This window comes from Amphiura filiformis, chromosome 8 (genome assembly GCF_039555335.1).
Source record: "Amphiura filiformis chromosome 8, Afil_fr2py, whole genome shotgun sequence".
In the NCBI taxonomy this organism is placed as follows: Eukaryota; Metazoa; Echinodermata; class Ophiuroidea; order Amphilepidida; family Amphiuridae; genus Amphiura; species Amphiura filiformis.
Window position 1 is genome coordinate 9524913 of NC_092635.1, and position 72089 is coordinate 9597001.

Sequence of the window (72089 nt, forward strand, 5' to 3'; positions counted from 1 at the left end):
TCAAAGCGTTTTACATTTATTCCGCCGTCATTAGAATATGTCGGAACCACGTTTGCAGCCTACAAGTGGCGCAGGGTTCATCAGTACAACGAATGTGACTACCCCTAACAGCTTACCATTGCACCTGGGTGGCGTGAGGCAAGCGAGGCAAAGCGCCTTGCCCAAGGGCGCAACACGGTGGTGGAACGGGGAATCGAACCCATGCAAGCTCTCAGATTAGGAGTCCAAGGCCGTAACCACTGAGCCACCGTGCCCTCGTACGTTTTCCATCACACTGCGAGCTTGAGCCTTGTAAACAGTTGATCTGCCTTTGACATCAAGTTTATTTGCTATGTAATGGTCACGCTCTGCAATTCACCTCTACAACTCATAATGGTACTGTTATCAACCATGTCAATGGAGAGTGTTTGGTATCAATGTGGTATGAAATTGGAACTAAGAGGATTCTGCACACGACCGTAGTCACATAATTGAGGACTTTCTTTTTGTGTATTGTTTAGGGGTGGTGCAATAATTATGTGTACCCCCGGGTGGTGAATTTTCAAAATGGTCTGCCAAAATCGCTTCCCCCCCTTTGGCCGTGCCAAAAATCTCCCCTTTTCGACGTGCTAAAAACCTTTGCCCCCCCCTTTTCACGTGCCAAAAAATGTTTGCCCCCCCGGCCCCTTACACATGCAAGATTTTGGGGAACCCAAATTTAAAACCTTAAATTGTCTTATCATATAATGCGAGCGCAGTGAGCAGGAAATTTTGCATATTTGAACGTGTTCCTAACGTTTTCCTACGCCTTTTTAAGGCGTAATATTGAAACGGTACCCAAAATATCTGTGCCAAAATTGCTTGCCCCCCCTTTCGACCTGCCAAAAATAGCTTGACCCCCCTTTTGACCTGCCAAAAATGCTTCCCCCCCTTTTGGCCTGCCAAAAATCTTTGCCCCCCCTTTAATTCACCACCCTGGGTACACATAATTATTGCACCACCCCTTATTTCTATGCATAAAGAGGTTTTCAAGAAAAGAGATGTAGATGGGGATGTAAGAGATGCGGGGTTCAAGAGAAATCCCCTCCCCCCCAAAAAAAATTACAAAACATTTATTTGCATATATATAACTTAACTTTACATACATGTTGTTGATTTGAAAAATTAAAAAAAATCTGTGAATGGAAGAAACGTTTTGCTATCCTCCCAAAGTTGTCCCATTTCATTTCACAAACAATGTTTTGGGTCAAAAAGTTACATTTTCCGAAAAAGCTGCTTTTAGAAAAACATCCCATACATAATGTACAAAACGTTATCGATATCAGTGTTATGATTGATTAAATAGATTTTTGCTTTTGCCTTTCTGTCTCTGATCCCTCCCTCAGTCACACATGCAACTACAATTTGATACAAAACAACGATTCGTTGAAATGCATTTAACATGAATGATTTTTTTTAAAGCGTATGATCAGCAGTTGTTTTAAAATCACTAGAGACGAGAAATCCTGGGGAGAATTGAGTTCTCCACGCATACATTTTGACCTTGAATTTTGTTTTGACTTTTATTCTGTAAAATAAAGGTTAAATACTTGGCGAAAATTGAATTTTATGTGAAGCTGAACACATGAACATGTAGAGGAGAGTCTTTATTTTTGTTGTTGGCCCCATGTCGAGAAGTTATAGAAATGGTAGTATTTTGGCCGATTTGAAAAGGGGCAAACCACAGAAAACTACAAATTTGACTTCTGAATCGGATTTGCTGCCAACGGAGGTCAACGGCTTGTGACGTCACCTCCGGGGTCACCTTTTACCATTTTTGAAACATCTGTTGAATAAAAACTTAAAAGTAAACCCCAATTATGTCCAAAATCATGCCAATGAATCATTGTTTTATACTGACAACCCAGCAAATACAAAAATGTTTTTAAAACAAGTTATATTCTGGGTTTAGGTATAGGTAAAACGTTTTAGTAATATTAAGGTGGTACTACACCCCTGGCAAATTTTGTGTCTATTTTTGCATTTTTCTCAAAATTATAGCGCATTGGTGAGTAAGATATGTATATTATAGGGGCAAGGACTACAACTACTGTATTGGAAATTCAGCAACTCAAGGCAAGTAGTTATTGATTTATTGATCAAATATTGGTTTTCCCTCATTTTTGACTGTAACTCCAAAACTGTTGTCTGTGCTGAAATTCAATTTCCAGTGTAGTAATTGTAGTCCTTGCCCCTATAGTATACATATCTTACTTGTCACCAATACGGTATAATTTTTGAGAAAAATGCAAAAATAGGCACAAAATTGGCCAGGGGTGTAGTACCACCTTAAAGGAACTGGAATGTGCGTTTTGAGCGTTTCGACAGCATTTTTTGTGGCACCTGAGAGCACATCAGACCTATCGAATTGCATTCTGGATACGAAGAATGTCTTTCTGATATCAAATAATTTTCATTTTATGAAATTCACGATATAATACAAATTTTATGACAAATTATTAAAATTTGATATTTTTCACATTTTGGAGATATAACAGTCCTCGAAGTAAATTTTATAAATTTAATGATATACAGTAAGCCAAAAAATTAAGGTACCAGTTGCGTTCACCCCCTGTATATCCTAAACAAAGGCACACATGTCATAATTGGAACCAACAGCCAATAGCTGTATCTTTCAGCTCGAATTTAAGACCTCATTCGTTGACATCGTCCAAGAAATAAAGACACGACGATCCAAAAACCCAAGGAAGATGCAAATATAAAAGTTGCAGTTTGCCACATTACATGCCCTATTGATTTGTACACAAAACGTACGCGAACAAGATAACTAGCGCTGTGCTTTCATTGATTAGCACGAAAAACTAGCATCGTGCTTTCATTAGAACACAAAAGTGCAACTTTTTATTTCGTATCTTCATCAGGGTTTGGACTACCGTTTCTTTAATTCTCAACCAATTTCAACAAATAAGGTCTTAAATCAGAGCTAAAAAGTAGAGGCATCGGCTGCTTGTTTTAATTTTGACACATTTGTCTTTATTTAGAATATACAGGGGTGAACACAACTGCTACCTTAATTCTTTTGCTTACTGTAGTCTTAAAGCGTATGTAGCTGGGAGGAAAATCCGACGATCAATTGAAAATTTTGACCTTTCATATTGAAGATTTTTTTTCCAAAAATACCTTTTTTTTTTTGGTTTTTTGGGAAAAAATCCATATCTTTAATACGAAAGGTCAAAATTTTCAATTGATCGTCGGCTTTTCATCCCACCTACATACACTTTAGGTAGAAATCATCAGATTTATAAAGTTTACTTCGAGTACTGTTAAATATCAAAAATATCAATTTTAATGATTTGCCATAAAATGTGTATTACATTGCGAATTTCAAAAATCAAAATTATTTGATATCAGAAGGCCATTCTTCGTATTCAGAATGCAATTCGATATGTCTGATGTGCTCTAATGTCCCACAATAAATACTGTCCAAACGCTCATACCCCTTCCCTTAAATGTCGGATTATAAATGGTCATAAAAACGTTTTAGAACGTTTGGTATGAAAACACACTACAACAATATGTGCAAAATTTTCGTCTTGCTGACTTTGTTATCACATTTGTCAACACTTGAATAACATTATGTAAAAATACTTGCAGTAAGTTTTCAAATCATTATTTTTAATGTTAGGAAAACGTTCTATACCCTTTATAATCCCTTTATATAACCCGAAATTTAAACGTATTCTGACAACCTTTTATAATTTTTTGCGAATATTATCGAAAACGTTTTGTGTTTGGTGGAAAATGATTGCTTAGGTGACTGAATTATAGGGCGCATAAAATTAAAGACAACAAACAAACAATTAAATCAATCAAAGACCACGTTGATATCGAGAACGTTATTGTACATTTTATGTATATTTTGAAAAGTGCAACTTCTTCTGAAAGCATCAATTTTGGAATTTGAAACGGGAGAACTTTAGAAGTATAGAAAAATGTATCCCCTGTTCACAAATTTAAAAAATGTTCAAATCAACAAAAAATATGCCAAGTTATACGATGAAATGATTTGTAAATGTGGACGATGGGTATTTTGGAACCCTTTAGTTTGCACCCACTCTGTGATTTAATGACACCTCTTTTTTTTCAAATATTGTAAATATTTCAACTAAATGGTCTCAAATTCCGGGAGAGGAAGAAGAAGAAGAAGAAGAAAACAGCAGTAGTTTTGCAATAAAAGAGAAGAGTTTTCCTTCAAACAAAAAGAATTGGACATAATACATCTTTCTAAATGTAAACCAGTTTTATTATACGTACAATTTATTTTCTCAATATTTCAACAATATTGATCATTTTTGGTCATAATAAATATACATATTTGTGCAATTAGAAATTCATCAATATATTTATAAGGTAGAAGGTTATGCAACATGCAAGCTCCATTTGAAATCAACACCGACCTTTTAAGACTTTATTTGTTGAAATTGGTTGAGAATTAAAGAAACGGTGATCTAAAATCTAATGAAGAAACGAAATCAAAAGTTGCACTTTTGTGTTCTGATCAATGAAAGCACGACGCTAAGTTTTAACGTGCTAATCAATGGAAGCGCAGCGCTAGTACTCTTGTTCACGAACGTTTTGTGTACAAATCAACAGGGCATTTAATGCAGCAAACTGCAACTTTTAAATTGATATCTTCCTTGGGTTTTGGGATTGCCGTGTCTTTATTTCTTGAACAATTTCAACGAATGAGGTCTTAAATTCGAGCTAAAAGATGCAGCCATTGGCTTCGAGTCTCTTTATTTCTTGAACAATTTCAACGAATGAGGTCTTAAATTCGAGCTAAAAGATGCAGCCATTGGCTTCGAGTCTCTTTATTTCTTGAACAATTTCAACGAATGAGGTCTTAAATTCGAGCTAAAAGATGCAGCCATTGGCTGCTGGTCCCAATTATGACATATCTGTCTTTGTTTAGGATATACAGGAGGTGAACATAACTGGTACCTTAATTTTTTGGCTTACTGTAAATAACTCCAACATACCGAGTATAGAACTAAGAATAGCGTCCTAGTAAAGACACAAAACGTACCATCATTTAGAATTTTACCCGCTTAAATTCATTGCATAGTGCTAGCTATATTGTTGATAATTGTGTGTATCTGCATACAGAGAATACGATGATAGGGGCATCTATACAGTACACAGTACTTGTGACTTCGATTCACGTGGTCCAGCACGCACCGGCTTGAAAGATACCATTTTTTATTGTGAACATGCTCTGGATTTTTAAACTATAAACAAAAATTCCATAAATTAACTTCATAAAATAAAAGATTAGATTACCATACAAACGAAACAGTAATCTTTATTTTTACATAGATTTTTTAATAATGTTTTCAGTCTTCATTTTCACTAAATTTAAAATAAAATTTGGCGTATTTAGAATTTAAATTAAATACTCTGCTTTCTAAACCAGATCAGTTGTACCACGATTAAGTATCACGAAATCTTTATATAATATGCAGATAATATTCATATTCTTTTGTACATAGGATGCTTCAAATTGTACACCAAAAAATATTTCATTGAAACCTCTTTAAAGAAATTTTATTAAAACACATTTAGAAACAATTTCATTTTGGCGTATTCTGCTGTGATCATGATAGCGGTGAAGATGACGACAGCAATAATACTGATGATGATGGCGATTATCATGCGGTTGTTTGATGTGATCATTTAATCATTTTTCTAAAACATTATCATATCAATTTTAAAGTGAGATCAGATGATAACAGCATAGTAAGTATTCAAAAGAGGGCGGCATACAGGGTTAGCTAACGGTGACTCACAGTACGGTCAAAGACGATAACCGTTAAAAATCGATATGCTGCCCTCTATAGGTAAAGTATTGATCCCTTGTTCTCTAATTCAAATGTAATGCATGCCAAAAATGGATTTACCAAAAGCCGAATCCGGATTCGGCCGTCTGCCGAATTCATAACGATATAATGTTGAACTCTAGACCTAAACAATACCAACTGTTATCACAGTAGTAGGCCTATACACATGTTATAGCTATCTTTAACATAGATTCTCGTCTCTATATTTCTGCTTTTTGTTTATTCTATGAACTACACATCTATGTACAAATCGAGGACGCTATCTACATACATTTCAAATATAATATAAATTAGCCAAATAATATGAGTTTTTCCTTACATTTCATGAAGTGCTTGTCAAAATAAAGTTGTTAACAGAACGTTTCAAATACACATAAAGCCATTATTCAGTATTATGTTAAAATCACGACACATGTTGTAAGCCTTATCTATTTTAGTCATGTCTTACAGCATATACATTGTTCTTTTTTACATGTATTATACTTACAACATTGGCCTACATGCATACATTGTTCTTTTTCTTACATGTATTATACTTTTAAAACTATATACAAAATTCAACAGTAATATATTTTAAGAATATGTACAATCTACAAGATCTCTGTCGATCAGAATTTTCATTTTGTGACCATAAATCACGACACATGTTGTAAGCCTTATCTATCATGTCTTACAACATATCGAGGGTTTAGAGCCAGAAGTATAACTATGTCCACAATTACATGTTACTCATTTCACAGAATTAACCGTCCATTTGTTGCCGAAATGAGTAACATGTAATTGTGGACATAGCTATATACTTCTGGCTCTAAGCCTCGATATACATTGTTCTTTTCTTACATGTATTATACTTTTAAAACTATATAGAAAAGTCAACAGTAATATATTTTATGAATATGTACAATCTATAGGATCTCTGTCGATCAGAATTTTCCTTTTGTGACCATAAAAACATAACCACCCAGCAAACACAAAAACGTTTTAAAAACGTTTTAAATAAGTTATATTTTGGCTTTTGGTTTAGGTAAAAACGTTTTAATAACATTAAAATGTCGGGTTACATAAAGGTCATGATAACGTTTTAAAACGTTTTGTATGAAAACACACTCCAACAATATTTTTAAATGTTTTCATAAAATGTTATTGCAGACATATTTGCCAAATATTGTGTCAATGCTTCAATAACATTATGTTAAAATATTTGAAGCCAGCAAACACAGAAATGTTCTTAAAATGTTTTTTTCAAAACCTTTTAATAACATTTAAATGTCGGGTTATATAAAGGTCATGAAAACGTTTTTAAAACGTTATTGAAAATATTTTGGGTAAACATTTTTCGCAAAATATTTTTTCAACCCCAAAATAACATTCTGTTTAGAATGTTTTGTATCAACTTTTCAAGAATGTTTTTGGAATGTTATTAAAACGTTTTGATACCCTTTATTATAACCCGGCATTTAAACATTTTTTGTAAAACATTTTTGTTTGCGGAGCAGTAGATTATCAAAAAATGTTTTTTAATGTTATCAAAACGTTTTATACTCTTAATATACCCTTTATATAACCCGACATTTAAACGTTTTCTGACAACCTTTTATAACATTTTGCGAATGATGTCGAAAACGTTTTGTGTTTGCTGGGCAGTAGCTGTATTAGAAATAAGGCGGGCCATCGGATCAAATTCCCACCCTACGTGTCCGCAGAGCCCGTGACATGAGTGAGCCGATACACCACCCTACGTGTCCGCCGAGAACGTGACATTTTGATAACAAAGTCAGCAAGACGAACTCGTGTATGCTTCAGAAGTGGCGTTGTTGTTTGTTTGTTTATTTGTTGTTGTGGGGGTTTTTTTTTTGGGGGGTGAAACGACCAATTCATTGTCCTCTAAATCGATTCTGTGCCCCTCCATTTTCTCGTGCTTCGTGCACATTTCAACAAAAGTTCAACGTGATTATAACCAAATAAGTGGTATTTGTGCAAATGTTAGCGCGTTCCACGTTTAATTGATTCGGGAATTGGGTGCATAGACACCATTCTAAATTATATCCTTACTTCTGGTCATCACACTCCCTAGCTACACCACTGTACTTCAATATTAATCCTTTTCATATCAAGTAAGCAAATGCTTTCGCCCGTATTTATCATTACTATTAACCAGTGGCGTAGCGACGAGGGGCAAGGCGGGGCACGTGCTCTCGTGCGCTCCGCTCGCAATTGTTTCAAGAATTGGGGAAGGCGCCATTATGTATCCTTAGCTATGGGCGCCACTACCCCTAGCTACGCCACTGCTATAACTCCACGGCTGATGTTTTAAAAATTGTACCAAAAAAGTGCTTTGCAACATTTATAATGTGTAAAATTCACAATTTACCTTCTATTCAGGCACGTACAAATTGACGAGGGTCTGTAGAATTTTAGACCTACGAGTCCAGTTGCGGAACACTACTGCTAAGTTACAGCACTGCTCACACAACTTCACTTTCAATATTTCATTGATAATCGATATTAGTGATAATCGTCATAGTCAGCAGATTTTTCTAAACTCCATACATCAAAGAACATAACCGTGGAATGGAATCTGAAGAGAATATCAAAAGGTCCTGCTAGATGGACAATCACGTACCAGGCGGTTTTACCGTAGTACTCATTCTCTAGAGGGAAGATATCGTACCCTCCTTTCAATTCATAGGTACTGAGCAGCCACCACGTGACATTACAGACAAGAAGAAACATTAGCGTCTGCTTGGTGCGAGTATTACTTCCACCTTCCGGTGGCCTGCGATGCATTGCGTCCATGATTAACACACACTGAAGAATGGCTTGCACCATATGAGTCAGTTCGTCGAAGAAAATCAAACCGGCGTATGATTCAACGCCGACGCTTTTTGCCGAAGCAACTAGAGTGTAAAACCCTTGTAAGAAAGATCCCGATACACAAAGAAGCAATAAGAAGGTATCTATGATATGAGATGGTCTTTTGCGATGATCCACCTGCCATCCACCTCTGTGAATACCAATGAAAGATCCCACACACGCTGAGATACAAACTACATTCATGAAGGTTCGATAGCCATGGTAACTTGTGTAGTTTTGAATAGCTTTTGCTGCATCACCAAGATAAATAATATTCAAAATCAAAACGATGAAACCGCACATTGCGCAGATAATGCCGAGCAGAAGTCCGCATTCAAAACTAAAGGAATACTCGTTACCGCGACTTGTTTTACAATGATCCACTCTTCTTCCAATGTTCTTCCACATAATGAAGGCCATTGCACCAGCAATGATGCTGTATTCAATGGTGAAGGAATAGAGAAAGACAGATGCCTTGTGAACAGCTGCTGTAAGGCCAGCTTCGTTTTCGCAGATGTCAAAACCAGGATCGCCGGTTGTATCATTGTACGTTGTAGTTGTCGTGTTGTATCCTCCTCCAATTTCTCCAATTAGAAGACCTGTACAAATATGAAGCACACAACAACATATAATTGTTAACAGAGCTTGTAAATGTATGGGTATCGGAAAGAGGATTGATAATAAAATATACATCAGATTGGTATTGCATAACTATGGCAATCTCAAACGTAACAAATGCAGTGGTATCCGATTTCCCATTACACAACCTGGGTCTCAATAACCAGTTTCGAGCTTATTGCAATATCCTGAATATAGAAAATTATTGCAAAATATTAAATAACCATATTATGATAAACGAATGAGCCAAACGATGATCACATACTTCCCATGATATTATTAACCTGAAGGTAGAATATTGATGATTGAATGAAGGTTAGTGGAAAAAAAATGAAAAATTGTTAACTTCTGGAAATAAGGGGAAAATGATAAAACAATGGTAATAAGAGCATGTCCAGCAGCCTCCTTATGATGTCTTCAGCGTGCACATCAAAAAGACTCCATCAAAAGACTACAATCCTAACGGAGTCCTCTTCAATACCCGACCACTTCTTACATATCCTCACTTTTAATGTTTACATGGTCTTCGTATAGTTATTTCAATTAAGTAGGCTTTAGGAAAGCCATGAATCCTCTGCGTGTTTTCCCATTCATCATGTTCATTGTTGGTTCATCATGTTCATTCAACTCTGCCATTTGCTTCATGCAGCGATGTTTTATTTAGGGTATGGGTTTTCCCATCGTTGATCATTAAAATGACATGGAATATTAACAACGTTCGGTCATTTAATTGGTAGACATCTGTAGACAAATGTAATGACTTTGTATAGCTTCATTTTGTTTAAACACAGCAATTAAATATACTGGATATCGTACCCGGGGGTTGGAGAATATGGGTATTTTGCCTTCCCCTTCATCAACAGCCCCAAAAGGTTGACCCAATATTTTCTTTGGATTGTTTGAAAAAGTGAAGAGTAAAAATATAGGGATAATATTTAAACATTTGTTTATAATTGTCCGCCCTTTTTTCTTTAATAATTCTTTTTGTCACCCCTTCTTCTTCTGCCGCCCTTCCTTTTTGTCGCCACTGTTTTTTTATCCTGAGGGCTCGCGCCGCCAAAACCCTCTCAAAAGGTTATACACTTGAATATAAAAAAAATGCGCAGGGCATGTTGCTTGCATTACGGTATATCACTAAAAAATGACCCGGGCTGACGTCGTATGTGCGCGAATGCCTTTTCAAAAGCCGGGCGACCCACATGTTTTTATATATAATTTTAGTGCATTATACCATTTCCATCCATATTTTTGGTTAAGAATAGATTTTCAAAAATTACAACTAACCGAGCCCGTGAATTTATTAGGTCAAAGATTTGGCAGAAGTTGTGACATTTTTAGAGACAAAATTTTCGTTGACAACATTTCAGATACTAAATTGTTTGTGGTCTCTTTATTTATCGCTTTCTACAGTGTAATTCACAAGTAGTATTACCTTGAAACCTATAATTGCTTATTTTATTAATATTTTGATCTGATCTCCTTTTATGAAATGATAAAAAAAAATCATCTTCGGCAAGTCAACTTTACTTAGCTACATGAATACGTCTCAAAACCCAGTCTATTGTCACACTGTCACGATAGGCGATTGTTTACCTAACAAGGGCTACGAAGCGTTCCTCTTCACACCTAACGAATACTTACTATTATTTCCTCTTGACAAAAATGAACGTAATATGTTAGATATAAAATTCTACCAAGTATCGACTGGGGTTTGAACCAGCAACCTATGGGCCCGTAAAATTATTTAGGATCTCTGGTCAAGGGTTGCTAGGAAGCCCATAAGTACGCCCTCTCTTGAGTTTTGCGTAAACCCGAGCACGTCTACGCCACCAAAATGAATTATTCCTGAAAAAAGGCCTTAAAATGTGAAGAGGGCCCTCTATATAAACCCTCATAAACCTCAAAATGGATTTATTTTGCAGTTATGATTTTCATATTAAGCTCTGATCAGGCGTAACCATTTCGGGCGTTATCATATTCTGTTTGCCAGATTGACCTCATTCATATTTTCTTTAAAATTAATGTAAAGCATTCATTAATTCTAGGGACGGTGTAATTACGTTTGCTTAATCATTTCAGGAAGAGTTTATAAAAACAGAATCAGATCTGCAGCCCGGGATCTGTATAGCCTTAGGAACTTGTGTGTCATACTCATTTCAGATTCATGCGAACGCCAAAACCCTGGCTTAGCTTTTTTTACCCGTTCTTGTGCGTGCGCAGACGTTTGTCAAATCAGAGATCCTAAAATTATTTAGGATCTCTGGTCAAGGGTTGCAAAGAAGCCCGTACGTACGCCCTCTTTTGAGTTTGCGGATATAAACGCGAGCACGTCCATCCACCAACATGTGAATTATCCCTGATAACGGCCTTGACAATGTGAAGAGGGCCCTCTATATGAACCTCAAAGTGGATTTATTTTGCAGTTATAATTTTCATAAACATTGAGGGCATTATCATACCCTGTTTGCTAGACGCCTCACTCATATTTTCTTTTAAAAAACCCGAAAAAAACATTTTAGGAACATTTGTGTGTTATACTCAAACATTCACCCAAGTACCAGACCCGGGATACCAGACACCACGTTTAGAGCAAGTTTCCGTCCAAAGCATTGAGTGGAATGATGCCCAGATCCAGGTACCTGTTTCAAATTCATGTGAACGCCACCACCATGTACCTTACCTTTTTAAACCGTAGAAGGCGCCTGTCTTGCAATGGATCATATTCTTAAGACGATGGTGGCTTACCTCATTTTGATGCAGCAACAGCCCGAGCAACAGCCAATCGTAATCAAAACAGGAGGGTGAGAGTTCATAAGGGCAATGTCGGGAACTTCGGGGTCACATCATGTCAGAACATGTCAGAACATGAGGTATCACCAACAGCCATTTTATTTATTGAAACGAATGGTTGCTGTTCTAACTAGTAAGTGTAGAATAGTTGTTATAACATGATTATTTCATACATATTTTATCGTCTTGATTAATGTGACCAAATAATGTGTGGAACACATGAGATTAACTATCATCTACGGCCTTGGCTTGGACGTGGCTACTAGACATGCCTGGAAGGATACGGACCTTTGTCAATCCAAGTCATAGAGATGAGGTACCACTTGCGACCTTTGTGACCTTTTCCAATCGCAGTTCACGGTAAGTAATCGAGGTTCCCTGGTGTAACACGGGCGATTGAATGTAGTTTAAAATTCCCGGCAATGCCGCACCATTTCACAATTCAGGTGGGACGTATTCGACGGGGACCCAGCTATGGCTGCCATTGAGGTGTAGGAATGCGTGAAATTAGATTCGACTATAGAGGAATGGTTCAAAATGTGTGATGTGTTTTTACAATGTACCTATATAATAGTTTGATACCACGTGATGGATTACCGTCGATTACGCATTCTTTTTTAATAATTTCCAGTACGAACTTCAGTTCAGTGTATTGAAATTATCTTACCTTCTTATCTTATCCAATATCAGACAAGCAAAAAAATACAATCCTGAAATTACAGGATATGAAACGAACATTTTGCTATTGCTGTGACGATTTTAACAAAACATGGGAGTAAAGAGTTTGGCGCTCAAAAAGGCTGAAAATATCACGGGGTCGGCTAAGATTGACTAAATTTGTCGTCATTGGTTTACCATGTGAAGACAAAACTATGGCAAATAATTCCAATAAGTGTATTTATGTTGTCAAGCAATATGTTACTATGCTAAACGCGTTTCGGTGTGACATTACACCTCACTGCACTATAAAGTATAGTTTTTCGCTCTTTTTCACGCGATGCTATGTTATGATATAGACTTAACAAATTCACCTATCTGTAACATTCGACAGTGGTGTAGTGGCTCACTCGTCTGCCAAGCAGGAGTCCCGAGTAGGCTATAGGCAGAAATATATTTTGTGCACTTTGTTCTGTAACGGGGCAAATAGGGCCAAATACGCACATGTGGGAAAATATTGCGTCCAACGTCCAGCCGGTGTTGCCGTTACATTGTCTGCTTTTAATCAGGGAACCTCGGTTACTTACCGAGAAAGTTCGCAAGTGGTATCTCATCTCTGTTGCTTGAATTGACAAAGGTCAGTATCCTTCCCGGCATGCCTAGTAGCCACGTCTAGTCCGTAGATGATAATTATTCTCATGTGTTCCATATACTATTTGGTCACATTAATCAATACGATAAAATATGTATAATCATGTTATAACAACTATTCTATAGTAAATCATGACGCAATGACCAGCGATGACATTTTTTCTATGATTGGCAAGTGTCATGCATGTCAATAATTTTATCTGCGCATGGTCAGAGCCGAATGCTTACTAGCCACAGACCGTTCGACACTTAAGTTAGAACAGGAACTATTCGGTACAATTAACAAAATGGCTGTTGGTGGTAACTCATTTTCTGACATGCTGTGTCCCCGAGGTTCCCGACATTGACCTTAATAACTCTCACCCTCCTGATGAAAGTTTACAATACAATACAATATAATATAACATCGATTTTTAAGCGGTTTTAATCCACCCAATTGGGCAGTCACAACACCAGTTTGGTGCAGAGGAGACACAGTAATGGCTGAGAGGATTCTGACCACTTAGCTCGTTGGATTCGTCTAAATCTTACACATCAGTAATAGTATACAGGTTAAAGGGGCATTGCAAGATTTCACACTAAATGCAAATTGAAGTTTGCAACATGTACGCAAATAACGCAATGTTTGGCCATGTACTACCAATCAGCATTTGAGCAATAGTTCAAGCTTAATTCATTTAAGCATGATAAACTGTTTGAGCGCTGTTAAGTTTAAGTAACCATGTTCAATGGGTGGACTGATCTTTTGTTGTTTAACAATAGGTTGTCATACATACACTGTTTGAGCGCTGTTTAACATGTTTAAAAGATTAAATAACCATGTTCAGCGGGTGAACTGATCTTTTGTTGTTTAACAATAATTAAACAGGTTCTTTATAATTCTCAAGCAACCTGTTTTTAACAATTTAAGCAACTGATTAATTATTTTTTGTTTGAGAAATCTAAACATTATTTACTCACACAACTTGAGCTTTCGTCATCCAGGCTGATGGCGTGATCACAAGTGATCTGGTCCACTGCATTTCGCGCGGTGTTTGGATGCAATCTTACTACTCGGGGATCAAAGTTTGTTTTAGTAGTGTATCATTTATACGTGACTGGGAGAGAAAGAGCCGTCATCGCGGTTGATTGCATTCCCCCCCTCTCTTACGAATCTGTATAGCTTTTCTGATTCTTCTTGATGTGGCATTTGAGTCTTTGTCTAATACCCCCCTCCCAGTTGATAACATGATTTTCTTGTGCGACGTGATCTGCGATCTCCGACTTGTGTTGTTCTGATATTGAAGTTTTTCCATTTGCGCTGGTGAACTTTGTGTCTTTTACTGTTTCCGAGTCTTGTTGGTGTTCTTTTAACGGGACGCCGAATCTTCCTGTCTCACCAACAGCCTTTGCAAGATATTTCGTATAGCGCGTCACAGGTTTCTAAGATGCCTTTCTTGTCTTTGGGATGAAGTAGGATACTTTTCAGTGTGTTAGTTTGGTGCATGGCTGTAGATGTTTCCTTTTGATGGAGTTTCGTCCGTTTTCTTTGACTTCTTTGGTTGCTGGGTTTTAACTTCCATCTGGTGTTTGACTCTGTCAAACTCCCACTTAGGGTAACCTCAGTCCATTAAAACGTTCTTGATCTTTCGCTCCTCTTCCCTTTTGTCTACTTCTTCCGTCACTATGATCTCATTCCTGTCCATGAGGGTTGGTTCTAATTACACCGAGTTTCTGATGGAGAGGTGTTGAGACTTGTATGTGTCTTTTTACGGTAAACAAGCATTTTGATCGGTCCACCCTCTTTACGAGCAATTACGGCATCCAGAAAAGGGATTGTGTTTAGATGTTCTGTAAGCTTATTTGCTGTCTTTCTGAATAATCTCCAAAACATCATCCACGTATCTCCTTCAGTACTTTGGCTTGCAATCTAGTGGTGCTGTCATGGTGGCTTCCGTCTCAAACCACTCCATGAAAAGGTTCTCTGACTTTCTCACTCAGTCACGTATATGATCCACTTCTAAAGCAAACTTTGATCCCGAGGAGTGAGATTGCATCCAAACACCGCTGGAAATGCAGTGGACCCAATCACTTGTGATCAAGCCAGCAGCCTGGATGACGAAAACTCATGTCGTGTGAGTAAATAATTTTTGCATTTGTAAAATAAAAATTAAATTCATCTTATCTACAATCCTACCGATGCGTCTGTTTTACGATTTTAAGCACCTGGTTGTTCAGTTCACCCGTTAAATAGGGTTGTTTAATCTTTTAAACAGCGTTTCTAACAGTAAAGGAGATTCAAAGACCGTAAACATGTTTAAGTGTTAGCATAAGCAGTTTATTAATTAACATATGTTTCAATTATATACATATCTTATTTCCTTTTGCCATGATTTTTATATATGCATGCAGATAAAAATAAGAAATGTCATCTGCAACGCTCTAGTTTGAGTCGTTTACCCAATGTTGGGCGTAATCTTTGATTCAGCAATGAACATATCATCTTACATAACCTCCTTGTGTTTTTTGTGTTTATTTTGCATTTTTGATCAGGTTCTGGAAATGCGCTATATTAAATGCTGTTTATTATTATTATCTATTAGTATTATTGTAAAAGTTAATTTCTTGTTATAAATAATAATAATATAAAGCTACAATCCTTTTTGTCCTTACATCTGTACATTGATGAAAGTCAGTGACTACAAATGACAATGCTCATATATCGTTATATCCTAAGTTTAATTAAGTTACGTAACTATTAGAGTACACGTAATTACGCATAATGTGTCCATGTTTTTAAGAGCGAGTTGGTGTAGCGTTTCCCTTCTCATGCTCAGTGGGTTCAGCTGAGACAAATACGCATGGCCCATCTTGGCAAATGTTCCATCTGCTTTGATCTTATAAATGTACTTTTGTAATTTGCTACTATAGAAAAGATGATCTGCATATCAGTGGGCATATCCCCGTAAAATATTTTTCAAGAACTCCTCCTACCGCGGAATGTGCGAAAGACCCATTTCAATTCGAGTTATTGACAATAAATAGGCCTATCATTGTTTTTAAATATTTACAAAAATTCAAGTGATATATTTATAGCTTTAAAAAAATAATTATTTGCAATGAATCAAAATGTATAATTCCAGGTTACAATATATTGCACAATGATTGAAATATTATATACAGCAATTATGTAATAGAAATACTCAGATTTCTCAGCATGGGTACCAATTGTATAACTGACGAATTTAGGGTGTAACCTAATGCTACCTCTAATCCTATAACCATAACCTTATCTCTAATTCTAACCCTGTTTCAAACTCTAACACGAATCCCATTTCTAAGCCTAACATAGGATGCGTCATGAATCAGTTCAACATTATTAGGCAGCAGAGGCAGAAGTTACGTTGAAATGAGTAACAGGTGAGGTGATCAATACGATTTTTTTTATCAATACGACATTAATTGGATCAATGTTTGCTATACTATTCAGCAAATTCCTTCAGCGGTGTCCGTCTGCTCGTGTGATTATCGCGTAAAAATAACTAGCTCACGCGATGCTACGCAGCTTGACCAGCGAACGAGGTGCCGATGTGATGATGACGTGATTCAATTAGCCAATAACAAGCCCACTTCCGCATACGCCATAAACTGCGCCAAATTCGCCAGCGAAGTTACGTAATGTTACTATGTCAACGGGATCACGCGCTTGAGTAATGAACCACGATCGAAACAATGGCCACACAAAGTATATGGCACTCGAAGACATACCAAAATAGCGTGATTCGGGTAACCAAGAGAAATACGTAACCACTTCGATGCTGAATTGACAGACAGCTGAAGAACCGTGCTAAAATTATAATATAATTTGATAATAAAACTCTAATGACGTAATAACTACTTCGTATATCTTGCATACAATTGCGTGAATAATACAGGACTAGTTCCGTATATTAAAAACCATGTTGTAAAATTATGCCAGAGATGTTTTGATATTCTATCTTTTGATACCATGCGTCTTGCTAATGCTTTGTGTTTCCAAAAACTAATATTAATATCATGCAGCAATTTGCACGACTTAATTCTGAGCAAATGGGCTATAGTAATTACTGATTTTCTTGATTGATTATAGTCATTTAAACATTTTGAGGAATATGCTTGAAGATAATTTTGATATATTAAATAATCAGATCACTTGGATTTAAACAACTCATATAAAGAAATTGACAATTTGATTGATAAGGTCGTGTGCATCTGTTAACTCCACTTAAATACTAAATGTACTACCAAACACTCTAAATTCACACCAGTATATAAAATTTGGTGCATTTGTAGAAGTTGGCAGAGCGCGACCACTTGCATAGCCCGAAACAACCACTAGTGCTTTGGGATAGTCGACAGGGGGCAGGTGCTTCTCGTTTTGATTTGTAACTTTTGAAATTGCACCAAATTTCTTATTATGGTACCAATCTTCGTCAATTTAGAGTGTTTGGTAGCATATTTAGTATAAAATTCTGCATACGACCTTATCAATCATATTGTCATAACACTATTAGGTTTTGGTGTAGGACGGGATACATAAGTGCGGACTTTCTTTATGTGAGTAGCTTATTTCCAACTGTTTGATTGTCCATCTAATCAGTCTAATGAACGTCATCCGTATTGACACTGCCAAAACTCCAGATCTCAAAGAAGCAGGCTGTGGAATGGAATCGGAAGAGAATGTCAAAAGGAGCCGCCAAATGCACGATAACATACCATGCAGTGGCACCGTAGTAATTGTTCTCCAGCGGAAAGATGTCGTAGCCACCTTTGAGCTCATATGTACTCAGAAGCCACCAGGTGATGTTAGTGACGAGAATAAACATAAGAACCTGCTTGATACGAGTCTCTCGGAAGTTATCAGGAGGCTTCCGATGCATAGCGTCTAGAATCAAGACGCATTGTAATATAGTCTGTGCCAAATGAGTGAATTCATCAAACAGAATAAGACCCGCAAAGCGTTCCATGCCAATCGAAGCAGCCGAAGCAACTAACGTGTAAATACCTTGAATGAATGAGCCGGATACACAGAGCAGCAATAGAAAAGTATCTATGACATGAGCTGGTCCTGCATTGTGATCCACGACCCATCCACCTTTGTGGATCATAAAAAATGCCATGACGCAAGCAGTTATGCAAACAATATTGAGGAAAATTCTAAATCCGTGATAGCTTGAAAAACTCTGTTCAGCTTTTTCAGGTTTTCCCAAGTAGATAATGTTAAGGACCAAAATAATGGCGGCACACATTGTGCACATGATTCCCATTAACAACCCACATTCGAAACTAAATGAATATTCATGATCAACATGTGTTCTGTTAGGCTTTACACGCCTGCCAATGTTTTTCCACATAATATAGAACATAGCACCTGCTATAATACTGTATTCGATGGTAAAGGAATACAGGAAAACTGATGCTTTGTAGACGGCAGCACCGAGCCCAGCTTTAGGATCACATTCGTCTAATACTCCTGTATCATTATACGAAGAGTTGTGAGTGTTTCCGAAACCTAAGAGAGCTGCAAGGAACAAGTAAAGTTTAGTTAGTAGGTTGCTTTGAAATCTCTCTGTATGATTGAAATTGTATTGCTGTTCATCTTAGTGTCAACATGTTCAATCACCTATGTATATATAATCAGATCCCTCCCTAGAATCCATGAGCGTAAACTAGTACACAACTAACCATTTAGCGTTTTCGTGGCATTCATGGGTAGTAAGTTCAATATTTAATGCCTTATAAATTAATTAACATTTTGTCAGTTAAAGGCTCTGGTAGCAACGTTTGGACACTATTTTTTGTTGGAAATGATAGCACATCAGACATATCGAATTGCATTCTGAATAAAAGTTCTTCTGATATCAAATAATGTTGATTGTTTGAAATTCGCGGTATAATATACATTTTATGGAAACGATTACAAATTTATATTTTCGATATTTAACAATTCCCGAAGTAAACTTTATAAATCTAATGATTATGTAGCCGGGATGAAAAGCCAACGATCAATTTTAAATTTTGTATTATATCGCGAATTTCAAAATATCTATATTATTTGATATCAAACATTCCGCGCATTCAGGATGCAATTCGATAGGTCTGGTGTACTCTCAGCTCCCACAAAAATACAGTACAAACGTTAATATCTGATTCCTTAATGTAAAAGAGAATTACAATTCTTTGACAACAAAATATCATATTTCTAGTTTAAGAAATGTCAAACATTACTGAATGTCACGTTACAAGTATAATGTCAACCAGACTATCTGAGACCACATACAAGACATACTAATATAATTTTTATTCCGTGAAATTTTAACATTGTTATGACCTTTTTATGTTATTTGCAGATTACTGTTATACTGATTGGTTAGTAGTACTGAAAAGTATTTTTATTTTATTATAATTAGCAGTCTATCAATTAATTTAAAGATAAAGCGATTAATCAATCATGCAAGAGAAAAATATAGTCATTACTTGTTCTCAGGAAACATTCACAATTGCCATGCTTGCTATAAGAAAAAGACAATGCGTTAAATAATCATGAAAAACAAGCAATTCAAACAACACAATCAAGAATGCAATAATTGGTCAAGAAGAACAATTGTTAATTTAAAAGATGACACTGAGACACTTCGTACAAATATTATTCTGAAATGTCATGAGCCCAGGTCATGTAGGATTTAAACATTTTTTTAAAATATTGTTTATGAAAAAGAAGCCGTTTTGATCCCCGACTTGAATAAAAAGGTTACTCAGTGAAATGTTTGCATAGCGTTGGGTTATTAAAACTGTTAATAATGAATTTTCAAATATGATTATCAAACGTGCAAAAAATGAAGTTTCGGCTGTTTCTCATGTTTATTTCCTGTTTTGTGGTTAATGGTTTCCTCAACAAAACAAAACAAAACAAAGCAAAAACAAAACAAAACAAAACAAAACAAAGCAAAGCAAAAGTATATTATTGTGTACTGTTAGTCTCATCAATCCATGACGTTTGTGTTAATAAAGCAATTTATAGTTAAAAGCAAATAATAGTTAGGCAGCATGTGTGGTTTGGTCTTATAGCGCTATCGGTCTCCCAATGGCTCTTTCTATCGTACCTTAAGTGTAGATGTTAATAAGTATATTAAGCATAATAATGAATATGTGCATATAATGATATCGTTGTTTATGTAATTAAAATCCGATAACACTATATGCAAATGTTCAGGTTAAGATAGAAAAAGCCATCGGTAAACTGTTTGCCAAGTCTTCGTGTATACGAGCGCGACGTCGACCATGAGTATGGTTAATTTGTAAACATTTTTACATATCAGCGCACCGAACTCGTTAGGCAAGTTATCCAGCCAATTTTGCAAGCGTCCAAAATCGTAGTTGACCACAAACGCACCTGGGCCGGCATCCATTATCCATTGTTCTTGTTCTTCTGTGGTGTAAGGATCAATAAGCTTACCATACTTTCCACCACCACCACCACCACCACCACCACTGTCACCATAGCCACCATCGATTGAAGTCTTGATGTATTTCAAAATGAAGTCTTCCCAGATTTCTTCGATGACTGTTCTTGCCCATACTGATACATTGGTTGCCATCAGGTGCATCACCATCATCCTGTAATAGTGTAGAGATTTAAGGTTAGCGACTATTTTTTTAACTGATCCCAGAGGGGTCACTCCCATTGTGGCCTGTACACCATCCGCGATAATAAAAATGCGTAAAAAGGGTCGTTTTTCGTGGGTAGGCACAATACGCACGTATCGTGTTTAGGGTGTCAAAAACATGAAAAATTTGAAAAAAAGGGTAGCAAAACTGCAATTGCTAAATACGCAGAAATTAAATTTAGGGTATGAAATCTGATGTGAGGAATAAAATCCCTGTTTGGGGTGTGAAACAGGCGCGTGTTACCTGTTTAGGGTTTAGTTTTAGCCAATGGTTAAATCCTTGTTTATGGTGCTTTTCCAAAGTTGATTATCGCGGATGGTGTACATGCCACAATGGGAGTGACCCCCGGGAAACTGATTTTGTAGTGAGCGAATGGTAGTGAGCTTTGGCAAAATTTGCATTCAACATTTCATAGTGAGGGTGAAGAAGAATTAAAATATCACAGATATACTATTGTAGGTCTTGTGGTTCTTGAGATATGTTGTAAAGTTGGCTGGAACAACGACACTTTTGTAAAGCGTACATAACTTATTAACAACAATAATTCAAGCAAGTTTTTAAAGTGTATGATTTGTAGAATAAACTTTTGCAAAACATCAAAGTGTTATTTTACAATAATATATTGATTTAGATTTAGAAGACGTGGTAAGAGACTAAAAGTGTGACCTTTGATATATTGAGCCCATGAAGCTTCTTTAGCCACCCTGGCATGGCAATTGGCCTTTTCGATTATAAATCACTAAAATAGCATCTATGAGCCACGGCAAGCAAGCTTCATACGGAGAAGAAGAATGTAGAGGAGGGGACTAAACGTAACAAGCACCCAATCTATGCCATATGCCTTACCGTGCAAGTGGGTTCCATCTGACAATACAGTATTTTGAGAATCTCCAACAGTAGTAGATTTGAAGCATAGTAAAAGCCACGTTGAGGATGGAACCAAAGGCATAGATGCCTTTGTTTCCACAGGCGCCTCCACTTTTCTCGATATATGCAGCAGTACTCATGATCTTCCACAAACAACTACCAGTACCGAAGAACAGAAGTCCCACTATAAGAAAGAAAACGTAAGGTTTAGGCTAAATATCGTCACATTGGACTACATTAATTCTGTTTATTTGTTTATATTATAAATACTACTACTACTACTACTAATTTACTACTACTACTACCACTACTACTTTACTACTACTACTACTACTACTACTACTACTACTACTACTACTACTACTACTACTACTACTACTACTACTACTACTACTACTACTACTAGTAGTAGTCTACTACTACTACTACTACTACTACTACTACTACTACTACTACTAATAATAATAATAATATAATAATAATAATAATAATAATAATAATAATAATAATAATAATAACACTACTAAAACAAATACAAGAAGTAACACCCCTTCCATCTTGTATTTAATAGTTGTATAATACTATATAAATTACATGTTGATAAATGTTGCTTTTTAATGTTGTGTAAATGAATTGGGCTACCCTGGATAAATATGATCAAAATAAATAAAATATATAAATAATATTTACGAGTGACTATTATCATGATGGTTATAATTCCTAAATTCATTATATTCACCATTTAGGTATTTGTTCGAAGCTGTTTCATCAATGTGCTCTTCATCCTGCTCAGCTGGTAGAGGTCTTTTTAATACAATAACGACAACCATCCATGCGATTGCGATTATGTATAGGAATATAAAGAAGCCTTCAACGTGAGCCGTCGTGACAGCGTTCAGGTCGGGAGAATACTTAAGAAAGATTTGTGCAGTGTCGAGTACAATTACCAGTGAGACAACAACCATGAAGTGCATGATACTCAAGATGGTCCAGACGTCCTCTCTGGAAACAAGAATAAGATATACCTATTAATAAAAGGACTGAAGCTTAAAGGTAAAAACATTCCAAAACGGATAATTTTTTCACTTAAACATGATAATAAACAATTTACCCCAAATGTGGGAAGCATCTCGGACGAGAGAACTGTGCTTTCTATTGGTTAGAACATTAAAATGCTTTTGAGTTTGAGTTCGTTCCCTTCTCACCGTTTCTTTAATTCTCAGCCGATTTCAACAAATGAGGTCTTAAATCAGACTTAAAGGTATTGGCTGCTTGTTTTGATTTTGACAAAGATGTCATTAGATGGCACATGTCTGTTCTAAAGTCATTTTCTACATAAACGAAATATTGCTAATAAGATGCGACTGATTGCAAAAGCAAATGCAAAGAGAATGTCATATCTTATGACTCTAAAAAAAGCCTTTGCCTACCCCTACCTGGACTACTCATGTTAATTCATCCTTCCCAAATTGATTTGAAACACGTCTCTAGTTTTCGTGGAGACTCAAAGCTAGTCTTTGCGCTCGCTAGTCCAACAGATCGGTTCATTTGTCCGAAAAATAAGAAAACATTTTTAGTCATGCTAGTCTGAAAGTCAGGGTTAGAGTACTAGCAAACTTAAGGACTAGCGGGTGTATACCAGTGTTCGTATTCATACATTATACTATAAATACAAAGACATCATCATTTAAGTACTTACTCCTCATGGTCACCGTGGTCATCATGATAGCCATGGTCATCATCCATGAAGTTGTTGGTGTCTTCCATGCCCACATGGACCCCAGTGGGGTATCTCAAACTTAATTCTAACGACCCCATTGGTCCTTGGTCTTTGTACGGTGCTGGGTGATGAGGTTCTTCTGAGATAGTCGCGTAAGCTGGAAATAGTAAAAGCACGGAAGTTTATTCAAATGTGTCTTGCCTTTATACCCAAGTATATTATAGTATGAATCAGAGACGCAACATTTGACATTTGGAATTATGTTTTAAATCACTGTATTCATCATGCAAGTAGCACTTTCCGGGGGCACTTTATCTGACGTTTGCAGCATTATTCAGCGCGTAAACGGGTCACCATGCAGGTGCCACGAAAAGTAATAAGTCAATTAAGGGCTTGGATTTAGAATTGATCATGAGATGCTACTCTCTGTTGTAATACATACACAAAATTCGTTTGAAAGACTTGAATAGGGCGAACTTTTGAAACTCCATACAATCCAGCTGATGGCTGTAAAACAATGTTAAACATTTTATCGACGCTAATTAATGTTAATATTCAGGAAGATCAGCATGCCATCTGTATAATGAGTGAGTTAGTATTGCAGGCAGCCCATTTCCGGCATGCAATGATAAAGATCCATAAAAGAAAGTAGATTCAAATTGGAAAGCATGCTGAGGCCTCGTATTTGGCACACACATCACTGTTTGAACAAACGTGAACGCGACACGTTTACGTACCGTGTTCAAGTTCTTTCACCTATAGTGATGTCTTGAATGTCAGACGTATACCGCGAGATCGCCACCAGTTACCCAGGGACCGGGATCAAAGGGAACATAAAAGTTCGTGTAATGTTAAACAGAATACTATTATAATCAGCGACAAAACAATAAATTAAATTAATATTTCAAAATTATCACATGAAACGTTTTTAAAATGTGATATAAAATGTCCTAACGTACCAAGTTCATATTCAAACCTCTTCCATCTAAACAGTCCATTATCTAACAATCCACAGTGATATAAAATTTCCTAATGTACTTGTTGCTTGTCTAAGCTTATACATAAACATACCATGAGCAACAAAGCGTCAAATGATCAAGACCATTGAACTGTTCACGCTGATTACGCTGATTTGAAATTTAAAAAAAGTACCGTACAGATCGGAAAGGAAAACTTAAGGCATATTGGAAATGAACCCATAAAATCATAAAATCGGTCAAATTGCTAATATTCTAACATTTTCTTTTCCTGGCAAGAATAACGACAACGAATTTGAGGAAAGAAATCCATGTTATACTTTAATCGTAGGCTAGATATTGAAACACACCATTTGTCAAATCTATTTTGGTGTTTAACTATAAATATGTTTAATATGACTGTGTAAAGTTGATAAATTTAGTAACCCATTACCTACATGTTTCAGTGAATATTTAAACATGTGATTAAGTTGTAGGAGTGATGTTTGTGGTTGTAGGCATGGAAATTTTTCATAACATGTTAATATTGATATGATTAAACCCCTCTTGGTAAATTGATGACTACCTGTGTTGACCGCGAAAATCGGAGAAAATTTGCTACCATTTATTTATTATAAAGATAAAAATAAAAAATAAAAAATTTTATTTCATGGCATCAAAACGATTTGATAATCCACTCATTTCATGTTCCCGTTAACTATTTTATATTACAATTGAATGCCTTTATGATAAATGGATTTCACCTTTTTTTACTTTTCAGAATAACATACTTTCCACTAACCAGTCGACGCATTGACTGTTATATCAAACTGTTCGAATGTCAGAACTAATTAGAATAGGCTAAGCACCCGGTTGTTACCAACGAGAAACGACATGTACCATACGAGTTTTCCTGTTTCTTACAATAAACTGGCTAAGGAAAACCTAAATATAGCACTTTGAAGTCCCGGATTTGAATTCTCCCTCACTACGAGACAGCACGTGTCATAATGCATGCCCGGGGTTACATGGTCAATTCCCGCAAAATGGCTACAGGCAATTTCGACATGTTTTAATAAGTTAATAAGAGAAAGTTGTGAATTTCAAGTATAAATGGGATAAAGTCCTGATTGAAAGCGGTTTCTATTTGTTCGTTTGCTTGTATGTTTGTTTGTTAACTTTTTTGTTTATCTTACTTGTCATGAGAAGATAATAACTGAAACAGGTCAACTCAGTCCAAGATTTTCTTTATACGGTCGACGTCTACTTGTGATTCGTAGATTATAAAACAGGTAGGCATTATGTGCTATGGCATCAAATTTTCAATAGTACACAGTGATGTGAAATTTTCAAACGTACTTGTCATTTCATAACACCTATACTGAAATACTAAATGGTGTATAACCTAGCAACTTGTCGAATTTATAAGGATGTCTCATATTTTGGTATTCTATTTCAGTTAATAATAATCATAATTGTTTTATGTTTGTGTATGTACGCGTGTCTTCTTTTTGTTCACCTTTGTGCAACGACATCTGACTGTACGTCAAAAATCCACCAACTCACCTAATAACCTTTGGCTTAAAAATTAAAAACTTGCTTCAAGGGTTTAATGCTTATGTCCATGTTTTGAAAACGTTTCTCAATTAAGCGTAGCCTATACTTCCGATTGCCTATTTACATTAAGCTGAGAAATCTTCCCAACACGTCGTTCGTAAACTATCTTCGGTAATGACAAGGTATATCTGATACATCACAGTCACTTTCAATGACTCAGTCATCAACAAAAATACTCTTATTTGGCCTGGTAATAACGTTATTTTTCTTTTTCATGTAAAAAAACCAAATAAGCTCGAAACTATATTATTTCACTTCCATGTTTCCTACTTTGATTGGAATTTGCTCGGGTATGTTTATGTAAAAGTAACATCAATCTCTAATTTAAATGTTACAAGAAGCAGTATATCTTGAAATCGTCGTCGTCTTCTTTTGTTTCATTAGTTGTTGGTTTTTTTTCGTGTTTTTTTTTTTCTCTTTCTTTCTTCTTTTCTTCTTCTTCATCTTGATCCCCTTTGTATTTTCTTCAAGCTAGCCCAGCTACAGTTTCACTTTTTTAATATGGGTGTTATATTGATTGTAGTTTGTGACACCTGCTAAGTCTCGTTACTATATATTAGGCACATGTTAGTGTTGATCGCATGCCAAGTTATTTACCATACAATCAACATAATTAGCTAATTCATAATACATCTTCATTAAGAATAGTTTACATTTGGCATTAAGGGGGTACTACACCCCTGGCCAATTTTGTGCCTATTTTTGCATTTTTCTCAAAATTATAGCGCATTGGCGACAAGTAAGATATGTATATTATAGGGGCAAGGACTACAACTACTGCACTGACAATTCAGCAACTCAAGCCAAGTAGTTATTGATTTATTGATCAAATATTGGTTTTCCCTCATTTTTGACTGTAACTCCACAACTGTTGTCTGTGCTGAAATAAAATTTCCAGTGCAGTAATTGTAGTCCTTGCCCCTATAATATACATATCTTACTTGTCACCAATGCGCTATAATTTTGAGAAAAATGCAAAAATAGGCAATTTGGACAGAATGTAGTACCCTATAAATTGGTTATTCTACACAAAAGGTGTCTCGTTTTCAATATAATCTATTGCCTATTCTACACACATGCTGCCTTGTGGCTTTATGTTGAATATATTATATTGGCTATTGCAGTATGACCTGGGACTTATGTAATATATTATTTTCTTATGATGTAACTACCATAGCAATAGATGAATACAAATGTTGAATATATCGCCCTGCACTACAACGTTCACGCGGTACCTGTGCATTGAACCATGGATGTCAAAGAACAGGGGGTAAAGACCTGCTGAATCGTAATTCTCATATCATGCTGATCACTCGCACCTGTAAGATTAGTATCTTTGAAAAGAGGGTGTTGTATTCAATCTATTGCAGACACACACCATTAATGTACACAGGTGATGATCGCAATCTGCCTGTAGTACAAGGCGATATATTCAAATATTGTATGTTGAATATATTATGGTTATTTCACAGCCACACACATGATGACTTGTGACCTTGTGTTGAATACTTGGTACAGTCATGACAGTAGATAAAACAGACCATTATTACTACTTGGTGCGGGAAACGGATTTAATTGATGCGGGAAGTAAAAAAGAAACTTCCAATTTATTTCTTCCTTTTGAATAAACCTGAACATCAACCATTATGTAAAAAGAACTTAATGGTGGCTCACATTTTGTGAACAATTCAAATCTTATCCTATATGGTGTAACGGGTCCTGAGCGCCGTGCTTCTATGAAGTAGATAGCACTGCAAGGCATACCATCCTATCTAACTTTATTTCCCTTTTAGCTAATGACTCAATCCTTGTGTTTCCTGGCCCTGCATATCTCCAATATTCCATAATATCATCGAGCAGGTGGCCCAAATTTTCAACTATGCCATTATGTTCTTATCATCAAGATTATGATTATGAAAATGTAATAATTGGTCATTTCAAGTTTATTGAAGATATTTTAGTTTAAGTTATTTTAATGTAAGGTAGTAGAAATAGTACTAGCTTGAACCTGTTACAAGCATTGTCTGTGTGTCATGTTTGATTTGTAAATATCAAATGTAGGGATAAATTTATAGTGATGAAAAACATATTTATCGATGTAACATAATTTTAATAAAGAATAATAATAATAAATAATAATAAATAATAATAAATAATAATAAATAATAATAAATAATAATATAATAATAATAATAATAAATTTTGGATTTATAAAGCGCCTTTCTCCAGATCTTAGAGGACTCAAAGCGCTGTAATTTCGCTGCAATGGTGAATCATAACAATCAGATCGCATCAACTACGTTGCTGCCGAACGGCGCACACCTATCCGCATTTAGATTGTAACTTCCACCAATTATCTGTGCAGCTCCCCAAATTCCACTGGGTGAAGGAAGTTTTTGATAACCACACAACTAAACCGGAGATCCCGGAGAAAACCTGCGAGAGCGAGCATAGAATCGGGATAAACCAAGTGCATATGAGTCCCTGGGCCGCGCCGGGGCTTGAACCCGGGACCTCAGTGGTGCAAAGCGAGTGAATTACCGCTGCGCTAACTCGCCCTCCCTGTTTGTTTATAATAAATTTGAAATAATGTTTGAAATAATGTTTGTAAATTGGCGGAATTTCATGATATTACTTGTTCTTATTAATAAGTTGAAATATGAATTCAGATCTAATGTACTTAATGGTTAAATTTTAATGGCATTTTCATACAAGTTTCTTTTGATAAAAGACACAAACAAGTAAGAGATTCAAAATAGTGGTTCCGTACTCTCTTAATTGAAAAGACTGACTAAAAAGTGTGAACTTGTTCAGGGAAGTACTTTACCAAATATATACCAATAAATTCCAATTCTAGTGTCAGTGGAAGAAACATTAGACATGTTAGAGATTGTGTATTTTTGAAGTTGAGCATATTTTATTGCTCGTATATCACTTCACATTTCAAAGGACTAAACAATAATTATAAAAGCGCTTTCAAATAAACCATCTCTAAGTAAAGTTCTTCGCATATTCTTATCTTTACATGCATACAAAAAAGAATTATTTCGTTTTGAATCAATTCCTATCCGTGACATCTACACCTAAATTTAGCCTCATTTGAACATTGGAAGGAAGTAGACATTAATGTGCTCTAGTTATGTTGCTATGTTTTATGTGTTTATCTGTAAAGCACAGATCTATTTTAAGTAGGGTTCAAGAACATGATGTCAACAGAAACATTAAAGTAAAATATATTTCCTTCTTTGTATGGTATACATCCGCTGGTTATAAAGTTCGCTAGTCCTAATGTACGCTAGGTTTAATGTCCGCTAGTCCTAAGGACCGCTAGTCCTAAGGTGCGCTAGTCCTAAGGGCCATAAACCCAATTATGATTGAGTACTGTTTGATTTTGCAAAACATGATAACTTTTTCAATCCCCAAAAAAGTGCTATAAATAACTAGGCGTAGCCCGATCCTGCAATGACATGGGGCTCTTTAAATATTCTCATTCAGTTTTAGGAGCGACGTTATGAAGAAAGAACACCTCCCCCAGTCAAAACCATAACCCAATTTCTTAACCCTAAACCCTGATCTTAACCATGTAGAAGCTAGTCATAATATATTGGCGGTAGAATTCTAAATATTGCCCTTTTTGTTTTTATCAAATTAACGACGAAGAATACAACATGTGTAATTATCACATCGTTAAATCGAGCTCGAGACCCGGTTGCCCTTTTATATTAATAAATACAGAATGAACACGTGAACAAACTGCACAATTGTAAAAACTAATTTGAATTATGTAGGATGTTAGGTTCCCGTTGGCTACACAGGTAAATAGGTCAAAGTGCATTAAACTCTTATTGACAACTACTGGTTTGACCTATTTTGTGTGTTACCTTGGCAATAAAGCACCCTAGGTGTGGCAAAGGTTTCAAAATATGAGTCAATATGACGATTTTGACATACACTAATTTGATATAAATCGAAGCATTTTTTAAATCTGAACTTTGTCACTCTTGCTTTAAACGCGAATATAGGTTTTTTTTTCTGGATCCTTGCGGCTTTTGGAATGTAGGCCTATTGGTGTGTTTTTAACCAATATTAATTTTGACCCATATATAAACTTCGATGTCCCTTCCTTGCAAAGCAGTTGCTCGGGGTTTTTTTTTTTTTGGGGGGTAAATAATACCAAAACCACCTATGCATAGTTATTGTTTTTTAATAATTTGTGCTAGTATACGGAATATCTCATCTGGTCTGTGTCACCTATCGGTCTCACTAAAACACTATCAAATCAATATTGCTACAGTAGTAGTATATCTGCATTATTATTTTTGTTTCCTTTTTCCCTCATCATATAAATAGGCTTTACTTAAGTTTCCATTATCCATTTTAGAAAAATCACCTACTGCTATGACACCAAGAAAGAAACCTTTTGCTTTCCAAAAATAACTTGACCTGGCAGGTTCCTTCCTTTTGGAACAAATCATGAATCTGGAATTATACACTAAATACCGCACTTACAACAACTGTACTCATCTAAAATGTGCAATTATGAGTAATAACATCCAGGTACCGTTTTCAGATTGCGGAAAAACCTGCACTTCTGTGTAATGTCTGACTAACGTGAGCCCTGTACAATATGCAATAGTTATTCGCCGTATAAGTGATGATGTAACAGGATTAAATACCATAGCAATAGGTCAAAACAATTTCTGAATCATTGAACCATATCATGCCATGATGATCACTCGCACCTGTAAGAATCGTATCTATGAAATGAGCGGTATTGTATTCAATCTATGATTGCAGACATACACAGGTGATAAGTGCACCCTGCCTGTAGTGCACCGCGATATATTCAAATTTTGTGTTAACCTATTGCTATGGTAGTTAATGCGATTTATTACATCACTTCTACGGCGTATTCCATTGAAAACTGTCTTGCAACTTCTGACTTCTACATGTCTGCAAAAGAGTACATCGACACCGACATGCAACCTTTGCAAGCTTTTCAACCGGCATGCAACCTTTGCAAACTTTTCAAACATACCCTCTAGCTTCTGCAATGCCTTCCTCATAGCCATATCAACCCATTTTGTTTCAGCAGCAAACCAACAGAGAATGTCGCCCAATATCTTGCCATGGAATACGTTGTCAGGTGGTAAATAAAGCGCCACCTTTTTCCGTTCAAAATACACATCTAAATGATTCTGTTCTATGATTCCGTTACATATTGTAACCTCTTACTTAACTCATTTTGTGTTACCATGACAATTTCGTCTAAAGGGACCTATAATCATGACATCAGCGGAAAGGAACACGTTTAAGACTAAGGCAAGACATTATTTTAGTAAGATTACTCAGGCTCTTAGACTGAAAGGGTTCATATTTTTAAGGACCTGTCGTTTTTCTACATTTTACGCTTCTGCAAGAATGTTTGCTGCTGAAGAGCTTGAGATCCGTGCCCGTATATTCCGTAAAAACTATTTTCCTATTTCCTAGTTTGGAATTTTTTGAGTATTTGTTTTATTTCTTTAAACGTCCTTAAGCAAAAACTTTGATAAATGAAATTGTGTTCTATCGATCGTAGCAGGACAATAATAACTTTCAAATAAAAATAGTTTCAGATAAATTGTATATTTCATCATACATTATCAACAATGAAATTATCGGGCAATGTGCCACAAACAGTTGGAACGCGACTGGTGATGTGAACATTATTTCAAGGCTATTTGTCTATGCTAACGTTAGTTAATACAATACGAAGCTTAATCTGTTACCTTACAGGGTGTCCCCGAAAGATCTGTACCATTGGAAACTGTATATTTTTTGGAAATTTTAATGCCCGGACCAAATTTGGCCGGAAGATGATTCTTTTGGCGCCATAAAGTATAAATAACTACTTGGTAGTTTCTCCCATATTCATTAGAAATCAAATATCCACTTTTTTTTTATCATTCTTTGTTGAAAACTGTATTAAATGTTAAGGTGGTATTTGAGACACTTTCTGGAAATTAGGCAATGCCCTCAGCATGTTTTAACAGATTAATAGAGTAGAGTGAAGTAAACTAATCTAATGTACATTTTGTTTTAACATTTTCATCAGGACTGTTGTTGAAAATTATGAAAAGGTTTCATAGTTCTAGTCCAATAAAACGGCACTCACTATGGACGTTTCAAAGTCTATCAGACTTCTTTTTCAACACTATTGATGTTGTGACCTGTTAATGACATTGAGGTCACAACATCAGCAGTGTTGACAAAGGAGTCTGCTAGGCTTCGAAACGTCCACAGTGAGTACTGTTTTATTGGACTAGAAATATCAAACCTTGTTATAATACATTAATACATTTTTTTTTTATCTTATCGTTTTTTATCAATAATCAATATAGTTAATAAGCTAAGATTAGTGAAAATGCTCATAATTATATATAATTTTACCAATATTTGACTAAAAATGCATAAATGTATACCGTACTTTTGTTTTGCAGACTTGTGGCTTGAAACTTGGCCATAATAATTATGTTTCTGATATGCTCTAATGTATTATAAAGCCTAACCACCCTCTAATTTGCATATTTGCATAATTAATTTGCACTTATGCAAATTAACTCATTAATTATGAAAGTTAGAGGGCGGCGTGAAAATATACCATGAACAAGTACCATGAACATTATGCATTGGTTTTAGCAAAACATTGGCAAAATACATATTAATGAACATTTACATTAAGTTTAGCTCATTTATTATTGATCAAGATAAAAAAGAAAATAAAAACCGGAAGTCCGATTTGCTTCAAACAAAAGCAATATTGATCAGTGTAATTTACTTAAAATATGCGCAGGTCATTGTCTAAAATATCACCTTCATTTGGCTGATATGGTAATACCGTAAAAACTCGATACTTAGTATAATTATGTGCTTACTATTGAGCGCTTTTAAAACATGCACACAAGAAGAGCCCAATCAACAAAAGTGTAAAGGGTTTTGAGCAAATCATTGATACACATAGTTACATACGAACAAGTAAACCTGCAAATTTGTGTCTCAACCCCATTAGCTCAGTTGGTAAAGCGTTGGACTATTGTGCATTTTTATGTTTTCAAAAGCGCTTGATATTAAGCACATAATGCTAACTATCAAATTTTTACAGTATAATAGCCCATTTGTCCGAAGGGTTATTAGTACAAATTGATTTATAGCTTGGGTTTTAGGCATTTTAGGTTATGATTAAAGTTAAGGTTATGGTTAGGGTTAGCATTAGGGTTAGTGTCAAGAATAGTGTTATGTTAGGGTTAGCGTCAGATCTAGATTTGCGAGTCAGTGTGATGTTTAAGTTTCGGCTTAGGATTCGGTTCTCGGGTATAGGTTAGAGTTAAGTTTGGGGTTAGAGCTAAGGGTTTAGGATTTATAACTACTCTTATCGTATTGGGTTTTTGGATTACTTCCGGGGATTAATAACCCTTTGGTTACTGTTTTTGATAGAATACTAGACTGTGTACATATCGCTGCAAGTGCACAGTATAATAGTTTATATAACCTAATGTAACGTACAAGGTGCAACGTAATGATGTGTTTAAAGAGTGAAAACTTCGAAACCTGACTAATGCCGAAACTAAAACGACAAACCTCTGAATCAGGTCTCACAGGGTTAGTCAAGAATATTAAAAGAGCTCACTGTGTTTACGGCATCCGACCTAACAGGTCCCTAAACACATGAGCAGATAAATCCAATATGGCGGAGACAATAATTTGGCAAGCTTCATGCATAGTTATATATTACATTCAACGCACTTAAACAACAAGCACAATACGTACCTTGTCCGATATTCTTCTTGGCTTTTCCCCAGGCCTGCACCAGACCCTGCAATTTAAAGCTTGGTGGACGATTCCGGTCTTGTTTGAAAAAATTGCCTCTGTATCGCCGGCCTCGCCCGATACTTTGTTGGAAGGCTCTGGGAACGTCAGCGGGAGGGGCGTTCCGATTAACTGGCACTAACTGCATAGGGTCAGAATGCTTGTAAAATCCAATGCATAACGCCTATGACTGCTAAGTCATCAAGGAAGCCGCTTGGTCAATCCCAAGCTTCACGTAGCAACAAAGTTGGCTATAGTGCAAAGCTGCTTATGTCCTTTCTGAGTCTAGCCGTACTAACTGAAAATTCCAAATGTACGATTTTCAGGAGGCCCTCACAAGGTAAAAAAGACCTTTTTATGGTCTCTTGAACGTGTAAATTATCGTTCTTAAATCAAATATAAATAGAAAATTTAGGATCTATAAAAATGCTGGAACTTTGCATTTGACAATAAACATAAAAAACAATAATAAAATTAATACTTAAGAAAGGCGATATTCTTAGTGGTGGTATTTGGGCTCCAATATCCGCTTCGTAGCTACTTATTTCCGAGGACTTGCACTGGATAATTGACAATTGTTATCCATTTAATGATGGCAATTAAGTATTATCCCGTCCTTGGCTGTTATAAGAAGGTAGCGGCAAAAGAACTGGTATGGTTCAAGAAAGATTCCACGATCTGTTAAGGGAAAAAACGAAAAAAAAACCATTAACCAATCAAACGGGCGGTGTTCAGGAGATAAAAATAAACTAAAACACATGATTACAAGTCATTTTGACAACACTGCGGCCTACGAGTTTATGAGCTGTTTCTCGAGATAATAATCTATGAGCATTTATCTTGTTTGAGGTGACAACACCCTTTCTTTTTTGGTATGTAATACTAATACACGTTTTATGTCATAGTGACCAAAAATAATGTTAAATCTGTAAAACAAGGTTTTTCATCCCATCCTGAAATTCTTCAGTATAACATGAATGATGTAGTTTTTTCAGAAACAAACGGATAAAGAACATTTATTCCAAATACTTTTCACCATTGCATTGTTTATATTTAAGTTAATACATATTCGAGTATATTACACATTAAGTGTGTTCTAAGTGCCTTTTTAAAACATACACATGATACATGAAACCATCAACAGTTTGGTGCATTTGATTTGCGCATGCACAGGAAGTGAATTCCATAAGGGCGGTGCTGCAACTGCAAAAGATCTGTCACTCGATTTATGTTTTGATTTTGGTTCACAGAAAGTGATTTTGATTTTGAGCGCTAAGTGGGTGATGGATTGTAAGTTTTCAATAGTACATTTGAATAATCAGGTGCATTTCCATTAAGACATTTGTAGGCAGTAAGCATTAATTTGTACACTCATAGAAATTGTTCGTTGGCATTACTCAGTAAGTTGATGTAAGTCGTTGCGTCAACTTTCCGAGTAATGCCAACGCGTACAATTTTGAGTAACGCTGACTCGATATCATTATATTGGTCGCACTCATTTGCACTTACTTTATTGAGTTGTTACAACTCAGAAAATGAAACTAGGTTAGCATAATTTTCTAGAGGTGTGGTATAGTATACAACATTTTGCACTGATTACAAAAATAAATATTTGAATGCTGCTAATTGTGCAGAAAATGATCAAATTATGTGAATTAAGTAACAAAGTACCAAATTGGAATAACTCAAAACAATAAGTACCAGTAACTTATTTTGAGTTGTCCAAACTTTCTCCTTTTGAATTGCGCCAACAAGGCGAACGAGTCATTTCTATGAGTGTAGACAATTCTCTTTAGTGACGGAAAGCTAATGTATTTTTTTCAATGTAGTTTGAACATTACAAAACGTCTTCATTATGCGTCTAATGTTGGATTATGTTTAACTGCAACAGAACGACGAGACAGTCGCAACTCAAATTTAAGACATAAAAAACTAAATGAGGATTGACCATACACTTATAGAAATGACTTGTTCGCCTTGTTGGCGCAATTCAAAAGGGGTAAGTTTGGACAACTCAAAAATAGTGTAAAAGTTGCCAAAACAAAATTCATTTTAGTTATCCGAACCTAAAAAATGCTGAAAAAGCTCAAAAAGTTCCGTCAACTAATCAGGCTTTGTTGGCATTACTTAAAAGTTGATGCAAGTCGTTGCGTCAACTTTTTAAGTAATCCCAACTTCTGAATTCAAGTTCAGGGAACTTAGAAAAATAAACAAGGTTCAAAGAACCAATTAGTTGAGTTATTGTAACTCAACATGTAAGTTGATGTAACTCGTTTATATTAAGTTACTGGTACTTATTGTTTTGAGTTATTCCAATTTGGTACTTTGTTACTTAATTCACGTAATTGGATCATTTTCAGCACAATTAGCAGTATTCAAATATTTATTTTTGTAATCAGTGCAAAATTTTGTATACTATAACACGCCTCTAGAAAATTATGCTAACCTAGTTTCATTTTCTGAGTTGTAACAACTCTATAAAGTAAGTGCAAATGAGTGCGACCAACATAATAATATCGAGTCAGCGTTACTCAAAATTGTACGCGTTGGCATTACTCGGAAAGTTGGCGCAACGACTTACATTAACTTACTGAGTAATACCAACGAACAATTTCTATGAGTGTATAGAGGAGTAAATATTCAATCAAAGAATTGCCTGGATTTCCAAGTCTGTTTTCTGAAAACGACTGGAATTCCAGTTGGAAAAAAAAAAAAAAAAAGCTTCGAAATCGAATTAAATGAAGGAAAAATCACGGAAATATCCAAATGAGCTCTCAAATTAAGGATGTCTGATTATGAACTATTTTTCTGCCGGATTTTTTTTTTTTTTTTGGACACTTTAAAAGTCTGGATTTCCAACAGTCACGATTGAACAGAAAGTCCGGAAATCCGAACTCCACTATAGACCCTTTTCCCTCTTTCCCATCATGCACTATTCCAGGGGGGTATGAGTGTCGCAAACTACATCATCTCCCCGGGGAGTACAGAGTTAAGTTCATTACATTATGGAATACGGACATTTCGGCTGGTGCCTTCATCACAAAAAGGAATCCCCGATAATCACGATAATGGCGCCGCGATCTCTAATACCTTTCGGGGCAAAAACAACATTTTATGCCTTATGGACATGGTGTCCTCAGCCAAAAAAGTTTCCTGCTATTGAAACCTAACTTTGTATACATTTTATAGACCTAATGGTGAAAAACTAACGACGGGACACGCAGTGATATTTTGTCGGCGTCTGTTTCACTTTTTTTTCGGAGATGAAAATAAGACGTAAACATAAATCTCTTACACAGATGTTCTGCATCGCTCCGTAATTGCATCACTCGTGTATTCAATAATTACATAATTAGTAACATCGATGGCCTTTACGATAATCCGCATATATGGAATCAGTATGCCCATATTAAGACAAAATAATTGCAAAGGCCTGGCAAAGACCATCGGATGCACACGATCTATGAGGTTGATGAACTACGTCATACCCCCCTGGAATAGTGCATTGTGGGATAGAGGGAAAAAGGTCTATAGGGGGTGTGCATTTATTTTCTGGAATAGCCCATTTGGTCACATTGAGATTAATGGCAAAGAAGGTTGTTATATAATTAGTGAAGTGCCCGAAAAAGTAATTCAATTTTATTGTTTAATTTTATTTACCATTTGTAGCTACCCAGCAAACACAAAACGTTTTCGACATCATTCGCAAAAGGTTATAAAAGGTTGTCAGAAAACGTTTAAATGTCGGGTTATATAAAGGGTATATTAAGAGTATAAAACGTTTTCATAACCTTAAAAACATTTTTTGAGAATCTACTGCTCAGCAAACAAAATGTTTTACAGAAAACGTTTAAATGTCGGGTTATATAAAGGGTATAAAAACGTTTTAATAACATTCCAAAAACATTCTTGAAAACTTGATACAAAACATTCTAAACAGAATGTTATTTTGGGAGTTGAAAAAATATTTTGCGAAAAATGTTTGCCCAAAATATTTTCAATAACGTTTTAAAAACGTTTTCATGACCTTTATATAACCCGACATTTAAATGTTATTAAAAGGTTTTGAAAAAAACATTTTAAGAACATTTCTGTGTTTGCTGGGTTCAAATATTTTAACAAAATGTTATTTAAGTATTGACACAATATTTGGCAAAAATGTTTGCAAAAATAGTTTGCAATAACATTTTTGAAAACATTTAAAAATATTGTTGTAGTGTGTTTTCATACAAAACGTTTTAAAACGTTATCATGACCTTTATATAACCCGACATTTTAATGTTATTAAAATGTTTTTACCTAAACCAAAAGCCAAAATATAACTTATTTAAAACGTTTTTAAAACGTTTTTGTGTTTGCTGGGTATAAGAGATGGGGACCCCTTTCAAGTAAGCATGAAAGAGTTTGTGTATAAAGACACAGATATGCAGTTTTGCCCCGAACAGACAACAAATTCAATCATATCTATTTTTGGATCTTTGTAATCCCTATGTAACTCAATATGGCCATTGTATTGCACGATGTAGGGAAGTCCCCGTGGATGTAATAAGGTAAGAGTGACAAAGAGATTAATTATAACTGCGGAATTTCTAGTTTTACTACTTTGGTATAAAATCTGAAATCGTGGCGGATTTTAAGAAGAGAGTTATTGGAGACTCTCTAATATGTTGGTCGTATGTGTTTAAAAGAGAGATACATGCATAACCAATAATTACACTAATTATTGGTGTGATTATACAGTATATATGCATTTATTCTTCACGTGCAAATTAATACAGCATAACGAAAATGCTCTTCATCCCAAGTGATTAATATTCTTCTGTAGACTTGCTGGAGTCTGGTTAATAAACAAAACATTTCCGCAAACAGCTTAAAGAAAAACTTATCTCTAAGTACAATTAGGCCATTCTCGAGCACTGTAATTTGTCATGTCTGTTAGTCATTTTTATTTATTTTTGTTGATTTCATAATCTTCGTTTTGTTTTTTCGTCAGGGAAAGGCAATTCTCAGGCCTTATTGGCCTTCCTCCCTTTTCCGCCATATTGTGTTTCTTTATTTTTGATGTAGTTGTATTTTTTTTTATATATGGAAATAAATGAATGAATAAATGAATGAATGAAAACACCTGTCAATAAAGCTGATCATTGCAGAAAAGGCCCTTTTCCTGGAGAAAGTGAGTGATTGGTGAAAGCAGCACAATTTATGAAATTGTTATCTGTGTGAGGATTTTATACACAAAGGATGCAGTGATCGTCGCATGATAAGTTTTGATTAGGGTAAACATCAGTCGCCGGAACATTGAATGCAGCAGAACTTTGTGATCAACAAGAAGGCTGCCGGATAAGTAGTAATTATTATTGTGATTATACTGTATATATGCATCTATTATTCATATGCAAAATCATTATCAATCATATTTAATTTTTCATTAAATATTTAGATGTTGTTGAATCGTTAAAATTATATATATCAGAATAATCCAAAACTATCAAGTTATTGAACAGCAAGGATGAATATAACTGACGAGTTTCTTTTTGTGCCTGGTGTAGTATCCGGGCTAGTATCAACGTAAGGAGGTGGTTTTGTCCATGCAGTTTTAACTCTCTACAACATTATTTTACTATGAAATTTGCACAGATGGTGTAGATAGCCCCCTTGTAGCAAAAATTAATTTTTATAATTTTGGGACTCAACTCCCTCTTAGTTCTTCTTATTCTTCTTCCTTATTTAATAGTGCCTCCCTCATATTTATGAGTATTATCGCACTGCGTACGGACAAGCTGTACTTATTTTAACTCTGGAACCTAGATAAGAGTAGATGAGTGTATTTTTGAAGTACAGTCAACAGTACCGGGATGATCCCTGCTCTTTTCGAATAGCCTGTGACGTTCTTTAATGTGCACACTGCATTAATGTCAGAAATACATGTACACGGAACCGGCGGGTTAATGTGCCCTCCGAAGCACTAAGCAAGTAGAGTGAAGTGCCTTGCTCAAGGACACAAAGAGGCAGCCGAGTTCAAATGCCTGAGCACAAAACCTCAATATGGCCGAGCCGAGGTATTCAATAGTTATTTGCTATCTCCAATGAGCAATGCAATTAAAAAAGGACATAATCATCATGATAGTTTTGACCTCCTCGATGATGAATCGGATACTGCTCATCGATAATTATGCTCAGTAACCTAATCTTACGTATATATTTTTACACACTTTAATTAATAAATAAAGGGATTTTTATTTCTATGCAAAACACAATGCTCTATTTTGTATAAATGGATAGATATGGGTGTCCACCTCTATCCAGGGACAAAGTAAATTATCCATAATGACGTCACTATGACACCATCATGTCAGTCTTCCATCGCAAAAAACATTATTTGTGGTTTAAGAAATCATGCAAACATACGATTTTAGATTTTTAATTTAAATATGAAATCAAAAATCGTATCATTTTGATTATTGTTGTAGAAATAAATTATCAGTGGGCCTCATCAGCATGTGTCATTTAGCCTAAAACTGATGTTTTTGTAGGATAATTCAAATAACGATCGGTCATAGATAGCACAAACTATACATTTTTAAATCCTACTCATCAGACGAGTAATTTGATATATCTTTCAACAAGATCGAAGCTTTCTCAGTTGAATATATGAATACAAAACCCACCCAAGTCCATACTTTGGCCAAATTGAGTTAAGCATGGGGAACTGTTGCTATACATAGGCCTGTCATATGTATGAAAGAACAACTCAAATTCATCCTCTGTGTCTATTGAGCATGTGAAAAATAGCATGTATGAAAGAACCACCAAAGTCCATGATTTGAGTCTTGTAACACATTGATTGAAATCCAGTATGTATAAAAGTCCACTTGTAACACATTCATTACTGGAGAGTGACTTTTGAAAACAAAATTGGTTAAATCAAGGAAAGTGTGTGGTTTATATTACATGGCAGAATGCTTATCAACATTATACATACCTGTGTGCTTTATTTTGTATTATCTTACTAGTGGTAATCTCATTCCAACATTATTGTCTTTGTATATGATTAAAAAAAACCGCCCAAGTCCAGCATTTAAAATGAACCCTACGAAGTCCCTGAAATGCTAATCGTCATACCTAATACAGTTTAACCTACTCATTTGCACTTAAAACTTAAACTAAAAATCTAACTGAAAGAATTAAAATGATACACATGTGTTTTTTTCTCAAAATCACTTCCCATGGACTTGGGTGGGTTTTGAATTCATGTATTCATTTTTTACCCCTGTGTGACCTTCTGTGACCTCTAGTGAAAAACGTGCCATATAATTGGAGTCTACTACCCCCTAGCAGTGGTTTTGAGGGCCTATACTAACATGCGATGGGATCAAAGATTGGTAGACATGGGTGTTGAACTCGACCATTTTTCACAATCCCTTGATCCTAGACTACAAACTACTGTGTTCCCTGTATAATTATGTAAGGACTATGTCCTAAACCCAAGTTAAGCTACTGTTATCACTGTGGAGTCAGTTCTGGCGTAGTGATACTTGGATAGCTATACCAAAACTGAGGAACGCCTGAAATAGTTGCAATACCGTAAAATTCATCGCGGATTGAGAGTTTTCATTTTTTTCTCAGCCGCGATGTTGAGTATACATCGGACTTGTAACTTTGGAGAGCAGCCAATGATATCGTTTATGTCGTAGTAAACAACGTGAACTAACACGACTACGCAAAAACTAACTTAGCTGTTTAAAATACGCCTATAGCTTCAAAACTTCGTAGTCACAATAATTTCACATAGAAAGAATGATGGTGTATATACGCGCATTCTAAAAATATTTAAACACATTGTACAATGTGTATCATTAATTAATTGATAGCCTTGCCTTTTCTGAATGCACTCCCAATTTAACTTATCAAAGGGTGGGCCTACAGGAATAAAGTCCAAAACAAACATGTCTTGTTTAAAACGCCCACTAGATCACAATAAGGCCATTGAACTGGGTGGTAGTCATACGTATTCGCTCAAGCATAACAGTAGGCCAATCCCTTAGGTCAGGGACGCTATTATTATAATTCTAATCCTTTCTTTGAGGTCAGTTGAGAAAAGAAAGACCTTCAATCACACAGGTGCGGGGTTGTAGATAATATTTTATCATCAAAGTTGCTACCATAGGAAATTTCATGGAGGCGGCACTTATTATTTCTTGTAAACACAATCTAATGTGGTGCTCTCTACGTGTAGAAGGACGGGTCTGCAATTGTTCAGTGTATGAAGCTAGTAGAGATATAGCTTCATATTCAGTGTAATCAAATAAAATACTAAAGCTGGATATCATACAATCGTGATGCATTCCATCTTGTTATGGACGACAAGTATTAATTTTGATATTATTATGACAAAATCCATTCCCTTTTCAATTGATTAGGCTTTTTTTTCGAAAAATAAATCATAGGGCCTAGAGGCCATGATATAGCCTAAACCCATATTCGGTATGCGGAAACCTTCAGGCCTTTTGCATTACAGGTCCCCCAGACAACATCACAATAATCTATGTGTGGGGCAAGTGGAAGTGTTTACATTGGAAATCGATCTTCATCCTTCTTAAGCATGTAAAAACCTGGAACAAGTTTCTTTTTGATATTGTTTACTTGGTCATGCCAAGACATATTTTCATATGTGAACCCGTTGAAGTTTGATACCATTTATATGAGCATTTATGTCACGATCCTTAATACTTGCCAAACGCTGTCTTGAACCAAGAACTCAGATTTGGCCACATTTAAACTAAGTTTGTTATGAGTAAGCCATTCGCTGATTATAACCAAATCTTACCAGGTAATCAATATTATTACTAGTTACATACAAAGCAGTGTCATCAGCATACATGCTTACATAAACATATCATTTATATACATAATGTAAAGGAGTGGTCCTATGGTTAAACCTTGTTGAATGCCACAAACTTGATACCATTTACAACCGCTGTGTGATTTCTCCAAGTGAGGTATTTTTCAAACCATTTCACACTACTCTCGTGGATGTTAACTTGTAGGCCATCAGAAAAGGACTAGCTCAGATCGTGCGCCAATTAAGTTGGGAATCGTACCCGGGTCTCCCGGTTCTAAAACTTACTAATCTACCAAATAAATAAATAAATAAATAAATAAATAAATAAATAAATAAATAAATAAATAAATAAATAAATAAATAAATAAATAAATAAATAAATACATAAATAAATAAATAAATAAATAAATCAATAAATAAATAAATAAATAAATAAATAAATAAATAAATAAATAAATCAGTAAATAAGCCAAAAATAAATAGACATAAATAAATAAATGATGCAGAATGCAGTCAGTATTTTAGTTACAAAATTCCAAACATTATATTATTATAATTTTCTGCTATAGTTAAAGGAGCTGTGCTTTTAATATCCGCGGCTAACCAATAATGGCTATTTCACTTCACATTCAAACTACTGTGTTCCCTGTATGATTATGTATTGACCAGCTGCTAAACTTAAGTCTTTTATCTGTATGCTTTATAACAGAATAGAGTGTCCAATCAAGCTTATAACAAGGTCAGTCATTGACCGGCTTGCTGATAGGTAGGGCATTATACAAAGAGATATCTCAAGCAGGTGCCAATCACAGGACATGTTAGATAATGGCCAACCAATGTATCCATATTAGCATAGTAATGTATATAGGCGTAGACGCGAGCATTCATGAGGGAAATATGAAGACATAATTATGTCGTGCCCTTTTTTTAGACATTGGTATGGCACCAAAGACTACAGCTAAAGGACTATAGGGTTCCAAACACATCTACGAACCCTGTACACAGAGGTAAATTATAATCTTGTTACAATGGATTTCAAAGTAATCATATCGTAGAGAGACCCACCTAGAGTAATATAACATTCATCGTGAGCCAATCTGCACTCTGTTGCCTGCAAAAGCCGACGATCAGACTAAAGTTCTAAAAGGAGCATTTCCCGATATCAGCGTTAATTTCATGGTAGCTTAAAACACATTGAAAACGTTAAATTACAGTCACAAAATATATAGGGCCTAATATTAGTAAATCACAAAAACGGATGGTAACGTAGGTATGTGGAAAAGAACTGTATTAACATTAACAAAGTGTTTGCACAAAGATTTGTCTTTGGAATGTCGCTTTTTTGAAATCTTGTCCATCAAATTGAACCAAAATTACACACAGATTTACTTCAATACTCTACTCTTAACACATGTTAGTAACCAAGCAGTTATCCAACTGACACAACAGCAAAATGCACTGACATGGGACAGCTTCCTAGACCACATTCACAGCCCAGCCCTGTTTCATGAAAAAAGTGTATGAAAAGCAGAAAGCAGCACCGTTTTATCATCTGTGCAAGGATCTTGTGTGCATTCTTACAGATTTTTTGTCCTGGGTGCCAAATGTTGGGCTGTGAAAGTGAAGGAATTCCAGGAAGCTGTCCCATGACAGTGCATTTTGCTGTTGTGTCAGTTGGACAACTGCTTGGTTACTGGCATTTGTTTTGAGTAGAGTATTAAAATAATCCTGTGTGTAATTTTGGTTCATTTTGATTGACAGTATTTTAAGATATGACCTTGTGATTCACAAGTTGTAAAAAATTATAAGTTTCTTTTTGAGCTCAGTTTATGTTCATCACTTCATGTCCTGAACTTATAAAATATCTCTTCATATATACAAAGTGCTTTTCAACCATTTTTGTATATCATTTTGGCCCTATATATTTTTTGTTTACTGTATCCTAGTATCTCAGATATGTGTTTAGAAATCTCAGCCAGGCATGCTAGAATAAATTAAATAAGCTCTTCCACTGTGGATGCTAGCCAATTATTAATAATACTATGTAGCTTCTATCATGTGTTGTTAGGAAAAGAGATTTTAAAGACGGCTATAGGTCATCATAGGTCAGGTTATAGGTCACTTGATTCAGGTCAAATTTAGGCATCCATTTAGAAATACATGTGATAGTCTTTGATATCATAATGAGGCATCATTCAATTTTGATATTTTGTCTAGTTTGTGGATATACATCCAGGACAAGGCATGTGGTGGATATAATTACATACCTTGGGATGTAAATATTGAGTCCAATTTAAATTGCCTAGTTGAAATGGATTGGACAAACAAAGGTAAAATAGTTACCAAATCACAAAAGTGAAGTTTACGAAAAACTACCTAATATGGTGGTATAGGTGATGAGAAATACAATTTTTTTTCAACATTGCTGTAGTATGGTTGTCATGGTTGTGGTAACCTGTACCTATAGCTTTATTAAATTGTAGTGAAATAATGTCGCTAGTTAAAAAAAAAAAAAGGCCTATAGCTCAACATTGAAAATAGAAGCATTTTAACCAGTTCGTTTTTTGATAGGTGTGGAGCACTGAAAATCACCAAGTTCATGAAGTCATAAAGGAAATCAGGAACCACTTATTCCCAAAACATCCTTGATGTACCACCTTTTGGCTTCTAGCTTTAAAAGCATGTAAGCTACATTGATACCGATGCCACCAACATAGAACAAGAAGATCTCCCCTTCATTTTGCATACCATGTCGATGGGATGGCTGAGCATTCAAATTAATCTATGGCTTAAATTGCAACGAATTTCTTTGTTTTTTTTTCAGATTAGATTAAGTTTCATATAGGTGAAATATCCTGTAAGATCTACCTCAAACGATGGTCGAAACGATGGCAAAACGGAACAGATGACCTCCCCATTCAATTATGCATGGAGATCTTTCAATTAAGAATCGAATTACGTGATCCATAGTCCTCCCCACTTTAATCAATACGTGACTTGAGATTTTTATACCACCGGAAAGCTCTGGCTACATCATATTTATACAAATAGTTGTTGGCAGATTCATTCTCTTGGCAAAATAATCGTCAAATGTGTATGTTCGGTGACCCACCGTGCCTTTATGCAGTATTTTTGTGGTGCCTGGGAGCACATCAGATACACCAAATGTCCCTCTGAAAAGGTTTTGATATATAGGGTCTACAAATTTTATGGCAAATTATTAAAAATGTATTTAGCCAGTTTTGAAGATGTTACACGTACAAAACGAACGTGGAGACTGGGTTGAAAATGTACAGAATATGTCCATTTAACAATATAAATGAACCTACGAAAGAAAATCTATTAACATGATTAATATGATCGTTTTTGTTTGTAAGAATAATAAAGCAACATTAAAGTGTGCAGTGGCGTAGCTAGGGGTGGGCAGGGTGGGCGACTCGCCCACCCTGGAAAAATCTGGGGGGAAATTTTGGAGCAAGAAGAAAAAAAGAAAAGAAAGAAAAAAGAAGGGAAAAAGAAAGGAAAGAAGGGAAAAAAAAAAGAGAGGAAAGGGGAAATGAAAAATAAAAGGGAAGCCTAAGAGGGATGGGAGAAGGAATAGGGAAAGGGGGGGTAAAGAACAGCAACTTGCATGTTTATTGTGGGGAAGCAAAATCATGCACAGGGGGAAGGATTGTAAGAAAGGGGAAGAAATTGAAGAATATGAAGAAGGACAGGGATTTTAAGGAAGTGAATTGAGGGGAAGTAATTTAAGTGAGTGTAATAGAAGCCACGCCAGTGGTCGCTCTGCTCGCTATGCTCGCTTCGCTCTATTTTTAATTATATATTAACTTGGGGGAATTTTTGGAGCCTTGCCCACCCTGCAGTGGCGTAACTCCTGTGGGCTCTGGGGGCCGGGCTAAGGGGCCGGGCTAAGGGGCGCCCATCAGCAGACCGGATACCCTTTCGACACGATAATACTTTGTTATAGGAAAGAAGTGGAAACCTTTACCCACCATGTATAGAATTATACTCTTCATTTGAGTGCCCCCTCCAACACAAAATTTTCGCGCGCTTCGAGCGCATTCCACATAAAACTGTCATTTGAAAGACCAAAATTCAACTTGATTAGGCTATACCAAATTTGTATGCACATTTTTGCGCGCCCGCACCACAGGTATTGTGTATTCTTTCCTCTGGGCGCCACAAGCCCTAGCTACGTCACTACAGCTAGTGATGAATTTTCAAAAGTAAAGACATTGGAGAAGATGAAAACATTTTTTTATTAACATGAAGTTATTCGGTAGGTCTATGGCTTTCAATACCAAAATTGATTAGCTCTGCAGTCTGCACCATGCACACATAGTCCGACGAGTAGGACCTGTTTTTTCTTAGATAGCAACTTTCGCGATTGGTCTTTCTTGCGCCATGTGAGATAGTGATCATAGTCTGAGCTGAGCATACATGTTAACTTAGAAAATAGGTCCTACACCAGTGGCGTAGCGACGGGGGTGGGGGCCTGATGGGCGCCACCCGTGGGGGCGCCGAATTAACCAATTCAGCGTCGATTCTGCGCCCACTCCAGCTATGAAAGTCTAATTTTTCGCGCATTTCAGCACAAAATCATTTGAAAGATCAATTTAAGACCGATATTCAACTTCATTATGACCAAAGTTAATGCGTGATTGGTCCTATTTGTGTAAATTATCGCGCGATCCTCCCCAAGAATTGGGGAGGGATGCCAATGTATCCCTAGCCCTGGGCGCCACAACCCCTAGCTACGCCACTGTCCCACACGTCGGACTATGCACATCCTTGGTCAGGGGCACCCGATCTACTTTCGCCCCCGGGCACCCTGGCCCAAAGTTACGCCACTGCCACCCTGGCAAAGAGGGCTGGCTACGCCCATGAAATGTGTGAAAATTTGACTTGATTTAGGGACCGTTCATTATTTCTACCGGAGGGGGGGCCGGGAGCAGACAGAAAGTCACTGCCGAAAACTATATGACCCCCCCTTCTCCGATAATAAAAATCATATGACCCCCCCTCCGAGCTACATGAAAATCATATGCCCCCCCCAACCTGACGTATGCACACGCAATGACGCGCAATAGATGCGCGCATGGATCAGCTGCCTCAACACATCATGTCACTGCCACATATCAGGCTGACAAATTATGCCTTTACTGTTTTTACCACCCGGCTATCAGTATACCAATTTTTCACAAAAAACACCTATAAATTTACCCTAATTGCAGTAATTGGGCACTTTACTCCAAATATTGGACTTTACTGAATAGCCACCCATCAATATACCAAAATCGCTGAAAAGGACTCCAAAACGTGGCACATCCTCATATACCTTCAACTAGGTAGAACCCCACAGGGTATTTTAACTTGTTTTATTTATTTTTCTAAAATATTATTTTTTTCACATGCATGTACACAGTTTTTGGTTCAAACTGCCACCCTGTGCTCCAGCTAGTACATGTACTTCAATACCACAGGTCCCTGAACAAACCACAGTGATATTATCCATACGACTACAGTTTTTTTGCACCAAGAACAATCTTTCAAGTGGCAGGTTTGGAAATTTGGAGTCAAAATTATTATAATTCATTAGTTTTATGTAAAATGGCTGTAAAACGAATTGATTTAATTTTTTAAGTTGTAATTTAATTCAATCATACAGAATATAAAAAATCAAATGAGTTTAATAAACTATCAAGCTGATTTATTAATTTTAAAAAGTATGCACGTCAACTTCTCATACATGTTGATACTGGGTGCAGTACATAGCCCCCTTTGGTGTAAAATGAATGAGTTGCAAAATCTTCTTCATCAGTATATTAAAATGAATAACAACTAGTTTGTGACATATTACCATAAATCAGTGATGTACAGTGGCGTAGATTTCTTTTTGACATGGGGGGGGGGGGGTGGATGGGGTTGGAAAAAAATTCTTGAAGTATAGTGAATGCAGCACCTTTTGGCGACAAAATAAGTTTATGGTACAAATGCGCGAAAATTTGCACTTTTGGGGCTAAAATGGGCAAATATGTAGTCAGAAACCTATATTCAACAACATTGGGGGATGATTGTATGGAGCATCCCCCTGTAAAAATATTGGGGGGGGGGGGATCTACGCCTATGGTGATGTATCGATCGGACTCAAGTCCACTTTTTGCCGGACTCGGACACAAACAGGCTCGGTTCGGCTCAAACTTGGACACAGGTCCAATTAGATCCATGTAAAATGTGAAATGATTATCTAAAAATGTCAAAATAGATCTCAAATTTGATTCAAAAATTGTTTTCATAATATCCAACATATCCACAAAATTATTTAGATTTATCTGTCACGTCCCAGAATCATTACTGTTATCGTTAATGAAATAATTGATAATTAATATTTTGACTATATACAAATATCTAAAATTTCTTTCATGGAACTTTCTAATTCATTAAACTCTTGAAAGAGAAAAAACATGCACACAGACATGTACACCCCATACATAGGGCTAGGGTGGCTGTGGTTTGTGTGTTCACTACTCGTGGCAGTCACTGCACATTTGTCCGGAACATTTGTCCATCACACAACCATAATAATATATACATTTCTGAAAGGGTGAATTTCTATTAGTATTATGATGATGATGATGATGATGATGATGATGATGATGTTATTTTTCTATCATGGTGGTTTGGGCGAGTCTTTGTAGTTTAACTAGGGTATGGAAATGACACCTGTGTGGGGTGGGGTTTGATAGTGGATGTGTATTGGGGTGGTGTAATTGCCTCTTTTTATTGTAAAAGAACAAAGAAGAGTCTGACCATTACTGTGCAGTGCAGCTTGATTATTCTTAATTCTCTATTACGAAAATGGCAGTGTACATGTATTTTTATGAAATATGGTTCAAAATTCTCTTATTTCAGCAAATTTGTATTGTACATTTGGCAAATTAGAAGCAAAATCTAGAATTGTTCTCCATTTTTTGGAATGTTTTACCCAATGACCCATTTTTTCAAAATGTTATAATAAATTACTTACTTTTGGTGCAAATTAATGTCAATTCACACTGTGGCAGGTGAAAAACAGGTTGAGGCCCGACTTAAGTCCGGACTAGGACCAAAGTGTCGGCCGACATGCAAAGCGCAAATCTAATGGTCAGGGGTCATGGGGCAATGTTCCAGATGGGGGTCCAGGGGCGAAGCCCCCGGAAGCTCTAGTATTATAGAAATAAAAAAACCATCTGACCCCCCCTTTCAATAACTAAAAAACATCTGACCCCCCTTTTGCCTGACAAAACCATCTGACCCCCATGTATTCTCCCGGCCCCCCCCTCCGGTGGAAATAATGAACGGTCCCTTATACTCGCGATTCATAAGTAGAGCAAATTGGTTTATGGCAACTTGAACGGTGGGGAATGGCAAACACCGGAATTCTTGGTGAAAGTAGAATAGACTGGGCGCAATCAAGCTAACCCACAGCAATTTCTATTTATCTTCTCGCTCTCGATGTGCTGTGATTTCAGAGTATTCTCTAAATTTTGCAGTGAACATTTCAAAAAACAAGTAATTGGCTTTTTTGACTTTTCGGTGAACATGACTTAAGTTAGGCAGAAGTTGAAAATAAGATGTAGAGTATATGTAAGATGTAGACTATAATAGTTGTAAATAAAGTGTGTAGTGTGATCCTTTTGGCCTTGTATGTATCAGTGAGGTACTAACATGGGTGCTTTAAAGCAGATTCAGGACAAAGGGCGCAAAACTGATACGTATCGGTGTCGGATAATAATGTGAACAGTCTTGTGCCGAAATCACGGGAGTGCCGAACAGAAAGAATGCCGAAATCCCGGGATTTAGGTATTAAGCAGCGAGATCAGGAGCCAAAAATAACGGACATGTGCTGACACTGCCAGAGAACATATCGCATGATGGCGTGATCGCTTGCAAGGTTTAATGCAAGGTATCTTCAGGCCAAAGGTAGGGGAATTGGTAATTTCATCGCGAAGGGGGGCAAGCGATATTTGGCTGGGCCTGGTTGGGGTTGGGGCCTAAGTTACGTGTTGGGGTTCATGGTACTACGTATGAAGGGTACTTTTGGGGGATTAAGGGTAGGCCTATTGGAATTTATTAAAGGGTGCAGGTGGGGTGTTGCGATTTATACTAGAGTGTATGCGTTGGAGTAAGTTCAAGGATAGTGTTGGGGTTTGTACATGTACAGCCTGTTTCCAAAAAAATTGTGCAAGCGAAAAGCGTCCTCTATGGCAATTAGAAAATACCGTTGTGACGGGGTGTTTACATCAACGTCAAGGGCGCAGTCTTAGCTCTCAAATGCCGTTTGTTCTGTTCAATTTGCTTGTTTTACTCTCGAGATATGTTTAGTTAACAAGGAAAGGGTAAAATCACAATTGTGCCACTTTTACTAGGGAAGCGGGCTGCACATGTAAATCAATGATAGCTGTTGATGCGTCACGCATCATTTTGATGATGATAAGATGCATTATTTTGTCTAATTTCTCTCTCTACAAAAATACGTGTTCATTAACCTATAGTTTGCAACATTGTCTTTTAACATGTCTTGAGTGACAAAGAAAACAGTATTAACCATGATAAAATCATTGACATGCACATGGATTTAATTTTACAGCAGAATGTGAAATATCTATTTCTCTTTTAATCTGTTTTAATGGAAAAAGAGAATCATATAATAGCCTACCTGTATCATGATAAAACAGTAAAAACAGTAAAAACTATTTTTATTGTTGTATAATTGATGATGCATTCTTTTGATTGATGCTATCATTGATTTACATGTACCGACCTCTTGATCTTCCCTGGTAAAAAGTGGCACAATTGCGATTTTACCCTTTTGTTGTTAACTAAACATATCTTGAGATTAAAACAAGCAAATTGAACAGAACAAACGGCATTTGAGAGCTAAGACTACGTCTCTGACGTTGATGTAAGCATCATGTCACAACGGTATTTTCTAATTGGCATAGAGGGCGCTTTTCACTTGCACAATTTTTTTTTGAGTCAGGCTGTATATACATATTGGATTTAATACGCCTGGGCCTATATGTTGGGGTTCATTAAATGGGATTTATTATGGGGTTCATTAAATGGGATATATACGAGTATGTTGGGGTTTAAGGGTAGTGGGGTTTTAGGGTAGGGCCTACATGTTGGGTTTTAAGGGTATGCTTTGAAGGTTTTATGTTTGGTCTTAACTCTGGAATTATGGAAACTATCGAAATTTTTTTATTTTAATTTCGATAAATTTTCAACAAAATGGTTGAAATTTGGGTGAAAATCATGCTTTTCAGTGTTTTTTAGTAAAATTGAGCACTGATTTTTGGTCAAAAGAATTAATAAAATTGTCAAATTTGGGGATTCCAATTTGCAAACCTTAAATGGTGTAGATATTAAAGTAACAATTTGAACGTTGTGTTTTGTTGTTGTTGTTGTTGTTGTTGTTGTTGTTTTGTTTTGTTTTGTTTTTTGTAAGAAATCATTATTTTTTGTGGCCACCCAGAAGTTCGGCCCTACTGCCTGAGACCCTTAGAAAATAGGTCGACTTTTTATACTTGGCATGTCGATTGCTTCCCAGATATCAAGTGCACACTGTATACGTGTACTGGGGTGTAGGAGTCAACCACATATCTATTATATGAATCAGGGGTGTGTGGTGGATGTGGTTCCAATATCTGTGGTGGGGTGGAGGTCTTCATATTGATTCCAACATGTTGCGTTCAGCAGCATGTAGTTCCATATGCATTTATGATCTATATATATATCTATATATAATTTATATTATCCATTTACAGTAATCTGCCATTTCCTAAATACATTGTGTTAGATTAACAATATCACACAAACAAAGCCAATATAAGGGAGTGTTCATAAATACTTTGGTGGGGGGGGGGGTTGGAAAATATTGGGAGGGGGATCAAAAAAATGTTGGGTCCTAAAAAGGGGAGATCAAAAAAAAATTCAGTCGTTAATAGGGGGGATCAAAAACATTTTAGGGTAAAATTCCGCCGATAAAATGTACGAGAAGGCATGTACATTCCGAAATTTTTGCGCGCATGAATGTTCGATTTTGTAATCTCGAGCTACAAATCAACAACATGTGCGCACTTTACATTTTGGGTGTAACACTATGGCTCCAATGAGTAATAACCCCAAACGGTAATTTTTAGCTAATGATCATAGGGGTAGATCCCGGGGGTTAAATCCCCCAATATTTTGATAGGGGGGTGGTCCATACAATCATCCCCCCAATGTTGACGCCTGTATATGGGTTTCTAACCAAAATTAACCCCATTTGGTCATCTTAAAATAAAAAGTGCCAATTTTTTTTAGCTTCGCGTAAATTAATTCCATTTGGTACTATATTTCACCAGTTTAGCTTCAATATGGCAAAACTTTCACATGGTTTCTTTTGATCACCTCTTGACAGTAGCCTGTCTGGTAAAGCGTTAATACACTGTCAGGTTAGTTACCGATTTAATTGCGGAACCCTTTTGTCCTGAACAAAAGGTACCTCTCGGTGAATATAGCTTGTCGGTTAATCAAATTGGCACAAAGGAACAATGCGTTACGTAATATATTGACCTTCCACGGATATGATAGCTCCATGATCCCAAGTGCCAGTACAATGCGCGGTTTATTTAATTGATAATTTGAAACGAATGTATATGATATTAAAATACATGTAGAATAATCACTATACAATACAATAAAGTAACTATCCCCTATGAATTACCATTATTCCAAAACGGGTTATATTATGCCAATTGTGTAAAAAGCATTGGAATCAGAATTTATTTTGCCCATTAGGCTATTTGTTGCAATGGCTCCAATAATTGACGTCACAGTATACATTTAAATGAGAGTAACCAAATGTTGCCGCAAAATACTATCTCCATGGAAGAAAATATTTTCACGTTGGATAATTATTTTTGTTTTGTGAAGATGGTGGGTGTCAAAACATGTTTGTCATTACCCAAATTAGTGGTCATTCGTTACTATTATTGAACCATGACAAGTTTTTCTGTGATCAACAACGTCAACAAGGTGAAACACCAAGTGTTACATCTGTTTGTAACAACTGCCAATCAGGAAATTTTTAATCTAATGTTACCACTGAAAGGGCAACCTGCAATTAAAGGCCATTAAGGACCTCATTAGTTGGCAAAAATGAAATCGTCATGTTTCAATTCTATTTGAATTATTTTAATAGGTTTAAAGAAGACCTGTTTTGAAGTGCAATTCAAAGATTTGCAACCCAAGAAATTGCTAAAAAATGGTGAAAATGTCACTTTTTTGGACAAAATGACCAAAATCACTAAAAATGTACATTGTATGCCTACTTGTGAATTTCAAGAGGTCATAGGACAAATACCATAGGTCAGAGATTTGCTTTTTGATGTAAACATCCATCTTAATAAATTGATACACTCTCCATGACGCATAAGTCATTTTCAAAAACAATTCCCAATTTCCCATGTATTTTTGTAAAAACTGCGCAAGAACACCACAAAATGGCATTTTCACCATTAATAAAAAATGTATTGAATTAGACCTAATTGATGATTTTGTTCACAATTATTAAATAGCCATGTGTCATGTTTAGCACACCACAGCAATATGAAGTGTCTAATACATTTAGTTTAAAAGAAATAGCATGTTGCTAACATGTGATTTTTACACATTTGCCAACATGGCAGAAAAGATTCTTCAGACTCTTCATAATATGTTGATATATGATTTGTCTATTTTGAAACATTACTGTCCTATATACAAAACCGTTAAATAAAGCAGTTTTGGCTGCATGGCCTATACTGATTTATGATTCTACATTCAAGACAGTTAAAAACCATTTAGTGGCTTTTTTCGAAAAGTGAAGACGAACGACATACTAGTGGTATTGCCGCGGTAATAATGTGTTTTTCCCTTTCTGTATAAGTTTATATTAAAGGAGTATTTCGTGATCCTAGCATCCTCTTTTTATGACATTTTTCAGTACATATCCACGAAAAAAGCATATTCCTAAAATTTCAGTTGATTCCGATATTGCGTTTGCGAGTTATGCATGATTATGTGTATTACACTGCTCCATAGACCTTACTTTGTAATTTCGTTCTGGTGCACCAGAACGAAATTCAAATTCACGATATCTTTGCTAAACGAATTAATCTGCAAGAAATATTTTGTACATAAACATTATGTAGCCAGAGGTTTCCAGTGATATAAAAATCTCAACTTTTTTGAGAAAAGTGGGGGATGAGGCTGTGGATCACGAAATACTCCTTTAACATAAATATCCGCCTAATTTGCAATTATGCTATATTGTATATCAATGAAAGGAAAACAATCCGCCTTTGAATCATTAATTTTCGCAAAGGTCAAAAGCGTAAATTCAAATGTACATGATAATGGTCACAATTAAGAAGAACAATTGACGTTAATTACGAACCGGTATTCTGTTAATTTGCCAACATTTAAGCTAAGCCTTTAATTGCTTCCCATTATAATATTACATCCTTCCAAGTCCATTAATATTTCAGTCATAATAACTGTTCTCATTGGAGACGTGTTTCCCCCGTTATTTTGTATTTCGTATAGTCCTACCTAGCAAACACAAAAGCCTAATAGTTTGGGGGCTTTTTTCGATTTTTAAAGGACTCACAAAGGTTGTCAGAAAAAGCCAAAAATGTCGACTCTAGCAAAGTTTATAAAACGTTTTTACAACATTTTTTATAATGTTTGAACAAAGGTTTCAGAACACGTTGTTCATAATGTAGTTGACAAAATTTTTTTTTTAAATTAATATTGGGCAGAAAATGCTTTACAATAGCATTAAGGGGGTACTACACCCCTGTGGTAAATTCGTGACTATTTTTGCATTTTTATCAAAAAAAATAATAACAGACTGGTAACAAAAGTTATGTATATTATTGGGGCAAGGAATCCAATTACTACACTGAAATTTCAGTGACTCAAGACAAGCGGTTCAGTATATATGATAGGAAATGTGGTACATTCTAGCGGTACCTCTTTTCTTATCATAAATAACGAACCGCTTGTCTTGGGTCACTGAAATTCCAGTGTAGTAATTGGATTCCTTGCCCCTATAATATACGTAACTTTTGTTATCACTGTGTTATTAGTTTTTGAGATAAATGAAAAAATAGACGAACATTTATCGAGGGGTGTAGTACCCCCTTAATGTTAGACTTGTATATATCCCTGACTCGACATTTTATATCATTAAGAAAAGTTCAATAACTGTTCATTCCCTTTGTCTCCCTGCTGCCATGACTGCGTAACAACGCTTCCTAGTTTGTGTAAACTAAAAATCACATGCTGCAGATCGAAATCAGCGTATACCAATTTAACCTAGTTTGCTTGCAAATTTATTCAGTGATGCTAAATTTATTCGGTAATTTTATTCCCACGTAAATTGTAGGTGTCATTACCATGATTACATAGTGGATTCATTTTAATTTCGGGTTCAATTGTTAGGGCCTACTGCGTGAATTTTCAATTTTGATTTATCAGTACTCTTTTGTAGCGACTGTTCATAAATATTCGACAAAACTATCTTTAAAGTTACAGCTTCAAGAAAACTTAAATTATATAATTAATAGTCAATTGCGACTTTTGCCTCTTTTTTTATTTTTTAGGCCTAACTTTTAAACAAATGTTATTTAAAAGATAAATAGAAAAGTTGCCACTTACCAATTTGGCCGATGTCAGGAATAGTTAAACATAGTGTATTCCAAAATATCCTTGCATTAATAATCCTAGAATCCTCGTCAGGCTCGTCCCATGTCTCGGTGCTTTCTTAAGATCCTTAACGACACAATAATTATCATGTGCTTACTGCATGCATGCCATAATTCAGCCGTCCATAAGGTAAGAATTGTTCTGCACGTAGTTATGGTTATATTTAGCACCACATCTGTTCTATATCGGTAGTGTGATTTGTATTAAATATTACTCCTTTCCACGGGTGAAATAGTGACAAAAAAGTATATAGTTCCAAAAAAGAGCTCCTCTCTTCGCTCAGCTATGTTGGCTATTATACATCCACTTATTGTCAACTTGGCGAAGTTGAGTTGAATTGAGCCAGCTAGTAGCAACAACTTAATTGTTGGCACTACGTATCATTGTCCCTGTAAGAGTGTGCTTAAAACATACACATCATTTAAGTGGTCAAGGTATTATCAATTAGGGGTGCCTACAACAGTTAAAACAAAAAAGGAATATATGTGTGACGTGTCAGACAAGTGATTCGTTTGGAATAGCCCTCTTCCGGACCAAGGGGTCGTCTAAAGAATAAGTCGTTAATTAGTGACCGTCCATACCTAATTATGCGCTCTGCTATATAAAGTTATATAATGAACACTTCCTGAGGACATCTTTATGCATCGGAAACCGCAAGCAAAGTCATTAATGTTTTTATAATGATACGCATATTTTTAGTTATATATATTTTTAAAATACATTAAAATTAATGTCAATTATCTTAGGACTCTAGTTTAAAAACTTCTTTTTCATGTTTTTCCTTTCACTTAATTAATTGACATTGGTAAATATATAATATTATATTAATCTTACATTAAAATAAATGTATAAATTAAAATACCACTTCATATGCCCTTTTGTTTAAAATTACCCATCTTAAGTGCCCCGACCAGATGGTTCAACTCAATCCTGCTATTTTTTGCCACTTTTGCTACACAAAGACACGAAAGTATTGAAACAAAGCTTAAGCGGTAGCTATAAAATTTCGGGCCTCATAACTGCTAAACTGTTGGTCTAAAGTATATAAAAGTATACATATTTAGAATGGCAAAGGCTTGATAAATTAATCTGTGAGGTCAAATATGGGCCAAAATGCTAATTTTGGGAGAAAATCCCCCAAAGCGGGTTTTTTTTTAAATTAGGCCTAATTTTTAAAAAATTAGATAAAATGCCTAGAAACCTTTTTTTTTTTCTTTTCTTTTTTTAAATTTTGATCAATTTCAAATATAAATTCGAAAAAATATTTGAAATTTGGGCGAAAATCGGGCTTTTTTATGATTTTTTTTAAAATTGAGCATATTTGACCATTTTGGTGCAAATTTCTCAAAGTTGGCCAAAATTTAAAAAAAACCCTCAGAAATCATACTTCGAATGAAACTCAGATGGATTCGCCTGTTTCAATCAAAAGAGCTATTATATGCCCTGTAGGAAATGAGGGCATGATCGGAAGGGCTTAGACATAAAGTCCGCCAACATGCCTCCCAAAGGAAGCTGACAACGCAGTATATATGCTGCGTTGTTACTAGGGACGGCAGATATTTCGCCCGGGTATACTTTTTGAAGATAATTATATGGGTAGGCCTACATGTTCAACAGTTTTGGGGTGTGCATTTTCACCAGTTTAACTAGCATTAATGCCCCCTCCTAAAATGTTCGGTGGATTTCAGCAGAGACAAATGCGCCCAAACTACTAAATTTGGGCGAATTCTCGAAATAATATTTCCACTTCAAAAACACCAAATTTTGACAACATTGTGTGTTTTTTGTGAAAAGTGGGTATAATATATTGATGGGTCGTAAATTGTTCCTGTCATGCAGTAATGTCTACAGTAGAATTCACCACGACCTTTGCAGGACTTAAACCCCATTAAAAGCTATTAAACCAGGATAACACTCATTGAAAACAGCTCAACTGATTAGATCATATCTTCTCTGGTTAAATCCACACAACATATGTTTCTGCTTTACTAGTACTGTGCAATGGAGCAATGAGCTGGTATTATAGTTTCAGTTGGGTGAACGATTATAAAGCGAACGCTAGAGAACAATTCTGTGTGGGCTTTTATTTACGAAATGAGACAATACTCTGCTTATTGTTAACCAGCGTTCTTGAAAATGAGAAGCATGGTGGTTTGCAGACTTAACACGGTTTGGAAATAATTTCTTCATATTTTTTGGTGTTATCTGTCGTTTACATATCCTTCCTAAACACAAAAGTACGACTATTTCCAAACACCTAGATTAGCTAAAAATTTAGGACATGTTACAAAACTATATTTTCTAGAATTTCAGAAGAGTACTTTTAATATTGGCCGGTTATTTTTCACACAGCGACGTTAACTAGGCAAGGTATTATTACATAACATACACTAAAACACCAAAGTACGAATATGTCCAAAAATCTAAATTAGCAAAAAATTTAGGACATGTTACAAAACTATAGAGTACTTTTAATATTGGCCGGTTATTTTTCACACAGCGACGTTAACTAAGCAATTACCCATACTTCTAACATGTATACGCTATTTGTAGAGGTTACGCGTCAATGGTAAGAGCACTGTGTATTGTGTATAGGAAAACGGACAGTAACTGCAGTATGTAGTGTTAGGTTGAAAGTGAGAATTACAGAGTCCTCGTGGCACATCCCCAAATAAAAAGATGTTTTGAAGACCCCCCCTTGCGTCCTGATGAAGCTATGCAGGCTAATTTTACTTTTATTAGGCTGTAGGCCTACGTACCATACGTACCATGCAACGTATAATGATACACCTTAGTTTTAACACAGTGGTTTTAACTAGGATCACATACACGCTAACTCCCGATGTTGACTCATCTACCTAATGTTTCCCGACTGCTTAAAATAACTCCATCAAATCCCGTGTCTATAAAAAACTTATCGATGCAATAATGCTAACTTCATGCTGCCTATTAATAGAATTATTTGTACTTTAGCAAGACAATTCAGCGTAAAATCTTGTACATGTACCATTAATTTGCATCGATATTAAGGCTTGGGCGGACGTGTCAACAAAGAAAACATAAATGAATAAAAGGAAAATAAAAATATTAAATACAATTTAGTGCTTACTTTTAAAATTTAACTTTCCTGGTTCTTTTTATTTAAAACTTTTTTTATTCTATGTTTGTCACCTCCCACAGGATTAGACATGTATATTGAAGTCCCATTTAGTGATTCCCCAAAAAAAATTGCCTAAAAGTTAAGGATAAGTCCTTCAAATTGTCATTCGGTATTTTTGAAATGAAAAATTTGGCAAACAAACAAAGAAACAGCAGCATTGACCATGTTGAAGCCCCATTCAAATACATGTAGCTAATACTGTCAGTATAATACAGATTCAGAAAAATGCCGTATTTTGTCTTAAATACGCGGCTTTTGGCTGAACCATTAGCAGGTTACGTTGTTAGCAAATCTATGTCAATGACAAGGGTATCAAAATCAGAATTTTGATGATTTTTACGCTCATCCGGTTGACCAAATCACTGAATGGGCCTTTAATGTTATCGCGTTGCAAAGAGTTTGGTGTAGGCGTACTTACCTAATTATTAGCTTTATTAATTAATTAGAGTGGTCTAATTATGACCTCTTTTCTCGTGTTGGGATAAAAATAGTAACATTCTGCCTTCGGTAAAATAAAACAAAAAGCTATAAGTTCCACAACAGATTATAGGAATAAGCTGTGGTTCCACCAAAGATACTATTCATAATTCTCATCAAAGCTTGTTCATACTGCCATGGGCTTTGTTTCCACGGACATAACAAACTGATCGCACACGACATTTAGTCATGACAGGGATAGGCTATGCCAGAAAATACGTGCCTCGGTGGGAGCACTGAAAATAAACATCTCAAAAAAAGTAACTAACCCCCTTAAGGGAGGTGTAATGAGCGTGAACCTGGTTTGGATGCAGAGGGAGTGTGCCTGTAACAGACACAGCCACCAGAAAAGGACCAGCTCAGATCGCGCGCCAAATAAGTTTGCAGTCCAGAAATTTCATTTTTTTCTCAGCCTTGCAAAAAATAGGCAGAGGTGGGAATCGAACCCGGGACCTCGGTGTTGTAAAACCTACTGCGTTACCACTGAGCCAACTTACAATCAGCTATGAGAAGTTTGATAGTAATCCTTGATATTGCTGAATAGAATAAATCAAGACTGATAGGTCTATTTATCTAATGTACGATGTTATTCAAATTGGCCTATAAACTAGGAATATAATGTGAAATGACTATCAATCGATCAATCAATCAAGTTGTCAAGTTATCAACAATCAATAATAAACCGACGTAGGCCTATCATGGAATATTACTAACTAGGCCTACTAACTAATATACCAAATAAATAAAATAAATAAATAAGTCAGTAAATAAATAAATAGGCATAGGCCTAAATAAATAAATAAATACATAATGCAGAATGCAGTTAGTATTTTAGTTGCAAAATGCCAAACATTCTATTCACACATTCTATTATAATTTTCTGCTATACACGCATGTTAAACTATTGTATCCCTGCAAGTATAGTACTGACAAAGTCCTAACACTTCAATGAAATGGATGCTATAACGTACCCAATCAAGCGAACATATCAAGGTCATATCAGGGCGTTATACAAAGAATGGTCAAAGGTCAACGTTTCCAAAGAAGTATAGTAATAGATGTAGACACAAGCTTTCGTGCGGGAAACATAAACACATAGTCGTCAGTCGTGTGGTTTTTATGAGATTTGATACGGCGCTGAAGTCTATTGGCTGTCCCAAAATCAGTACCAGACCCGGTTTCCAGACGGCAATGTGTGTGTTGTTACAAGGAATGCAAACTCATTTTATCAATGAGTGAACCACATAGAGGAATACGACATCTATCGTGAGCCAATCTGCATTCTGTTGCCTGCAAAAGCCGACGATCAGGTAAAATTTCTAAAAGCAGCGTGACTAGATATTTGCGTTAATTTCATGATACGTGTAAAACGCATTGAAAACGCCAAATTGCAGTCATAAAATATATAATATTAGTAAATCACCCAATCGAATGTTAACGTAGGTATGTGGAAAAGAACTGCAATAACAATAACAAACTATGTGCCCAAAGAGTTGTCTTTGGCATGTCGCTTTTTTGAAATATGACCAAAAATATCAAATTTTGGAAAAACGCCCCAAAATTTAAAACAAACACGAACCTTCCAAAATAAATACATATTATCACTCGGCGGCCCAGTCACTACCTGCCGCTGTGATTTGGGGTAACTCATTGCTTCCCCTCTCCAGATACCGGAACTTCAAGGTCGCTCATACCCCAGCCCTTAAATAATGGGCATTATTCAAAAACGGGCGATTGTATCACAACTCTGTAAAATGCGTTGGAAGCAGAATTTATTTCTGCGTATTTTGATACCTCATTTGTAGTTTAATATTGATGTCACAGCGTATATTTAAATCGATGTAACCCAAGATTTGAAAGTTGCAGTAAATTTTATTGATTTGTATTCAGTATAACGGAAGGAAATCTGTGTAATGATATCTGAGTGTTTTTGTATTGTTGTAAGTGCAACTTTCAAATCTGGACTTCACTACACTAAATTGACCGGTGTTTTATTGTTTTCTGGGCTATCGTATCAAATGAGGTGTCAAAATGCGCAGAAATAAATTCTGCTTCCAACGCATTTTACAGATTTGTAATACAATAGCCTGTTTTTGAATAATGGTCATTATTTAAGGGGGGTTAGTTACTTTTTTAGAGGTGTTTAGTTCTGATGTAAGTGACACTGAACTGACATATAAAAGACAAAGCCGAAAGCTGTCTATACTAATAAGTTAGCCACAGACGCACTTTATAAGGTGCACCAAAATCTCTATTCACCATGTTTCAAACTTCTAAGAATACCCAGCAAACACGAAACGTTTTAAACAGGTTATATTTGGGGTTTTGGTGTTGATAAAAGCGTTTTAAATTTAAATGTCTGGCTTCATAAAGGTCATGAATCGTTTTAAAGCGTGTCGCATGAAAACAAACTACAGCAACAACATATTTCATTTAAAATATTGTCAAAATGTTAAAATATTTTTTGCAAACATTGTTCGTCAAACATTTTGTCAACACTAGAATATTTTGCAGTCAGTTTTCAAAATGTTTTTGAATGTTATGAAAACGTTTTATACCCATTATAGGTCTATAATCCGACATTTAACGTTTACTGGCAACCTTTCGAACTTCAGAAATTCAGAATGGCTGTATACCTATATTAAGACACGTTATTCATATATCGCGCTGAAACTTCAAACAACAAAATTCACCGCACTATCAATATAGCAGCCACAATTTCTAAGGGGTCTAGATAAGGTGCCGGTATACACATCATGGTAGTATTACGAGCCACAACTGACTCAAGGCCAAAATCACCTTTTACCCAAATTCACACGAATGCACAACAAAAATACACTGTTCGGTTTAGTCAACAAAATGTAAGTCTTTTTAAATTGAAAGTAAAATATGATTGGTACATAACAACAATTGCACATACAATATACGGTAATCACACAATCACAGTTTTAACTAATCAGTACTTAAAGGAGGATTTCGTGATCCTAGCATTCTCTTTTTATGACATTTATCAGCAGATATCCATGAAAAAAGCTTATTCCCAAAATTTCAGTTGATTCCGATATTGCGTTTGCGAATTATGCATAATATGTGCATGACACTGCTCCATATAGGCCACTGTTGTAATTTCGTTCTGGTATACCAGAATGAAATTCAAATTTGACTATATTTTTGTTAAACGAATTAATCTGCAACACATTTTGGTACATAAACATTATGTAGCCAGAGGTTTCCAGTGGTATAAAAATCTCAACTTTTTTGAGAAAAGTGGGGGGGATGAGGCTGTGGATCCCGAAATGCCCTTTTAAGCAGCCGTCTTCTTATTGGTGATCATAGAGTTCTTGCAATGTTCTGGACGGCCGATGTATTATCGGTATTCACTAGTCCTGCGAAAATCAGCGAAGTCTATTGTACACTTGCATTTATATATCCTTGCGTATAAAAATCCTCGCACAGAAATGGTGCTGCTTTCTCTAAATACTGAACTCCATGCGCAGTTCTCCAAACACTTATCTCTTTGCACCGTTCACCAAACACTTAACTCCTTGCGCAGTTCTCCAAACACTTAAAACCTTGCGCAGTTTTCCAAAATCTCGAGATTAGAATAAGCAAAGTTTTTTCTTTCACCAATCACTCTCTTTCTCCAGGAAACAGGCTTCTTTCTGCACTGCTCCACTTTATCGACAGATGTGTTGTTTTATAAACCAGACTCCAGCAAGTGTTTCATACACTCAAAATCTCATTCGTTGCTGTATTAAAATAGCACATCATTGGCTATGTAAATTGGTTCAAATGTGCCTCTTTTTTTTTTTTTTTTATGATTAACACTTAGAGAGCGTACAATCTCTCATGATATTCTGCAAGGAGCGAACTAAAGCTTTCCACTTTTATACATAAAATCTATTAATAGACCGTTCTGTAATTCACTTCCAGGGAATTCCAAAATTAATGTCATCATATCCATTTCACAATCTAAGAGATTTTCCCAATGATGCAATACAGAAAATCTTCTGGAAAAGGGAATTTCCCAAATATCCAAAATTAGAAATGATTCAATTTGTTTTTGATTTTGATGCATGAGAGGGGATTCCTAGAACTTGTAAACAAAGATGATAAACAAATTAAATTACTCAGAACACACACCCTCCCCTTTAAATGTTTTCTTCTTTTACATCAACTTCAACACAATATCAATTTTGAGTGGTCACACAAGTTCCTTTTTTAAAAGAATTTTTGTTTATCGGTTTCTTTATGCAATTCTGGACAGGGCAGACACCGACATCGCCTGGCTAATAATTACTTGGTACAGCAGAGATACTAAAATAAATACCCGGGATCGATACACGTGAATGTGCTATGCACGATTTTGATATTCAGACGAAAATCTTTGGATACCGGGGTAGAAAATGATGAATATCTCCCGTAAATGATTTCGTCTAAAGAAGCCAGATGTGGTTCCTTGCACTTGAATTATGCGTGTTTAACAGATATGATAGTCGTTAGCTTGCGTCTTTAGAAAGAAGCTTGCGTCTTGAACTCAAAAACTGACAATAATTCTGATTTTATATGTGCCGAACTATATAGCGCAGTGTATAGGCCAATCGTGGAGGTAGTCTAAAAGCAGTGACCTATGGCGTACCATGGCGTACCATGCTAACTCACACACAGCGAGGTCAGTCACCGGGCTATTGTCAGTAGCCTTAGTCAGATGTCCTTCGGCCCATTATGCGTCTCAAAACTATTAAACAGGTCGGAACAAAATGGCCATGCGTGGCGGTGGATTCAACCTACCATGGCGATTTCTGCCATGAAGATATCGGGGCGATGACACTGTGGGGCATCAGCCATTACATTGTCTTTTCCCTTAATAATATTTGATGTCCAGAGTTTTCTCTTGCAAGGCCAAACTCCACCTCACCAGTCTTTGGTTTTTGTACTTCATCCTGTTGATGAAGGTGAGGGGATTGTGATCTGAGAATACAAGCACAGGGTACTGTGGTACCCAGATACACATCAAAATGTAGCAATGCTAATAGCAATGCTAGACACTCCTTTTCAATTGTGGAGTAATTCTCTGGTGCTTGTTAAACTTCAATTTGATCTTCACCCTCTTGCATCACAACACCTCCACAGCCTATGTCACTGGCATCAACAGTCAACTTGAACTGCTTCTGAAAATCAGGTGCAGTGAGTACTGGTTAGCTCATGCATGAGTATTGATTTGAATTTGTGGAACGCATTTTCACACTGCTCGGACCAAATGAATTTTGCATCCTTCTTCAACAAATCAGTCAAAGGACTTGCTATTTCTGAAAAGTTTGGACGGAACTTTTTGTAATATAGCCAACCATTCCTAGAAATCTCATGAGTGCCACCTTATTTACAGGTGTGGGGTATTGCTCAATTGCTTCAACTTTGGCTTTGATAGGTTTCACCTGACCTTGATCTGCAACATATCCCAAGTATGTGACTGCGGCATGGCAAAACTCATTTTTACTAGATTGATTGTCAATTGTACTTCAGACAGCTTCTTGAGTAAAGTTACAAGCAATTGAATAGACGAGGGTCCAGTTTTAAAAGTGACAAACTGGCCTATACAAGGCGCAAAAAGTTTCCAACAAGCGCAACAAAGAGACAACACAGTTTCTTCAATGAAGCGTTATTTCAAGCAGTTTTTATTTCAGTTTTTACTTCTCTGTACTTTTAATAACTTTCATTTTTTTTGTCAGTTCTTTTTTTTTCAGTTTTCTTTTGTTCCTTTTGTTTTAAATTAAACCCAAACGCATAAATCAGACATTCAACACTCTCAAACCAGATTTGTGGTCTGTGGAGTTTTGAATAGGCCAGTTTGTCACTTTCAAAACTGGACCTTCGTCTAATCAAATGCTTGTAACTTTACTTCTTGAAGTCACATTGGATTCAATGTGGTGTCATAATGTGCAGGATTAGATAGTGCATCTATTAAAAAAACTAATTTACTCCAATATTGTTCAGTTTGGAAATTGTGATTATTTTTCCAAGTGTAAGGATACTTTATTGGCGCAGTATACTTATGATTCACATCTCTCTATGTCTGCCCCAATTTGGTTTACCATGCTCTGAAAAGTGGCTGGCGCGTTTTTCAAACCGAATGGTATAACTTTGTACTGTTAAAGACCAAATGGTGTACAAAAAGCAGAAATCTCTTTGGCACGGTCTGTGAATGGAACCTGCCAGTACCCTTTCAAATTTGCTGAAAAGTTTTGCATTCCCAATTTTGTCAATGCAATCATCAATTCTTGGAATAGAATACGAGCCTGCCTTTGAATGAACATTTGCAGCTCTCATATATCTGCTACTAATCTGTATGAATCATCAGGCTTGGGAACTTGCTTACTTGCTTGCTTATGTCTACTTGTCTAGTCGGACTCCGCTGATGGCTCTCCAAACAACTCTGTTCTGCATGCAGTTCCTAATGTCTTGTTTCTCTAGTCCAGTATCCTCGATTAGTTGCTTAATGTAGTCCTTCGGTGGTTGTCCTCTTGATCTTTTACCATGCGTAGGCTGCCACAGCAAACCTCTAGAAGCTGCCTCTGTTTCACTTCTGGCACAGTGTCCAGCAAATCTCAGCCTTTTTGTTTTTAGCCTTTCGGAGATTTGGGAGAGATTGCCGTACAGCTCCTTATTGGTGGTGTGCGGCTGCCAGGTAACATTAAGTGCTTTTCTCAGTAGTCTTGTGTAATAACCATCAAGCGCCTTCCGTAACTTTGATGTAATTGTCCGGGTTTCTGCACCATACATCAGAATTGATTCGACTGTGGTGGTGAAAAGCTTGGTTTTAAGATAGGCAGGCTGCTCTTCCATATCTTGTTCATGCTGTTATGTTGCAGGCCCTCCATGCCTGGGCTTTCCTGGTGTTAAAATCCTTTTCACTGCTGCCAATCCGTGCCCCAAGGTATTTGAAATCGTCAACTACTTCAAGCTCGCTTCCCTCAAGTGTTCGGATTGGGGATGCAGCCATGTTGCAAACCGTTGCCTTGGTTATCTTGGCGTTCATGCTGAGACCGACTGTTAGTGCTGCAGTCTCAACAAGATGAAGTAGCTCTTCGGCATCACTGAGACTGTCGGCCAATAGTGCTATGTCGTCAGCGAAGTCGAGGTCTGTAATTGTTTGCGGGCCTTGTTTTTAGTGTGAGCCCTAGACGATCTTCATTCCCATGTAGTGCTTTCCTGAGAGCATAGTCGAGGACTGTTACAAATAGAAATGGTGCAAGTGTGTCCCCCTGCAGTACTCCAGCCTGAATTATGAAGTCGTCGGTGATTCCGTCTGGTGTGGTAACATGGGCAACTGTGTTCTCATAGGTGTTTCCAATAGCCGCCACCAGTTTCTCTGGTACTCCATCCATATGCTCTTAGGATGTCGAGCATTTTCCTTCGATGGATGGTGTCAAATGCCTTTTTAAAATCGATGAAGACCAATGCCGCTTGCAGATTGTTGTTGTTTATCTCTTCAATAATTCTTCTCAAGGCCAGTATTTGTGACACTGTCGACATTCCAGGGCGGAAGCCATTTTGGTTCATTCGTAGTACAGGATCCAGGAAGGGGCGAATTCTTGGGAACAAGAATACATGGTGAACTCCATTTAATACTACTTGGTTCTATGATATCATTGTCTAGCATAATAATTGCATTTTTGAGATGTTCCCTTTTCAATGGATTGACTCTGTAAGGAGTATCACCAACATCTACATCATGAAATGCAGTATTTGTTCTACTTGGCGTGTCAGAAAATATATTGTCAAATTTGTGAATTAAATTTGCAATTTGACTTTGTTGGTCTTGAGAAAGATGACCTAACTTGAAGTTAATGACCACATCAGAATTGTTTAATTTTACATTATGCTCTTTGTGCTCCAGCTTTTTATCCTGGTCAAATATGACATCAGAATTGTCATCTTTACTCTTGTTTACATTGGCAATTTTGACTGCATCGGCATGTTTGTCTACATTATCAGCATGTTTTACTGTACACACAGGTTTTGTGAAATGCCACTGTCACCTCTTTCAACATACTCTTTGGGCATATTTATGTGACATAACTGCCTGCTCTTGCGTCTACCAGGAGTCTTGATAATATAATCTGCTTCACCCACTTTTGACTTAACCTCCCATGGGCCGTGATATCTGGCTTGTGTCCTATGGGTGTCCTGGAATTGGAAACAGTACTAAAACTTTGTCACCTGGATTGAACACTCTTTCTCTGGTATGTTTATCATACCATTGTTTCATTTTGGCCTCTTTGGCGATATCAGACTTTGCTCTGTTAAGCCTATGCTTAAAATGGCAGACATAATCAATAAATATTGATAGCTGATTTCTCATTGAGCCACTTTACTTTCAACAACTTTAAGGGTCCGTGTGCTGTGTGCCCAAGCACTAACTCAAAAGGACTAGCTTCCCTAAGCAGCAAACAACAACAAGTGTATCCCCTCATCCCAGTCCCTCTGTAATTCCCAAACAGTATGTCCTGATCATGTTTTTCAAAGTTTGGTGGAACCTTTCTAGATTCTGGATGGTAAGCACTTGAGGTATACTGTTCTATACCTATTTGATACATGACCTGCTGAAATACTCCAGAAATAAAGTTTGATCCTTGATCTGACTGTATGGACTTGGGGAGCCCCACAAATGTGAAGAACTTGGTTAAAGCTTTCACTATAGTCACTGCTTTAATATTTCTCAAGGGTATGGCTTCAGGAAAGCTAGACTTCTCCGTAGTGCACTTGCCCATTTTGCATACTCTGGGTATTACATTAAGCATAAAACGCTGATTTGTATTAATTTGTGTGCAATTATTGATATATTTTCACATCTGATATTTTCAGTCACCATACTCCCTCTGTTTGTTAGCTTCCCAAGTGGATTTTTTACTCGGGCTTTCGCGATCAATAAACTGGTAGATTCCAAAATCAGAATTGTTTAGTATTGAAGTGAGCCATTATAATTATGCAAGATATGTTGCATTCGATAACTTTTATTGTTATTAATCATCTAATGAAAGTATTATAAACTCTTTATGACCATTTTACTATTGAACACTTCAATTTAAACATGTTAAATAAACATCAGTATAATTTTGAGTTCAACGGAATGCTTTCATCATGATTAAATAATAATAACATAATTAATTTTATCAAAATTCGACTATGGCATAGTCTACAGGAAAGCGTGTTGACGCGTACATAATTGTCAAAAGGTATAGATTACATGACTTTGGTCTTTTGGTAGGGGCCTACTCAATCAATAATAACCCTACTCTACTAAATTGGAATTGGCTACAATGGAGCAGGAGGTATTTTCTGATTTGGCTTCCCTAATACTTGGCATGTGTATACATGTTTTGCAAGATTCAGAAACATCTTTTCTGAGAGTGGGCCACCAGAAATGTCTCAGAATTCTTTCATGAGTTTTCTTAACACCCAAATGCCATGCCATGGGACTATCATGGGATATGTTAATAACTTCAGTGTGGTAGACTTTTGGTACCATAATTTGGTGCACTACCTTCCACTCTTCATCGGCAGGTGCATCAGGTGGGCGCCATTTTCTCATTAGCACATCATCTTGTTTGTAAAACATACAGAATTTTGTTCTGCTTCTTCTATGGTCAATGCCCTTTGATTATTATTTTTGAGTTCTGGGTCATTTTGTTGCTCCAGAATTAGCTTCTCATGACTTAAAGGGTCTTTTATGTTTTCCCCAATTTGTTCATGCTGAAAGGTTTTGTCATTTTAGGGGTCTTTTATACCCTGGAGAAAGAAGTTTATCTTCTTTCTCATTCAACTTTGACACAAATGTGTCTTCCATTTGGTTGTCCTCATTTGTTTCTAATGAAGCTCTCTTAGGAAATATCTCCTTTTCCTCACTGTTATCTTCCTGCAAACAGGGCTTATCTGTAACTATTGGGTCAGGACCCTCCCCCTGCCAAATCATTTCCTAGCAACATGGACACTCCTTTGACTGGCAATTCATGTCTAACTTATATGATTACAGGACCAGAAACCAAGTCAGATGTCAAGTTAATTTTGTGAAGAGGTACACTAATTATTTCCAGCCCAATACCGTGGATCAATGCATTACCTGCTGAACTATCCTCATAATAAGGGCAAAGTTCATTCCAGAATCAATAAGCGTGTACAACATGTGTCTCGCATGGGCTTTGGACTACCATTATCACCAAGTGACGCTACTCCCTCTAACACAAATGGTTCAAATTCTTCACAAACTTTGTCTGTGTCACTTCCCGTTTGTAGGAATTCTTGTTTCTTAATTTGACTGACTACTGGTTTATTTAACCCAAGTGGTACTGCACATCCCACAGTATTACTAGTAGATGATTGCTGCTTTTGTGAGTCTTGTTTGGCTTTTATGATATGGCACTGGGACAGTGTATATCGTGATCTCTTACAATAGTTGCAAGTTATTCAGTCCCAAATTTTGATTTGTTATCTGAACTCCCTGGAGTCCTTCTACCACCAGCATAGACTGAGGTTTCCCTTCTTGTGTGCCACCCTGATATACTTTAGGTCGATTATGGCTAAACTTGTTTGAATAACTACTGTTATGACTAAATTTACTTGCATTCAACTTGTGCGTTAAGCCATAGTCATCGGCCATCGTTGCCGCCTCATTCAGTGTTTTAATTTTGCTAGCGTTTTCATCCAAATGGGTTTTAATGTCAGCGCGGACACATTTCTTTAACTCTTCTATAAGAACAAATTGCTAAAGTTGGCTGAAATCATCTTTGACTTCTTTTGAACCAAGCCACCTGTCAAACATTAATGTTCTTTTACTCTAGCAAATTCTACATAGGTTTGATCTGCTTGCTTTCGTGAAACTCTGAACTTTAATCTGTATGCTTCAGGCACCAGTTCATAGGCCTAAGAACTGCCTGTTTGACTTCTTCATAACACTTCTCTATTGGTAGAGCTGGGTAAGTCTCCCTGGCCTTCGTTCCCTACAAAAATACTTTGTAAAAGTAGGGTCCAATGCTCTTTAGGCCATTTTAAATTTGTAGCTACCTTTTCAAAATGTTGAAAATACTCGTCAACTAATTTTTCTTTGAATTTAGACACAAGCTTGGCATACTTTGTAAAATCAAACCCTGATTTTGAAGAGAAACTTGATGAGTATCTGTCACCTAGCGTTGCCAATTACTCTTGTTCAAACTTATACTTTTCCTCGATTTCTTTTTCTTTCAAATATGTTTCCTTTTGCAGTTTTGTTTGTTTTTCCTTTTCTTCCATTTCGAATTTTTGGTGTTCAAGCGCCATCTTTTCTTGGCGTGTTTTGTCTTCCATTGGTAGTTTTTGTTTTTCAATGTATAGCCTTTCTTGTTTTTCTTTATTTTCCAAATCTAATTTGATAATTTTCAGTTTTTCCTTTTGGTCCATTTCTATTTTCTTTTGGTCCATTTCCACTTTCCTTAGTTCTAATAGAATTTTCAACTCTTTCAATTTAAATGCCGAGTCCCCACCGATTTCTCTTCCAATATGGACTCATCAAAAATAAATGTCGCCCCCCCCCCCGACCAAAACATCAATCAAGGCATTTTCGATTAATTGCTTTCTTGTAACTTTGGAAGTGACGGTATGTGCCTGTCAATAGGCCCCCTCTTTTGAAGTCGACTATACCCGATGACCCCTTTTATTTAAA

The 72089-nt window shown here is 36.2% G+C and overlaps 1 protein-coding gene across 6 annotated transcripts; it reads right to left on the reverse strand.

Moving 5' to 3' along the window:
• Window positions 1-3800: 3800 nt before the first annotated feature.
• LOC140158586 (proton channel OtopLc-like) lies at window positions 3801-57267 on the reverse strand. Of its 6 annotated transcripts, none has more exons than XM_072181730.1 (7): window positions 34098-34190; window positions 24161-24225; window positions 23698-23875; window positions 22738-23000; window positions 21978-22182; window positions 20857-21080; window positions 3801-9328 (listed from the first exon to the last, which is right to left on the reverse strand). In XM_072181730.1, the coding sequence occupies exons 2-7, from the start codon at window positions 24207-24209 to the stop codon at window positions 8382-8384; spliced, it is 1866 nt and encodes a 621-aa protein (XP_072037831.1). In that variant the 5' UTR covers window positions 24210-24225; window positions 34098-34190; the 3' UTR covers window positions 3801-8381. The 6 variants fall into 6 exon arrangements, with proteins under 6 accessions (XP_072037831.1, XP_072037832.1, XP_072037833.1 ...); XM_072181731.1 differs by lacking the exon at window positions 34098-34190 and adding an exon at window positions 31330-31345; XM_072181727.1 differs by lacking the exon at window positions 24161-24225 and adding an exon at window positions 56710-57267 and having other exon boundaries at window positions 3803-9328; window positions 34098-34814.
• Window positions 57268-72089: the final 14822 nt, after the last annotated feature.

What these genes read in the sequence shown, in the direction of transcription:
- LOC140158586 (XM_072181727.1), bottom strand. Translation starts at nt 34,284, where the DNA reads ATGCAGTTAGTGCCAGTTAATCGGAACGCCCCTCCCGCTGACGTTCCC. An exon ending in GACCACGGTGACCATGAGGA is followed by an intron (nt 23,001 to 23,697) that starts GTAAGTACTTAA and finishes TCTTGTTTCCAG; the next exon opens with AGAGGACGTCTGGACCATCT. An exon ending in TTCGAACAAATACCTAAATG is followed by an intron (nt 22,183 to 22,737) that starts GTGAATATAATG and finishes TCTTTCTTATAG; the next exon opens with TGGGACTTCTGTTCTTCGGT.